The sequence below is a fragment of the Salvia hispanica genome, chromosome 3 (assembly GCF_029641045.1).
Source record: "Salvia hispanica isolate PSC_SH4W2 chromosome 3, Shi_PSC_v1, whole genome shotgun sequence".
Classification (NCBI taxonomy): Eukaryota; Viridiplantae; Streptophyta; class Magnoliopsida; order Lamiales; family Lamiaceae; genus Salvia; species Salvia hispanica.
The window spans coordinates 52,894,868-52,956,339 of record NC_142694.1 but is presented as its reverse complement, the minus strand read 5'-3'; the positions used below and the strand labels follow the sequence as shown (position 1 = coordinate 52,956,339).

The following is a 61,472-nucleotide window of genomic DNA, read 5'->3' as shown; positions in this document are numbered from 1 at the left end:
TCTTTAAAGTCTTTGAATCCTAATGTAATTTTGGGCATTCTCATTTTAAATTCTTGCATTCTTTTTGTCCATTTTGAATAAAGTTTAGTTTCTTAACTAGGCAGTAAGCAAGTAAACATAGTATCACAAAGAAAAAATATGCTTCAAAGCAAAAAAAAAAAAAGCGAATGTTAAATGTACAAGTGCAAGCTTTACTTAAGCATTTTTATCAAACAGGTGAGTTGCAAGAATTTTCAATGTAATTTCTCATAAGCTCAAATCACACCATTCTAAATTTAGAATGAAAGAATATACAATTGATTCAATTGTTCAGCAATAAATGTCCAAACTCATTATCAATATTCAACAACAATTGTCCAAATGACTCAGCAATTCGATTCATCACGCTCCATTGCATCTCCATATCTCAACCCAACTACATCACACAATACATTTTATTCAACAGATTCCCAAAGCTACGATATGAGGTTTGTGTGAGATTACAATCAGACGTATGGAGAATTTGTGCCTCCCAATTGCAGCAAAATCGAATTCAAACTCTTCTTTTTCTTCTTCTTTGCTATCACAGCCTTCGTCTTCGCATGCGATAAAAAATTGAGAATTAATACGAATCGACATAGAGATAGAGAGAATTTTTTTATTTTTACTGAGAGAGACGATAGAGCAAAGAAAATTTTGATGAATCTCAAAAGGAAGTCAACAATAGCGTTATAAAGGGAGGGGAGAGAATTTTGCATTAAAAAAAAAGTATGCTATGACTTATATATAACAAGGAGGAAATTACAACTGAGGTTAAGAGGGCTCGAACTTGGTACCTCATACATTGATGTCTAAGCTCCTTGCCGCTAGGACAAAGGCTGTGGACTGCTATGACTTGGAGAGGTGCTCATTGTCCCTCACAAATTTTCCCTTAGCATATCAATTCTCTCATAGTATATATTGATGTTGGTCTATAGACAGTGCACCATATATCGCAATATATGAAAATTTATACCGTTACCAAACTAAAATGTTTCGCTAAGGTATCATACCTATCAAAAATCACGGTATATTAAAAATTCACTATTTAAATATTTTTTCCAACTCAATAATGGTCAATTTCATACTCCACCTTTTAAAATCCGGACTCCTCCTATAAATATCCACTTCAATTCATTTCATTTTTCATACATTTCAAGTCTTTTTCATTATCTTCTTTTACTTTTGCTCAGTTTTCTCTAATAATTGTAAATCTAAACTGTGAACCTGACGATAATTAATCGGATAACAAGGATGCTAATCGCTTTATTTCATTAATTTATCGAGTCAATGAAAACCATATGCAACAACCGCTAGTTCCTGAACTCGTATGTATATGCACCATGAGCAAGAAGATGTCGTGGCAAAGGCTTGTTGAGCTTTGCAAACGAGCTATGACAGTAGAAGATGCATTTCATTTTCCCTATAAGGGGTACAACCCAGAAGAATCTTTTTGTTTTGTTGTTGTTCTACATCAACACATTTGAAGACATCATCCTTGGAAATAACCAAAATTTGGGAACATATTGCCGAGTACAATAATCGAATAGACCAAAAGATGCGCCAAAGTGTGACTGCGACATGCTACAAAAGCACTTGTACTAGGTATAAAAATACATGGCGCGGTTTGACAACAACTTTGCCAATACCCAGAAGAGTGGCCTAGCGGCTACAATCTCATCGATTTTTTTAGTGCAAAAACCGAAAGACATCTTTTTTCAAAAGGGGAAGAAAGTTTCAAAAACACCGGCGGCCGAATTTGGGCCTCCATTAAAACCACTAATTAAGCGGCGAGGCCGAAGCTGCAAGTGATACGTTGAAGTGAACCAAAGTCTCAACCACCGACAACTCCTCCACAAACAGGAAGGGGGTGCGTCCATCGATCTTAACATGCAGGAGAGGAACCCTCCACGTCTCCCAAAAGCGGCAAAAAAGAAAAAGAGTGGGGGATGCTTCGACAGATTTGAGCACTAAACCATCCCACCCTACCCCAACCCAACCCAATACGACTATATATAGAGTTGCTGAGTTTATTGGCTAAGAGCATCTCCAATGGTCGGCGAGTGACCGGCTAGCTGATTCCCGACGCTGGCCGGTCCGCTCGCCGAACCATTGTGGGCGGCGAGCGCCATTTCAGCGAGAAATTCGGCGAGCGCTGCCTGATGCGCTCGCCGATCGGCTCGCCGCCATTGTAGGCTGGCGATTGGCCAACGTATTTTTTTTAGAATTTAATTTCTGAAACACTATATATACGCGATTTGAACGTCATTTTCATTTGCACCGCTTGTGTTAACGAGCTTTCTCTCTCTCTCTGAATTTCTATACAAGAGCAATAACGCGAAATGAGTAACGCGGGTGGTAGTGGTGGTAGTGGTGGGGATGCTGAGGAGGAGTTTGAACGCCAAGTGTTGGAACAGTTAGAGGCCTATACGACCCGCGAGGCAGAGCGGCTGTTAGAAAGGGCCTTGCAGCCGCGGGTTCCTCGACCACCTCTGTGACATCCTTAACCCGAAATATGCATCAATTTGCATATTGATATATATTCATTTATTAGTGCATATTTATAATGTTATTTACATAATTATATTTTATACATATATATGAATATGTAAACGTGTGCATGGGATATATATTGTGTATTTTGACTAGTATCTTAATAATTAAGTAAGCTTCATTTTATATATTTTTATTTAGAATATTAAATGATTATTTTTGTTCATAAGGTATATGGGTGACACGTATCACTATGATTAACTATATACATGCCATTTGGGTTACTAATATTTTAATTAATAGACATAAGTCTCGGCAAATAACCAAGATATTTTCGTACTACTACTATATATATATTCTATAGGAATATTGAGGGAAAAACTTAGAAGAAAAATAGAGGGAGGAAATACAAATTGAAGAAAGGATCGGACCTTTTAAATTAGGAGTCAGAATCACGAGTTCGGTAAAAATATCTATTATAATCAGGTGTGTATAAATCACACTTTTAATTTTGCATATTTTATGTGATTGAATGTTATGTGTTAAATTGGAGTGAATATTTGAATTATATGATGCGAGATTAAAATGGTTATGTGTATTTGATATTGATGGTGGAATATGATATGGATATGTGAGTGGTGCTTTTGATATGTTTTTATATGGCATTGGAATATCTTGAATTATTGGATTAAAGAAGATATGTGACAGTCTTGCCCTGGATTCTACGGGTCAAAGAAAATATGCAAAGAGAGGCCTTCGTGGAAAGGTCAAAATGCAAAGAGGGGCATTCGTGGAAAGGTCAAATAATGAAAAGGGACCTTCGGGTCGTATACAATGAAAATCCCGGGCAGATACCAGACTTGATCTGTCACAGAATAATAAAAAGAACGGAGAAGCATATGCATATGAATATTAAATTATTTATGATATTTATTACTTCTAGTGATATATGTTAGTGAAAGAATGTGTTTTGATATTTGTGTGTGAAATTAAAGGTAAGGTTTATATACATTGGGTTGTGGCTCATATAAACCACTATAATTTTTCAGGAATAAGATATCAGTGAAATTATTTGTTGACATGGGTCGTAGGAACTCCACATGTTATCAGGGTCGGCGGCTGACGCATTTTGGCAACTTCTCTTCCTCATCATTTTTGCATGTAGATAAATGTGTAGTATATAGAGTGGTGAGAGGGTCCCACTATGGTTTAGAATGTTCTGGAATATGTACTTGATAAATGTTGGTTTTTGAAATTATAAAATGTGCGTTTCATTTACTTGGCGTGTGGATTAATTATTTTAAATTTTAAATTTATTTATGGTAAGTGCATACGTCATAAGGGTTGAGGTGTGACAACCTCGACCCGTTGTCCACCGCCGAGCAGTGATTGATCGGGATCACGTAGCTGCACATCAGCGGCTATATGACGACTACTTCGCAGAGCAGCCGCGGTTTGGTGGAAACATCTTCAGGGGGCGTTTTAGGATGAGCAGAGCGCTGTTTATGCGTATCGTTGACGCTTTGGAGCGTCGATATCTGTGTTTCCGCTTCAGGCACGATGCGGCTGACAGACCCGACCACTCAGCTATTCAAAAGTGAACTGCGACAATAGGCAGTTGGCCTACGGAGGCGCGGCAGACATGTGGGACGAGTACCTCCACATCGGTGAGACGACTGCCCTGGATTGTCTGAAGTATTTCTGTCAGGGCGTCGTTGAAATATTCAGTGATGAGTATCTTCGAAAACCTATCCCCGAAGACTGCCAGGATCTGCTGCAGATGCACGGAGAGAAGCATGGGTTCCCGGGAATGTTAGGCATCATAGATTGTTTGCATTGGGAGTGGAAGAACTGTCCCGCTGCCTGGAAGGGGTTCTATACCACCGGCTACAAGGGAAAGAATCCCACGATGATCCTCGAGGCTGTAGCTGATTACCGGTTGTGGATTTGCATGCGTATTTTGGGATAGCCGGGTCGAACAACGACCTCAACGTCCTCAACTCGTCGCCCCTTTTCAACGATCAGTGCAAGGGCGTCGGTCCGACCATCAGTTTTGTTGCCAACGACAACCGGCATGATATGGGCTACTACTTGGCGGATATAATATACCCTAGGTGGTCCGTCTTTGTGAAGACGATCAGATGCGCAAATGAGGACAGGAAGGCCTACTTTGCGGAACAAGGACGTGGAGCGCGCATTTGGTGTACTTCAGGCTCGATGGGCGGCAATTAAGGGTCCAACGCGTTTGTGGCATGTCGACTGCATTGCTGATATAATGTACGTCTGTATTATCATGCACAACATGATTGTCGAAGATTAAGGTTTACAACTGACTAGTTGGGCCAACGATGATAATGAAGCCAGTCCAAGCCACGGCGTGGCCGCCACCAACGTACGACGGGGGGTACCTCACGATGAAACCGGCCGCCTCCAGGTACATGCCGACATGCGCCAAGTGGATGCCCATATTTAACTCCAAAAGGATTTAATTGAAGAGTTGTAGGCGTGGAGGACTGCACGTCGATATTTTTTTGTTTTATTATTTTTTTTTTTTTTATTATGTAATTTTTTTTTTGGACGCACTTTTTTTAATTTAAATGAAATTATTGCATTTTTCCGTATATGTGTCGTAAATTTAATTCTCTATTTTGTGATTAATTCCGTAAATTTAGTTGTTTTTTAGTTTTGATTGTTCTGGCTAGCCTATTGGTTGTCCAGTTGTTTGTCCTGATGATGTGGTAGGGGAATTTTAGTGTTGATGATGTGGCAGGAGGAGTTTGTGGCTAGCCTAAAGCCATTGTGGATGCTCTTTGAGCATCCACTATAGGAGAGCCGCGGCTTGTGGCTCTCCCGTGGCCCAGCCGCGGCTCCCTATAGTGGGAATCATGGGCGTTTGTGGTGGGGGGGAGTGCCCACAAGAGCGTCACTCGCGTGGCCCGGCCGTGGCTCTTGGACGTTGGTCGCGGCTCTCCCTAATTTTTATTTATTTATTTATTTTCTGAATTTTATAAATGTACCCATTTATTTACCCCATTCCTACACAAATTCTATAAATATACTCATTTTTCCTCATTTTTTAATTAAAATTTACACAAAATGAAAAAAATAAATTATGTGGTGGCTTGGACATGTCCACTAAAGTGTAAAACACGGGCGTTGGTGGCCCGGCCAACTACAGTGGACACTCTAAATGATCATAACTATACAGATCAACCATTTGAGGGGACCGATGAAGTAGGATGTGTCATCGATGTCTGAAATGGAATGGGAGATGCATAACGACATGATCATCTCACTCCACGCCAACTTAAGGTCAAATAAGTAGTTTTATATTTTTAGGACGTTGAATTTTAGGGTTTTATTTGCAATTTTTACATATTTAGAATATATAATTGTTTATTTTAACAATCAATGAAAAACACGACTTCGCCCAAAGTAAATGAAGAAAGGCTCTTCCCTTCACGGCTTCACCACCCTTAGTGAAGCTTTTCATCGTAATACGTCTCTCTCTTCACACAGCAATTCTCCCTTTGCCAGCTACACAGCAAGATCTACCCTACCTCCCTCTCTCTCTGTAAATAGACGCGGTGCAATTTGTCGCAGATTAGCAGCATACATGCATTTCGGATGAAGTAGGAAGCTCCGTCATCTCATCAAAATGACCAAAGCTTCATTCATCATCTATATTACTCTCGCAGTCGCCCTCCTACTCCTAATCTCCCGCTCCTCCAACAACAACTCCCACCGCCACCGCCACCGCCACCGCCGCCTCAAGGTCCGCTCCAACTTCAATTTCACACCTCCCACCGACCCCCGCTTCTCTGCCTCCGCCGCCGCCGCATTTGACCCAGTGGTCGCCGAAATCGAGCGCAAGCGCGAGGACAAACAGTGGGAGCACCACTACATCCAAGCTCACCACCCTGAGTCGACTCCGCCCGACCACGAGTGGGACGATCTCGCGAGCGCCGAGGATTACCTCAACGACGAGGAGAAGTTCAATGTGACTAACAGGCTGCTGCTCCTCTTCCCCAACATTGACATCGACCCGCCCGATGGCTACGTCAGCGCCGCCGAGTTGACTCAGTGGAACTTGAAGCAGAGCCAGAAGGAGGTGCTGCATCGGACCCAGAGGGAAATGGAAGTCCACGACAAGAATAGAGATGGATTCGTCACGCTAGCCGAGTATCAGCCGCCGAGCTGGGTCGTTAATTCAGGTCTGCCCCAATTGTTCCAAGCATTGCGGAGTTGACTTTAATATGAATCAGTCCTCTTCTATTTTACTTGAATGTTGAGAATATGATGACTCAGATTTTAAATGCAATAACTACTCCACCAATTGAATTCGACCTAGAGTCCTTCATTCATGTAGTCTCTGCTACTATTTTCACTTCTTTGTTTCTTGGTGTTGGTAGTTTGGATCTTAGCCATACCATTAATGTGAAGTACTGTTGAGTGTTTACTCTGTGCTTTTTGGATCAGAATATGGTGATGTATTCAGGACACAACTATAGGGGCATGTTCGGTTTTTAAGGAATTAGATCTGGACCAGGATCATAGTACTGAACTTTGTTACTTTGAAAACATAGGAATTGCTTGATAATGTTGATTTCCTCCCTAATGCAGACAATAACTCATTTGGATATGAAATGGGCTGGTGGAAAGAGGAGCATTTTAATGCATCAGATGTAGATGGAGATGGTCAATTGAATATCACAGAGTTCAATGAGTAAGTCTCTGACCAGCTCGGGAGCTTAATTTTCAAAAAGATTAATCTTTCTTTTTGGGATTTGTTTCTGTTGGTGTTCTTTGTCACCTACTCGGCCTAATTCATTTCCTTTCCTTGTTGTAGCTTTCTGCATCCATCTGATTCAACCAATCACAAATTGCTTGAGTGGTTGTGTAAAGAAGAAATAAGGTACTCTGGCTGAACCGGAATTTTCCTTTTATACATCATGATTTGAGCTTGTTGACTATGGCAATCAAATTGTAGGTGAATAAACTTGCTTTAACTTTGTAAGTAACCTCGAAATTATGGGTTACTGTTGTTATTCCATCTCTGGAATGATGCAATCATAATTGAACTGTACATTGGACAACCACCTCCCACTATTAAGATTTAAGCATAAATGTATCACATTAAAAAGATGCATCATGTGAATGCCTACTTTGCACTTTTCAGCTATTGGAATGATTTATACTGAACAGAAACGCTCTTATTGGAATTTTACTTACGAGTGCTGATAAAATCACTGTAGGGAAACATTATTTGCTCATCGATAATATTTTTTTGTATGAACAGTCTAAAGATATGCTGCTATTCATTTGTTTCAAGCGATTGTTGTAGAAGATCTTTCATTAAGCTGTTGTGGCATGCTTCTATATATTGCTTCATAAGATCTTTCATTCTATGGCTGAAAAGTTGTTGTGGCATGCTTCTGTTGATTATTACAGAAGATCTCTCATTCTATCTCTGAAATGTTGTTTTGGCATGCATCATACATATTTAACATGTGACCAATGTATAGTTTCTTGCTCTCTTATATTTTCCCAAGCTTCCACAGTAGAAGGGTGAATATACTCATCTGAAGTTGTATTGGTCTTGACTATGATATATTATTATCACAACTAGATTGATGTCATCTATTAAATTGAGAAATGAAGCTCGACTAGGAAGTGTCTCACAAGCGCATGCTTAAGTTATAGTTTGATAGATACATTTTGTCTTCATTTCTGATCTTGCATAGTTAAAATAACAATAACAAGACGATGACTAAAAATAGCTGTCTAGAGAGAAACATTTGATTGAGTTCCTGGATACGTACTGATTCTTATTCATCCCAGGTTTCTATAATTAAACAGTTAGAGAAATTCTTCGAATCATGATGATTTGTTGTGGACCAACATGCTTTTCTCATTCCTGACTGCTAATTTTGTGATCTCTTTGGGGTTCCTCGTCTCCTTGCTTGCCTAATCATTGATAAGTTTTAAGCTATTATCAAATAGGCAAAAGCAGAACAGACCTTATATTGAAGCTATTATTTTTCACTTTTCCTTACTAACCTGAATGAAGAATTTATGAGAAAAGATACCTATGCAAATTATTAGATTTTAAGCATAAAATTAGGTCATTTTGATGCTAGTATATGGCAAGTTATGTTCACCTTTAGTCTTAGTATATTAACTTTAAATACTAGTATATGCAAATGAGCAGAAGGCCTTTTATCTATATAATCTGAAGTGACTAACATTTATAAAAACAATTTAATTAGAAGTATGGATGTGTGCATTAGTATTATTTAAGAACCTGTGAGGTGGGATATGGTTGGGGGCTTGATCACATGTTTAATATGCTTTAAAAACAATTACAGAGTCTCCTTAGAGAGGGTATTGGCACTATCGTCTCTGACTCATGGCTGGGTTTTTGGGCTTCAATAAAAAACCAGAGGGCTGGAAGGAACACATTGAGGGAAAGCTTGATCAATTTAGGTCGAATTTGATAGATAATGACTATTTCTAGAAGTTGCTTCGGCGGTTTCTTTGTCCAAAAAGACTGAATTCTAAATATTTGCGAGTCAACCATTTATTTTTATGGTGCAATTTGTGGATTCTCATCTAGAATTTTTTATATTAGAGCAGTACGTGTTTTGGCAAATGATCACATTAGCTGGATTTTGAATGATTTTTTTAGATAAGTGTGAGTATCTTATTGTTTTTGTTAGATCTCATTTACTTGGTTCCTAACAAATAAATGAGTACAATTTATTTAGTATAACACATATCTGGTTAAGTGTGAAGTGGAGCTGGCCATTCAAAATTGTCATGGACAAATAAAAAGACTTAGCTTTAATTCTTGATGATTTTTCAAAGAGTTCTGTGTATGACCAAGCAATGGCATGTTCGTGAGAATATTAAACTACTAACTGGAGTCCTCTCATGCCACTTTAGTGTATTTCAATTAAGTTCTTGCATGTTGATCACTGAGGATGATTTATGGTGTCTTTGGATATATGGATCTCAAGATTTTCTTTATGTTTATGAGAGAGATAGAGAACAAATCACTACTAAGCATGGTTTTGAGTTGCTACAGAGCAAGACTAATTGGAAAAAACGTGACTATTCTATTCATATTTTGCATCTGGACTTTATGCTGCTTCTTTTTATTTATGATGTTTAGTGAGTTTCTCTTGTGGAGTGGAGGTAGAAGGGAAAGATACGTCTGACTGCTTGACTTTGGATATCAGCATCATTAATATATAAGTTATAAATTTGTTTCCTTGTAATATATAATTAAGTTAAATGCAGAAGAGTTTTTCTCGTTAGATAGCCAATAATTTCTATTTCTTCTTGTGAAGCATACGTTTAAAACATTTTTCCATTTTCTGTATGATTTAGTGTAAGTGATTTATAGTATCTAATTTCCTCATTTTCATTGTCATCTACTACACATAAGGGAAAGAGATACCGACAAAGATGGGAAGGTCAACTACAAAGAATTTTACCATGGAATTTATGACTTGATTAGACCACATGGTGAAGGGGTTCAGGATTCGTCACATGAATATGCTGAGGAGGCCCCAACAAAAACATTGTTCAACCAGCTTGACAAAGATGGTGATGGGTAATCTACTGATACATCTATTCCTAAATTGATTGGTCAATTGGGACAATTATTTTTATAAATGATGAATTAACCTAAATATTTGTGTTGCAGTTATTTGTCACATATAGAATTGCTGCCGGTTATTCAAAAAATACATCCGTCGGAGCTATATTATGCTCAACAGCAGTCAGAGTACATAATGCAGCAGGTATGTTTTGCACTTATGTTCAATTTCTTTGAGGAAAAGTATTTAAGAACACATTGTTAATGAATCATGTCTTTCGTTGCTCAGCACTTTATGATTTCAGTGGAAATGGTTCATAAAGAAATGAATGTGTCACATATGTGTATAATTTTGCAATATGATTACAGCAAAAGCATTCTGCTTCCTCTCTTGAAAATTTGTTATGTGTGTGGAACTGTGGATCTTGTGTTTCACTGGCAGAAATATTCTGCAACTTGTGTTTTAACTTTAAAATGAACTAGTAGACCCTTTTCAATATTAAAAGGGGCATAACTCAAGATCAATAGTCATACTTATCGGTGGCTGATTCAATCTTTTAGTGGTTTCTTCTAGATTAGCCTTCTTGTTATGATGATATTAAATCTATAGAGAAATAGGTGAAGTAAATTCTAGGCTTCAAGCCTATTCCCAGGTTTTTCTATAGATGGTTTGACCTTACTGTATGAAGAAATAATGGAGTCATATTTCTGGTAAGTGTAATAATTGTCTTGGTTTCCATATTTTAACTTTTTAGACCTAGGGTTGTTGGAACATGAGTTCTTTTCAAAAAGTCAACTGCTTTGATATCATGTAATTCTTGTACTGAAGGGTAATTTAGTAACAGGGATTAGTTACTTACTGGTATTTTAATTTTGGTTACTTTTTTATGTTTACATAGCAAAATGGCTATCTTCAAAGATTTTACTGACAGTTAAAATAGTATCAGTAACATAAGTTGTTGTTGCTTCTGAACATCCCATTTGAATCCTTAATCCCAGACTTATCATATACTCCATGTACCTGTACACAAGCTCCATGAGTCCATGGCAGTCCTTTATCCAATAGTAGTGTTGCCTTTTCTCATTACTAGCCCGTCCCAGCTAGAACAAATTTTGCACATGTTAACATTTGTATCTTTTAGTTATAGTACTCCGTATCTATTAATGAGTATATACTTGGTGACAGAGTAGATAGATATATGTTGTTAATCCACCACATACGTTGATGCTTTAAATAAGTATTGAGTTTGTTTGATATGTAATCCTTCAAGTGCTCGTAAATGTTCTAAATCTAATCTATATGGAAAGTATATGCCCAGTAGACTATTTCTTTACAAATTAGAATCATGATTATGCCAACAACCGTATGAGGATCACTTTGAAGCCCTTTGGGGCTTGAGAGAAAGGCTTAGAGGAAAACTTACCACCCAAATCAGTCTTTATTGGTGCATGTTGTACAAGAAAAGCCTGATTTGACTGGTTATTGTATACCAGACTTTTATCTCTATTAGTCGCATCAATGAGTTATATGCTGCCTTTTATTTTAGATCATCGTTCATTTCTTGCTAGAGAAATCTTGTATTGGTTGGCAATATTCAGGTCACTCAAGCAGTTGCTTATTCATAATTTCTAATACTCTCCATTTATTTTCTTCTATGCTGATATTTGGCCCTTTCTTCTTAATACTTGTCATTACTTAACATTCACAGAACCTATAAGCTGAGCCTTCCCTAGAAGACTAGCTACTTGTTTAGTTGAAGTTTGAAGTCGTAATTTTGCAGGCTGATACAGATAAGGATGGGCGTTTGAGTTTGACAGAGATGGTCGAGAACCCATATGTCTTCTACAGTGCTGTATATGATGAAGACGAAGACGAAGATTATGATTACCATGATGAATTTCGCTAGATCCATCCATGGTTGGCTGGTGACCAAGACTGTGGCTTTACTCAGAAATACAATATGATTCTTTAATCCTTTTAACTCAACAACTGATGCAGGTCTGCTGGTAGTAGCACAATATCTCAAATTTTGTTCCTTAAACTTGTACTATAACACCCCCCTACCCAAAAAAAAGGTCTACAATATGTTTGTAACTATGATCTCATTCTCTCAGTAATTTATTCGCGGTTTCCATATTGCAGAATATAGGCATTGGTATTTCATTCACTGAAAATTCTTGGAACTGTTGGAAGAAATATCATATTGTGAAGTAGTAATAGTACTAATTTTTTATTATTCTCTTTAAACGATTTGTACTAAAAGAATTTTTTTGCATAAATAAATGTGACATTTTGTCAGTAATTGAATCAGACTTTTATGTGCAATCTATTCGAGTTTTAACAAAAATATAATACAGATAAATCATCCAACATTAAATTAAAAGCGCATTAAACACCTATAAACTAACACAGTAACAAAAAAAAAAAAAAAAATCTAAGAATTTGAATTTCGGTGAAATTGAATAGCGATGGTAAAAGGATGAAATGAATATGATGCTGAAGCGCACAAATGAGAAAACATTAGATAAAGATGATATCTTCAACAGTTAAACTGATAACAAAAACACTGTTTGCGTTCCCTCTCAAAACAAACTACCAAATGATATCACTAAACCCAGCAACCTCAAATTTGCTCAATTTCAGTCAATTTCACCAATTTCCACCACCATCCCTCAGGCATCACCTTCCAATTCAACCTCGAACCGTCAATGCGGCGGTGCAGAGCGGCGGCGGCGGTGGTTCAGGTTTTTTGACAGCAATTGGGCGTGCAATAGAGGAAGAAGAGTACAGAAAGGCCAGGGCTGAGGTCCACAAAAAAAGTATCGATTTAGACGGATATTCCATCGAAGGGCTGTCGATTGGTGGCCACGAAACTTGCGTTATTGTGCCTGAATTGAAGGCGGCCTTCGATATCGGGAGGTGCCCCGCCAAGGCTGTGCAGCAGAATTTTCTCTTCATTACACATGCTCATCTCGACCACATTGTATGTTCCTTTTTTATTTTCTGGTTTAAAGTTGGTTCTCTGCTTTGAATTGAATAGTTTTGGTTGGACTTATTGTTGCTGCTACTATCAGGGTACAAAGTAGAATTAAAGTCAGATGTGCATTTCTACAATATGTATTTCAGCAGTTCTATTTGGATTGATGGTGATTTCATGATTCTGTTTAACTAAATAACTCCATTTAGTTGTGTCAAAGGCATAAAAAGTAGGGGGAATTTTTACTTTTCATGATTGATGGAGTAGGATTTATGATTGAGTGTTTAAATCCTTATTATTAGGATAATAGGATTTCTCCAATCCCCTCTTTCACTGGGATATGAATCAAGCAAAATTAGCTCAAATGATAGAAGTTATCCTTTGTCTTGGTATGTACCAAATTTCCAGTCCATCTAAGGTAACAATGGGTTAGCCTACACTATTTTGTCTATCTAAGATAATCCCCAAAAGTAAACGCCCCTTTAGTGAAATGTTTCTTACCACATTCATCAACTTTCATTGGGAATTCTTAAAAAATGTCAATTTATCTTATTGACTTGCTTCTATGCAGCAAAATGTAAGCATTTTGGAAATGTGAGTACAAACTTAGGTTAATCTCCTGACCAATTGTAGTTTCCTTATTTTTTTTTTTTTTTTTATTGCATTACATTTCTGTATGTGGCTATTTGGTTTCTGAAAATCAGTAATTTGTATGTGTTGACATAGGGTGGGCTGCCGATGTATATTGCAACCCGTGGTCTTTACAGCTTAAAGCCCCCTACTGTATTTGTTCCTCCAAGCATAATGGGAGATGTAGAACAATTAATTAACATTCACAGAAACATGGGTCAGGTGGAACTAAATGTTGATTTGGTTCCTCTGAATGTAGGTAAATGAGTTACTATGCTTTTATTGGCCAATTTATATATATAATTCTTTGACAAAAACTGTTTATTTTACTTAGGGGAAACATATGAAATGCGGAATGATCTTGTTGTACGACCATTCAGAACGCACCATGTTATAACCAGCCAGGTGTGCTTGAAATCAAATTGAGTTTGAGTTCCTGTCATTTACATTTACCAGTGTGGAAAATTTCAAATCTTTAGCTATTCATTTTACAGCTATACTGAAAGTGCCTCGTTTTTATACTGTGCATTAGCACTTTGTTTATATCTAGATGAATTATTGCAAAAAATATTCACGGCTTATCCTAAGTTCCCTAGAGTGAATTCATTTCAGTACCTGATTTTTTATTCTGTGCCTTAAATTTCTTTAGAGTTTACCATAAATGGTAAAACACTTGTATCAGGGAGACAGGGACTACATTACCCTGAGTTCTTCCAGAAGAACTTATAGAAATATTTTCAAAGCTGAAATCAGTTATTTCCTTGTACGGTGATTTAGGTTTCATTGCATGTAAACACACTCCCAATAGAATTGGAATGCATTTTATAATATTTTGTATGTTTGCAGGGTTATGTGATTTACTCAGTCAGGAAGAAACTGAGAAAACAGTACACACATTTAAAAGGAAAACAAATTGAGAAAATTAAGAAGTCTGGAGTTGAGGTTTGTAGTCCTGAAGTACTGTAAATCTGTTTACTATGTGACTTAATTTAAGGCAGAAATTTATTCCATGGCTGCTTGTTCATTTATCAGATCACAGATACTATCTTGTGCCCTGAGGTGGCCTTTACAGGAGATACCACATCAGACTTTTACCTTGATCCACGCAGTGCTGATGCCTTGAGGGCCAAGATTCTCATAACTGAGGTGATCATCTACTTTCAGCATTTGTGATAATTGCCATTTGGATTGTACTTTGCATCCAATGTAGATGAAGTTCTTGTTCTCTGCATTCGTGCGTGCTACACTACTGTATATTTTCCTGGAAATTTGGATACTCTTGGTTACTTTATGGCTAAGAACACCAGAAACAAGAATAAAGAAAAACAGGACATTCAGGAATTTGAATCTCCACATGCCTATAACAAATGGTGTGTGCAACTTAGTGGCGCATTCCAACAGTTTATCTTTTGATCTAAACTTAATAATTCCTTCCTCCATTATGCTACTGTTGTTTTGGTTGACTTTGAAAAATTACAACGTCTCGTGTTCTGGCCAAGCTTGAATTTTGAGATTCAGGTTCTCACAGGTTTTAACTTTTCTCTGTTATCAGGCTACATTTCTGGATGAAAGTGTCAGCGTTGAGCATGCACGAGAGCACGGCCATACTCATATTGATGAGGTATTGAAATGATTTCAAGTTATAAGTACTGAGCTCCGTTACAAGCTATGTTTATCCCAGTTGCCTGGACTCTTCTCTGGGAATCAGGCTGACATTTTGTAGGTTGGCAACTTCTTAGTTGTTTGATCTCAAATTTTGATTCTTGACATACAGATCATGGAAAATGCACAATGGATTCGGAACAAAACCATAGTGCTGACTCATTTCTCATCTCGCTACCATCTAGAGGTAGATAACTTAATTAAACTGCTTCTTTGCTATACTGGCATTACTCTTTTGAGTTGATATTTTGCACTATGTTCCCGGGAACTGTTTAGAACATTATGATTTTGCCAAACACCTGAGTTTTTCCCTTTTGTCCCGTTACCATGGATAGTTTTCTATCTGTCTCAACCCTCCTTTCATCCTGAAGCACCAGAATCCTAAATAGACAAGAAAAACAGAATTGTAAAGTGGCCCGCCCCTTCTGTAGTGAATTATATAGGTTTTACGGATGCTTGGGTATGTTAATCTATGAGGATCAGATCAAATGCCACAGTAATGTACTAGTAAAACTGAGATGAATAACACAGGGAATAACACATTAGTAAAACTTAAACTCTTCAAAATGCTCATGCACTCTTGGTTTTTACAGGACATCCGGCAAGCTGTGTCGAAATTGCAGTCGAAGGTGTCAGCTAAAGTGATGAGTCTAACAGAGGGATTCAAATCACTGCACGCTTAGTTGCTGCCATTCTTGGAAGCTAATGGTATTGCACTTGTTGTAGACTAGGATATATTATACAATGAGTTTGTACGCAAATCAGACATCATTTTTGCTCATACTAGTAATTAATAGACTTGCAATGTAGTATGTGATTATTCAGATGGAATATATAATGTGTCTCTTCTTACAAAGGGAAATAGATCATCATTGGTAAAAGAGTACCTTTAATCACAAAGCAAGAATTACTATACTTGATCATCATTTTCTTTTGCCCTTTTTACCTCTGCTCGCTCCTTCATCTTCTTCATCGCTGTCATCTTCGTCTTCATCATCATCTTCAGATGGAGGAGAAGGATCGAGCCTTGCGGCATCAGTTGCCCACCTGATCAGCTTCTCAACTTCATCATCATCATCATCATCCTCTTGCTCTTCTACCACTTCGTTCCTTGTAAAATTGGTGCTGTTTGACGGAATTGAGGTCTTGAGGGCTGCGAATCTGGAATACAGGTCGTCGTCCTCCGCTACTGCGCTGGCGGCGTCTGCTTCTTTTGGGGGTTTTTTCAGAGAATCGTCGCGATTTTTTGTGAGCTTTTGGGGTTTCTTGAGGGCCTGGAAACGGCGGTCGAGATCTGGGTCGATGGCAGTGGCGGCTGTGCCGCGCGCCGTGTGGGAGTTGACGCTGAGTTTGAGTAGCACGTCGTCGTGGGCCTCTCGCAGCAGCTGCTCGACGTCATCGTCGTCGGTGGCTTTCTTCCCCAAATTGCTCATTCCGCGGCGGCGAATCTGGTGGATTTGATCGACTTTGTATGGCTGTTGAAATGTTGGTTCGGATTGATCAAAATACCAAGCTTTTAATTTTAGCTAATAGAATCTTGATTTTTAAAAATTCACGACTCTAATTTCTCAACTTTACGAAGCAGTGACCCAGTCCGAATATAATTATTATAACTAAATAAAATAAAATTAATTCTTCAATTTATATACTGGTATAATACACACGCATTTATTCAGTATAGTAGTATTTAGTTTTTGCCCGATAACTAGTTAGCTCAAAATCTGAATATTTAGAATGATATTGTTAATTTGTAATGATAGAATTTAACATATATTATCTCTGAAACCTATTAAACCACAATCCAAATAATATTGATCCAAAATTTTAAGATTAGGACTGTTAGGTACTTTCCCCTAGGTGTAGATCCCATGGTCATTCTTTCGTGAAAGGATCAGTGGTGCGATGATTAATAAGGCCCAAAGTTATGAGCTGATTGACTCAACTAACGTCCATTTGAAGCAAGTTTCTCCCGTTATGATTCTTGGATGGTTTGCAAATTGAACAAGCTAAAAAAGGGTATGTTGTATGCAGGGGCATTCTTGTCCAACCATTACAGAGGGGACCATTAGAATTTACTCTTTGTTATGCTTTCTTCTAAACATTTTTTTATTTCTACTCTGACTCTGTGACTAGCATAGCATTGTTCGTGTTCCATTTGCAACTTTTACTTCTTGAAATTTTGCACTTTCTGAATTTTGTCAGTTTTTAAAAATGTTATTGCTCTGTACCCGCTAACACTAGGATAAAAGACAGGGTTAGTTTTCGGGGGGAAAAAGAACACGACGATTAACATAATTTGTAATTTTTCTCTTGACTTTAGTGGTGTAATTGCTAAATACTCTTATTTAGTTTTTTGTGATTATAACAAAATTTTGCCCGATATTAGGAGTATCATTCAAATGACGTTTCACCAAAGAGTCAATGTGATTTCATTGATGAAAATTGAGGGATATAATTTTAAAAGCTTGTAAAAATGGTAGTATATGCTTTTGTTTCTGTATAGGGAATTGGGGATCATACTATAGAGGTTGCTAATAATATTATGGTTTTATATAATTATTTAAATATATGATACTATTTTATAGTGACAAAAAGTGCATTAGATAATTTTAGGGTGGCACCAACGGATATCGAACTCCATCAATATTTCATTTTCCAATTTTGGGCTCCGAAATTTGGCGCCATTTCTAAAACCGAAAAACCAAACAAATTATGCAGCCTTCCCTTCCTTTCTTTATAAATGCATACATCTAACTCTGCACAACCCTTTTATCTCGACGTCAAAAAATATCTGAAAATACAAATCACTCTGCCTAACCGTTTTATCCCGACGTCAAAAAATATCTGAAAATACAAATCTGTACATGGCGGGCGGCGGAGCATCATCCAACGCGTCGAGACAGAGGAAGAGAGTGGACGCGGAATCAGACTCTTCGTCTACCTCACTCAAACGCGCCAGAGACGGCAGTGCTTTTACCAAATGGTAATCGCCTTCTCCGTTAATCTTTCCTTTTGTATTGCTGAATTTAAATAATAGAATGTTTTAGACTCGCAAATCTGTAGGTTTTTTAGATTCTTCTTCTATTATTTTGTGATACGAGAGATCGTTTTGCAGTGAGAAATGTCAAAAGGATGTGGCAGTGGCTTTGATTAGCTTCCATAACTGTAGCCTTGATGCTAAAATCAAAATGAAGCTAGGTATTTCATTTTTTCAGTACTTATTTCCTATTGTAATTATTGTTTAATTTGTATGCATTAAGGTGTTGGCTATAGTGTTTTTTTTTAAAAAAAAATTGGTGGTTTGGATAGCCTCTTAGTTGATCGGTTGCTATTTATGTAGAGGCGCAGGTTGTGGAAATGGCTGGGATCAAGAAGAAGGCAGCAACAGAGAAGTAATTTTCTGAAGCTATAGGGTTTTTGTATAGGAAAATAAATTTAGAATGCTAATTGGTTGCTATAATGAAGCAGAAAGAAGGCAAGACAGATTGATCCGAATGCAAAGAAGGAGAAGAAGGCCGAAAATCCAAATAGAAAGAAGCGTCCTCCCACTGCATTCTTATTGTTCATGTAAGCACAGACCATGTGTCTTGAATCTGTTTCGTGAGAGTTATGGGGCTGTCCTCTGTTGTTGTTCATAGTATTTGAATTATTTGCAGGGATGACTTCAGGAAATCATTCAAGGAAGCTAATCCTGACTGCAAGAAGGTTTCCACGGTAATGCTGTAGTGTGTGCAAACCGTCTAAGAATTGTGATTCTACATTTTGTCGTTTAAGTTCCATAAGAATTTGTTTGTTATGTTTGTTTAGGTTGCAAAGGAGGGTGGTGAGAAGTGGAAATTGCTGAGTGATGATGTAAGTGAGAATTTTATTAGTGTCGGAGGAACTAGTGTGAGGTTTTCTATTGACCTGTGTTTTGTACTTGATAAATAGGAGAAGAAGGTATATACTGATAGAGCTGCAGAGCTTAAAGCAGAGTATCAAAAGGCATCAGAGGCTGAAAATGAGCAAGTATGTTCCTAACTTATGTTTATATGTGTTTGTCTCTATGGTTTGCCATTGTTATTGAGGGTTTTTGTGTGTGTATAGGATGATAATGATTCAACTGAAAATGAGGCCAAGGATGATTCAACTGAAAATGAAGCCAAGGATGATTCAACAGAAAATGAGGCCAAGGATGATTCAACTGAAAATGAGGTCAAGGATGAGTCAACTGTAAATGAGGCCAAGGATCAAACAAATGATTCATCTGAGAAAGAGATTAAGGTGGAAAAACATGATATAACTGAGGAAGATGTCAAAGAGGAAGAAATAGAAGATGATGAATAGTCCACCAGGGCCTTTGAATGCTGAATTTAGGAAATTAGGATAGGTTTTTAGGCCTCATCGATGCTCAGTTTTTTCAAGCTTCTTGTATATCTCCACCTTTACTAGTTTACTAGTACTAATTGTTTTGAGGAAATCATGGGAAGGAAAATGATGCATTTGGTGTTTATCCCATTTAACTGTATTTTGTGTTCCTTTTTGGTAATATTTTCAAATGTTTGGTAAAGTGTCATAATTTGAACTTCATATTTGTGAATGCTGGATTAACTTTGAGCTCGAGTCCTTGAACGAAGAATATGGTAAATCACTGCAAGAATTTAGATAGGCAAAGTGTTGCTACATGCTAAGAATCCTGAAAAATGTGTACCCTAAACTCACGAATGAATAAAAAGATAATCAAACTTCTGCTCATATGGGATTATGAGCATAGAGAGTCAGCATATCACTGGCCCATTGTTCTCTTCTTTTTTCCTTTGCAGGGTGGCAAGGGTTTGCCACACAAGCACAAGTTGTGAGCATATGCAACTGCTGGGAATATGTTCAATGGCCTTCCTTGTGGGATCTTCCCACACAATCTGTTTGCCCTGAAGCTTGCATGCCTCAGTGCCTCGATTCCCAGCAAACTGTCGGGGATTCTTCCAGTGAGCCCGTTGATTGACAAATCCAGCCAATGCAGTTTCACCAATGACCCCAGACTAGCTGGGATGGTGCCTGTTATCTGGTTTCTTGAAATGTCGATTTTTTCCAGCTTGGCAAGGTTTGAAACTGAATTGGGAATATGGCCTGATAACTTGTTGCTTGCCAGGTTCAGCACCTTCAAGTTCAACCCCTCAACCAATTCAGGGATGCTTCCAGATATCTGATTGTTGGAAACATCCAGCACCTCCATAAATCTGCTCGTTGTGTTGCTCAGTATCCTTGACAGAGAGCCAAAGAGGTGGTTTGAATGGAGATCAAGAGCTGAAATCTGGTCAGGCAACCTAATTGTGGAGACATCAGCCTTGATCAAGTTGTTGGAGATCTTCGCAGCCTGCAAACTTGCCATGTTTGCCAAGAAACTCGAGATCCCACTAGTGAAATAGTTGTCTGATAGGTCCAACGTGGCCAAGGAGTCCGGCTTGGTGAAGTTTGGCAGCGCCCCTCGCAGCTTACAGCCTGCTAGATGGACATCAGAGAGCTGCCTGTTTCTGATCCAAGTAGGAACAGCCCCTAAATCAAGATTATTATAAGAAAGATCGATAGCCAGAATCGAAGGAAGCCCCTTTGCAAATGCTGAATCAGGAAAAGGGTTAGTCAGCAGATTCCTGGACAAGTTGAGGTTCCACAAGCTGTGCAGCTCAGAAATGGATTCTGGGATCTGACCAGTGAGCTTGTTAGAGCCCAATCTCAATACAGAAACTGACTTCAGATTCCTAATCTGTGCAGGAATCCTCCCAACCAGGTGATTCTGATCAAGTGACAGCTCAGATAGTTGGGCTAAACTGCACAAAGAGATCGGTATCTGCCCAGTAAAATGGTTCCTAGTAAGCACAAGATATGTCAGATTCTGCAGCTGTCCAAGAAAATCTGGTATGGATCCAGACAACATGTTGAAGCTGAGATCAAGAGACTGCAAGCTTTTGAGAGTCCCAACAGCATGAGGAACAGGGCCAGTCAGCAGATTCTTGGCCAGATTCAGCTGCAGGAGATTCCTCAAATTCCCAAATGCAGGTGGAATCTGGCCGTTAAAACGGTTCCCACTCAAGGACACTGTCTGAAGATTCCTCAACCGGCCCAAGCTGGAAGGAATGCTTCCTTGCAGTGAATTGTCATCAAGAACCAGCTGAGTGAGGCGTGTGAGATTCGAGAAGCTCTCAGGAATCCTCCCTGCGATCCGCCTCATGCCGGTGATCATCAATATCTCCAAAAAACGCAAGCTACCGAAGGACGGAGAGAGAACTCCCTTCATCAACACACCACCATCTGCATCAGGGTTCTGCAGCATCAGCCTGTTGACTCTCCCTCCCTCGGTGCACTCCACGCCCTCCCAGCCGCCGCTGCAGCAGTCGCCCCCCGTCCACGTGGACAGGAAACCGGTGGTGTCCTTGACAATGGCAGCCTTGAATCCAAGAAGAGCAGCTCTGTCAACAGGTGAGCAAGCTGGGAATTCTGATTGTGAAGAAGCTGAGTTCAAGAATGCCAGCATCATCACCAACACAGCCCACATCACTAACTGCATTTTCTTGAAATGTACAAGTGTAATTAAAAGCTGCAAGATTCAAGAAAATGATCTAACCTATAATATCTTTTTTTTTGTAGTGTATATATTACTACAAGAAAAAAAGAAAAAAAAAGTGTACTAGGAAAAAGCTGTTGGGAAAGGAGGCATGGGAGGTTTTTTTGTATGTGTTAAGTTTGTATGTATAATGATTGTGCAAGACAGTGGGAAAAATGAAATGAATGATGTGGTCTGAAAAAACACCCCATTGTCGCCTATTTTTATAGTGGGGCAGTGAAAAAACTAGAAATTGGTAAAAATTGTGAAATTGAAGTAAATCACATGTAAAATTTCTGACCGTTTGGATTTTGTAGTAGAGCGAGCGAGCTGTTCACGAGTATCCTCAACTGATTTGGAACGTTGGAGCGCACTACCATTCAAATTTTCTAACTCTTAACTTTTTCCCCACATAATTCAACTACATCGGCTCTATTTTTCTCCTTTTTAAACTGTTTAATCTCTTATCCATAACCAAATCTTATTCACCCCTTAATTACAAATTGGATTCTGGTCCCTACTTCCATAAAAATTATTTGAACTAAAATTAAGATTAAAAAAATACTACTCCTATTGAGTGTTTATGGTGGTTATGAATAAGAAAATTAGTGAACCCAATAAAAACGAAAACTAGTGGTTGAGTTTCACGAATTTTTCCCTCATTTTAGCAAGAAGATTGGATACGGCGATTTTTTCCTTACTCCATTTAAGAGTGGGAAATACCTAATTGTTATAGTGCCCAATATTCAAATTTAATTATATTGGTGACTAATTTTTTGTTGTTAATTACTACATAATAGCAATTCAGTACTCCTTCAGAGCGACGTTACGCTGCTTTTTTGGATGGGAAAGTTGTGGCGTGGCCAAATTTTATGAAACTTTCAAACTTGGCAAATTTGATTGAATTTTGAACTTTGGTGATTAAATAGAAAAAATATAAGCATGCTAGGAATATTTTTTTCAGTTATTGCACTTTACAGAAACTGGTAAATGATTAGCGGTGAGGTACCTTAATTTAAGGAATCACGTTCATTTATTCAAACTTGCAAACACTCGTAGTACGCAAATTTGAGGTGGGATTATCAAATTTCAATTCGAAAAGCTTAATATGCATCTTAATTTGCGTTGGCTTGTTTGATTAGGTGTGTCGGTAAATAATTTGGGTTATAACTAAAAGAATAATTCGTAATACTAACTTAAATAAATATTATGGACAATCTCTTACTTGAAAAAATATCATAAAGGTATTTGAGTTTGTTTAATTCGTTATAAATTGAATATGCATGTTTTGAAGTTTAATGTTGAGTCCATTCTGAACTTATAATGATTCCATTATTTCTATCTCCAACAATTTACACTAATTCAAACTTATTTTTAAGCATGTGTAACACCAAAAATAATTTACTTCAACCATTTACATCAAAATAAAATTTTACACCATTTTTGAGTATATGCCTCACAAATTTTTTTGCAATATTTACAGTAAACAACTATATTTAGTATGGTTCCATAGAAAATAGAAAAATAGGTTTCGATTTGCAATATGATTAGAGAAGTTTTCTACACACCAAAAATGAGATTTGGTGTATGCTTGAAGATGGTTAAAACAACGTCAGTAATAGAGATTAGTTTTCATATAAATTGGTTTTAGTCATTCTTAGTCCTAATGCATTAGCAATGGCATGTCCATGATTTTCGATTTAGGGTGCAGATGCGATAAATAACCAAAACAATTTGGAGTTTCAAAATCTGGCCATTTTTTTTCACTTTATTTTGTTCTCGAAATCAAAATCTTGTTATTCTTAGTCCTAATGCATTATACAATGTTTATGTTACCATGCGACACCGATCGAACTTGAAAATCCTAGTCCTAAGGTGATGCTGGCGCAGTTCGTGCTCGTGGTCGGATCGATGATACATTTTCCCGACTATGATGCCGTTACGTTGGTAACAATTAAGGTGTGGCATATGCCAAAAGCCCCTCTGTCACGATGGAACGTTAAGAAACATATAATTCATCTTTTGAAACTAATATCCAAGCTTTACGAAAAGCTAATCAAAACACAAATCAATACTAGTAGTAGTTAATTATGGGGTCCAAAGCTAAGATATGAAGATAAAGAAGAGAATAATGCAAGATTCTTCCCAAAACTGAGATTTTGAAGGAAATTGCCTTGAGTTAAAATAGTGGCCCTACTCCAACTCATATATGCAAGTACCAAATTTTATATGAATGTTTCATAGTTGGCAATCATCAAAACTTGCTTCTTTATGACTATATTAATTATAGTCTCTAATTTAAGATTATGCCTTATGGAATTCACTACTTTTCCTTGTCAACTTTTTTTTTATCGCACTATAGAAGAATATTCCTAATAAAACAATGGCACATGTTAAAGTTTCTTACTTAGTTAAAAATAAATAAAAGATTATATTGGGAGCCCATCTGCAAGTGGTTACATGGGTCACTATTTATTCATTATACAAAGATAAAGATAATAAGTTTTTAACTAAAAATATATTATTTGATTCACAATAGTGCTACTTGCGGCCAAGGCAACACTTTTTGCATATTGGAATTAATGCAATAATAAGACATGGACCAATCCAAATAATGCTGTGTGATGCTTCAATCTCAATTTTTATGTCAGCTGTGTATTAAATGTGTACAACACTTGCAATAACGAATTTATCTGAGTGTGTTTAAATGAACAATTTTTTTTACATAAATAAATTTGAGACAAAGAAAAGAAAAGATGTGGAGGTCATGACTCATGAGCCTACTTCAACCACCAATATTTCCGAACCCTTACAAAGAGAGAATAAAAGTGGTGATTCTTCTTCTCTCAAGATTAATCAAATTTAGTTTTCCTACTCATTATTGTATGGCTTAGTTTTCTATCTTTATTTATTTATAAAATTGCAATCACAATGGATTTCATATATGTAACGCTGTCGTTTACCACTCTCAACCACTCTTTGACAAATTTCATAATAAAATATTGACCTTTCATAAGGAAAAAAATGTTAATTGATAGGAGTACAAAACTAAGGCATTTATTGATTGCGATTTCCACAAGGATTGAGTGGGACTAGAATTGTACAATACCTAGTGCTACTAAGTAGCAGTAGTACTTTATTTTGATGATCATTTAATTTGAAATTTTCAATCAAAGAATTAGATGAAGAGAGTATTAATAAATAATTTCATAAATATTGTATTCCATTCTTCTCTTAAAAATAGATCATATTTCTTCCGTCCCTTTCAAAATGTTCACCTTTCCTTTTTAGTATGTCTCATTCAAGATGTCCACTTTCTATATTTGAAAATAAATTCTTCTCTCCCCGCTCCTTATTAAAATATTCAACTTATTTTTTCTTTCTACTTACTCCATTTAACAACTCCTCATAAAATCTCGTGTTACTCAAGAATGCGGACATCTTGAATGGGTCGGAGGTAGTATTTGTTATTTTGGGATGTCCCTTAAAGATAGACCAATTCTATTTAAGGAAAGTTTTTAAGGTGTGTGTGTCTCATTCTCTAATAGTAACAATATTCAAATAAGTTTTTCTCCATCTCTCTTACTTTAACCGTGTCATTTCAAATGTTGTCTATATTCTAGGGATAATGAGAGTATTGTTTAACAAAAAAAGAAATATATTTCGGAATATCCTAAAAAACAAGTATGTATAATTAGGATGGAGAGAATATTTCACATATATATGTAGACATAGCATTTGATTTTTGAGTATGAGTGTACTATTTACGTAGAAATGAGGTTAGTAAAGCGAAATTCATGGCTTCAATCACGGCTGTGGAAATTGTAGATGACCGATGATGGAATATTGGAATTCATTAACTCATTCTTCTTAGTTCTTATATTTGTACCTCTTTTCAAATAGATTTGGAATTTTAATCATCGTCGAGTGTGCATAATATATACTCCATTTAAATAGATTAATACTATAAGTTGATGAAGAGAACTGTTCTGCTGCCCACCTTGTGTGAGCGTAGTGTGAGCGACACTATTCCACGTAGGAGAGAGGGGGAGACCTGATTTTATTTTATTTTTTTTCTCTCTCTCTTCATACTTTTATCTCTCTCCTTTTAGATTTCAGAATTTTGGATATATTTCTTCTCTTTCGATTTTTTTCTGCATCGCTACCGAGAGTTTGTCGGAAATTCGCCGCAGAACCTAGTCACGGCGGGATCAGACATCAATTCGGCAGTGCTCGGGCGCGCCCAAGGAGTCCCAGCGTGCGAGCTCCTTGGATTCGTACGCCGCGAAGACGGCGAGCTTCCGCGTGGATGGGACCGAGGGCGAATTTGAGGTTATCTGCGAAGCCGTTAGTTTTTCTGGAATAGACGATTTCGCTATTTCCCGGAGGAATATGAGGCGATGAAGGTGGGGTCTTCTTCTTACGGTAAGAAATTGGAGCCTTTGTATAGAGAAATTGAAGTTGATTGTGATGATGTTGTTCAATATTCTTATGGTGATGGTTAAATTGGGGCTATTGATGTGATTCATCGCAGAATGGAGGGTTTGTGTGTCGGAAATTTAGATAATAGTTACGGTAAGAAATTGGGGGAAACGGGGTTGTTAAAGAAGTTAGATGATGGTGTAAATTATAGTGACAAGTTAAGAGTGAGATCAAAAGCATCTCGAATGAATGGAATTAAGGGGGCGCGACGAACTATATTGGTGCCCGATTGGGATACAACAATAGGCTTTTTGCGGTAGAGTGATCCTTGTATTCCAAAGTTCCAAAGCAGATTCTTTTCGAATAATGGAGAGACTGAGGGGGTTGGCTGGGATAGGACCGAACAAGAGAAGGGTGCGAGGATAGGGGGGTTGACAATAGAAGAGAACCGTGCATTATCAAAGTCTTGCTCTTTCTCTTCAAATGAGGATGATTCCTCAAGTTCCATGACTGAGCCTTTGTGCATTTCATCTAATGACAGATATGGGCACGTTATTCATGACAGGCAGAAGGGCGAGCTTTTGGAGCGTGGAACATTTGGATATGTGTATGAAGGAATTGCGGAGTAAGTACTTTATTTTGAGTATTTGTTGCTTGCATTATTGAATTTCTAGGATTTAGAGTGTATCGTCATGTGTATGTAATTCGAGCAGGTGAAGTGTGTTGTTGCTGATGGTAGACTGGAATTAGTTGTGGTCATAGTTTTGGGAGGATCTTGATGTTACTCTGAATTTACTCAAAGAGAAACCTAAATAAGTAAAAATAAAACATAAAACTAGTGGTGAACTTTAGTCTTTTGTTAGCAAAGGAGTAGTTGCCAGTAGTGGTTACTTATAACATGTCAGTCAATTCTCTCAATAATCTTTGTCAGTTCAGTATGTAATTTCGGGAAGAAGTAATTTCGTAATTTTCTATGATGCAGTGGCGGATTCTTTTTTGCTGCAAAGGAAGTGTCTTTGCTTGATCAAGGAGAGGATAGAAAGCAATGTATAGTCTAAAATTTGTTGCATGAGTGTAGCAAAAAACAAGAAATATGCACTTATCAAATTACTGTAACTCTTGAATATTGAGATACTCCTTCGGTTTTGTTATACGCTTATATGTCACTGGCTCATGTTTTAGTGTTTGATGTTTTGATTTTATGCTTTCTTCCAAATCTGCAAAACTATTAATTGATATTGAAGATTGGGCATAAAATGAATGTTCAGCTTCCAAAAGCAGACTACTTATATTGGTTTCTTCATCACTCATGATATAAGTGACTCTTAATAACTGAATTATTGTTGATCACCATTACAGAAATCTCATTCTTGTAATAAGTTTCTGATAAAATAAAGTAGCATCTAAATTTAGCACTACTCCATTCATTAGCTTTGAAGTTCCTCTGCTAATTATTTCAATTGTCTATTCTTTATGTTTGTTTTGTACAAAATTACCTACGAGTATTTCAGTTCAATTATTGTGGAGACATATTTTGTCCATAAAAATTCACAAAATAAATGACCAATCTCATGAAACCAAATTTAATGCATAGAGGGGATGAAAACAAATGATTAATCTCATAAAAAAACTAGACGTGTTCTCATAGTATTCTCTTAGCAGCAACACAGAGACAACATAAAAAATAATTTCAATAAAACTATGGAGATTAGTCTTTTTCGTTTGCAAAACCATTGCCGCCGTAACCACTGTGTACGACTAATCTGAAATTTGAAGACAAGAGTGAAAATAGTAAAGTTAAATTGATTGATTACCAAAACAACCATAAAATATAAATGATAAAATTCAACAACGATATATTCACGTACCAGTCATGCAATTTTGGACAATTACGTTTGTCATGTGATACTCCACTTAGTCCGCATCCATGACAAGCTCTAGCCTTTGAAGTTGACTTCTCTTTTGACGATAACATTCTTTTACCGCATCCCTTTGTTCTTATATTAGAAGGATCGCCAATATTTCTGTGTTTATCTGAGTTCTTCCTTGTTTGACTACTGGGCACAGTGGTTGAACTAGCACCCATCTCTTTGATTTTGCCATGTAAGGAATCAAGTTGTTCATTCAAAAACTTTGTCCCCTCATCACTCAAAGATGCATAATCAATCAATATTGAAGCCTTATAGGATAATTTGGAGCGTCGTGTCATCAAAAGTCTTGTTGGATCATCATTGGTATTTTCATCATCTAGTGCATAAACAACACCAATCTTTGCTTCTTGCGTCCATCTTTTGAGTATATACTTCTCAGGTAGTTCAAATATTTGGCTAATGCGGAAGAAAGCTAGCATGTGTCTGCACGGAATGCCATCAAACTCGAATTTTCCACAACTACAAGATATATGATCTCTTTGTCTATCATGCATGAGTTGCCTTGGTTTTGAGGAGGAACTTTGAAAACTTACCACATTGTAAATCATGATATCATCTCTTGTAGTGGTATGCTCCACAAAGTAACCATGACTTTGACTCATTTCATCTTGAAACTCCGTCCATTTTTTCTTCGTGTACACTTTAACCATTTGCGTTTCCATCGGCCAATTTGTTTTGATTTTGGGATGCTCATTCATGTCAATATGATCAGCAACTAACTCATTATGTCTTTGGTGTCTTAGTGCTCGGTTGAATCGAGTGATAAAATCCATCAATGAGTTCTTGTGAGAGACATACTTTTTGAAAAATGAATGTGAACTCTCAGATCTCTGACTACTTGACATCCCAGCAAAAAATACATGACTAAAGTATGCCGGAACCCACTTATGCCGCAATTCATACATCAACAAGATCCAACTATTTTGCTCTAAGTTAGCAGATCTAATAACATCTTTCCAACCATGCTCGAATTCCTCAGGAGAAGTAGAATTTTTTATAACATTTTTTATGCTCTGATAATGCTCTCGGAAAGTCACTGCTGAAATCTTGTCCGGAAATTTATTCAATATGTGCCACAAACAATAACGGTGTACTGTTTGCGGCAAAACTTGTGCAAGTGCTTTCGTCATAGAAGGATCTTGATCAGTGATGATTGCTTTCGGTGCACCTGTTGGCATAGCTTCCATGAACTTATTAAGCAGCCACAAATATGATTCGGTCTTCTCGTCACTTAGAAATCCGCAGCCAAAAACAATTGTTTGATGATGATGATTTACTCCTACGAACGGTGTAAAAATCATTCCGTACTTATTAGTATTATAGGTAGAATCAAAAACAACATCACCGAATATACTATAAGCACTTCTTGATTTATGATCTGCCCAAAAACATCTTTTGAACCTATTATCTGAATCTATCTCATAGTCAAAGAAAAATGATGAATTTTTCTCCTTTTCAGATGTGAAGAATTCTACCAAAGTTTCGGCATCGATCCCCTTCTGTTCATCCCTCATATCTCTCTCGAGATTCCTGATATCTCTTTCAGTGCAACCTACACTTTCAGGCCCCCCATGCTCTATCTCCATTAGTTGCATTTGCTGACAAGTCGGTATATTAGCTTGTGAAAATTGTTGTGTCAACACTCTCTTCGCAGCAGAGACACTACGGTGTGAACGGAGTAAATGCACCTTTGAAGGAGTAGAAAGGTCATGATTATGACCTTCAGTGAATAAGCTAATACTCCAATAGGGTCCAGTTTGTTGTTTGACAATGGAGATCTTTGCCTTACAATCAGTTCTAACTTCACCACGAGCTCTTTTCTTGATCGGGCCACCACTCGACGATGCTCGATTTTTTGAGCGGGCTTCATCAATTTGGCCAGCTTTAAAGCATACAAATTGTTTCCAAACAACTTCATTTGTCATCTTATTCTTTTTGCTATTGCTTATTCTTGCACTAAAACCAGCTTCACGTGCATATTGGTTGTAGAATTCAAACGCATCATCTATTGATGCAAATTTCATTCCAGTTTCTGGCTTTCGATCATTCGCAGTTTGAGGAATATGCAGTTCATCATTCATATTTTCACTCCTTAGACTAAAAAATAAATTTACAAAAACATTAATATATATAAAAAAAATAAGTAGCAGACAATACTAGAACCTAAATAAAACTAAAGATTAATGGTTGATTTAGTATTTGCAACATCACGTATGTCGTTTAATTAGTTTCTGAACTAAAAACTTATGCAACACAATAGTTGTTTTACTAAATTTCTCCAGAGACCAAACTTTTTAACTACAAAATCTATAATTTCCCTACATTGAATAAACATAAGGCAAATAGACTAAAATATTACCTGACCAAATTTGATGCAACTCGGTAGAGAGTCCAGAGAGGAAGAGAGGATACTTCAAAAATTCTGATAGAGGAAACATGTGAAGGGTATAATTTTTCATAAAATAGGTCGAATAGATTTGTATAAGTACAAAAAGAAATAAAAAAGGAAAACAAATCTAAGCCTAAAATATTGAATCAATTTAGATATATTATAATGCGCAGGGAGAGAATAGAATCCAAACCAGAAAGAACTAAATTTTTGGACTCTCTCCTACGTAGAATAGTGTCGCTCACACTACGCTCACAAAAGGTGGGCAGCAGAACGGATCTCCGTTGATGAATTAAATAATTTATAAACATTATCTAAAATATTAATGTGATATATTAGACATTAGTTAGGAAGCGTTTACTGACCTAGATATATAAAAGCATCATAGTTAAAATACATTATTTACTAAGATGAATTGGAACTTTGGGATATCCTTAGGTATTTGATTAATTAATACACTTTGAGCTAATTTTACTTAATTCACATTTTATTGAAATGATAGAAATAGAACAATTGTAACAATGATGATAAAATAGGAAATCATATAGGTTATGAATCACTGAATATACACACCTATTAAGAAAAAATTATTTAAATTAATTTTTTTGTATGGCTCATGTTCCAATCCTCTACAAAATCTCTCGATTTTTGGTTGAAAGAACACTCTATTTAGTGGTGTCTATGTTTTTGCCCACTTGAAATAAAAACATATGGATATGGTTAGGTTATGAAGAAATACACAAAAATTTAAAAGTCACAATAACGTTATGATTTTAAATGAACCACTTTTGTTAATGATAAGGACATTATGTAATGGATGTTTATAATACGAATCCATGGATTTATTCAATAGTAATATGAAAAGCTTTTTTAGGTGCAGTACCCAATATAAAGTAGATAGCCATTGACATGTATGTATATTATTTATTTATTTGAGATTCATTTAATGTTTGTCCTTCTGATTTGCATAAATATCAACTTGGCCTCCCTATTCTTTACTACACATTAATATCATTTTATAAATTACTGCTATGCATTAATAATAATTTAAATGTTGTAAAGGTTTGAATGGAAATCTAGCATACAAAGAAAAGCTTTCGAAAAATAACTACTGGTGGAAACTTACTTCTAATTTGAACTATAACGACCTTTTATGTATGAAAATTTAATAAATTTTACTAATTTTAATAAAATGTGTAAATGAGGTATATAAAATTTAAATTGAAGGTTTAGTCGGAGCATTGACGAAATATTCTTATATAAATAGTAAACCAGCAATTAAAAAAAATGATCTTTCAATACAGAGACAAAGTATAAAAGTAAGCATCTTAAAAAACTAAAATATACTACTACAAAATAAAAGATAGGTACAGTGAAGCACCGTATATACCGTTGGAGCCCACATATCATTAAAAAGCTTGGCCCATGGAAATATGAATATGGGCCTCAAGAAATTTAATTTGCTTAAATTGCTCTGACCATGTTTAGTTTACCCAAAATGCCCTGCAGCGAAGCACATTGAAATATATAGTACTACTATCATCTATGGATGTCAATCTGGTTTACCCACTTAATCTCGAGTTAATTCATTCGGATTCAGGCTACTTATAGATTAAACTTCTTTCATACTATAACTTTCCTACTCTAACCTTATGCATTCGACTAATAACAAGGATTATAACTTTTTTTACTCCAACATTATACCTTCGATTTTAAAACTACATTCATGTAAGAAAATATAGGTTGTGTTTTCTCAATCAAGACAATTCACATTTGTATATATAAATGAGTGTCATTTCATCATAAACAAACATAATAACCGCAACTCTACATGGTGAACTCATATAATTAAGTGTATTGGCTTGATTAACTGAAATTTTTTCTATTACTTTGAGGTAAAATTTCATTAATTTGTTTTTCTATTTGATGGTAAGGTTTTGGTCCGTGTGAAATACCTAATCTGTAAAAAAAATTTAACATAACAATTTAAGAAAGATAATGATTTTGACATAACAATTAAAGAAAGAATATCATTGCGAAATGTATATTAAATCCTTGAAACAACAAATTTGCGGAAGTGGGAAAAAAGTTATTGGGTTTAGGCTAAATATGGCTGTTGTTATAGCCCAATAAAAACTAGTGTTAGGGAAGGAAAACATCAATAGATGATGACTATGACCATAAATATAAAACAGATTTAGGATAAATTAATAAATCAGACATTAATTTTCTCATCTTCTTCATTCGAACAGGGTTTGATGGGCTAAGCCCGCTTACAAATGTCTTTTGTACTAAGCACTCATCATTGAAACCAATAAGCTACCAGGCCCACTCAAGGCTGCTTTAATTTTTAAAACAGAAAAAAATATCACTATTTCATGTAAATTTATATTAGTATCAACTCTAGTATATATTGCCCTCCGACTTTGAATAGGCTGGATTCTTCCTGGGTCGATGCCCGAGCGGTTAATGGGGACGGACTGTAAATTCGTTGGCAATATGTCTACGCTGTTTCAAATCCAGCTCGGCCCAATAAACCGCACCAATCTACCATGAGATAGTCTAAAACCCCAAGTGGCCCGACAATGTTTAAGGTGGTTCTGATTTTGAACCAAAACTTGTGGTTCGAGTTCAAAGTCGATGACCCGACAATCTTTCACCAGTTTTTTATCGATTTCATTTCAAAATCAGTGATTTCCGATTTTTTAATTTTAATTAATTTGGCGTGATATATTTTAAATAAAATAGAAAAGCTAAATGTCGAACAATAAATAATGAATGAAATAAAGAATATTTGCATTGACATTAATTTTAAAATGTAGTAGTAATATTTGCATGGTATTACAAAATTTAAGTAATAAATTACTCCTATACAAATAAAAGTATAAATTTACAATTATAAAGAGTACCAATAACTCTAAACTAACTAACAAAGACTAAAACTCTTTTGTTATGTGGAGAGTATGGTATAGTACTTCTCATGTGTTGATCGTCTATGAGTACATGAACTAAATCTGGAGGATCTGCATGTCGAAATACACGACATTTTAAATATATATCTAATTACTATGAGTCATTGAAGGTCCCTTACATATGCAATCTTGATAAAATAATTTAATGGCTCAGATTCATGTGTCTAATGCATAGCTAGTAGAGCTTGCAGTTTGTCTATGTCGGTTAAATGCATAGATAGTAGTCGAATTCAATCATCGGAAACCCCAAAAGGAGAAAGCTTTTTATATAGAGTATTGCTAGTATTGAGTACAACTTTGTACACTTATAGAGTGCACACATAAGATGATTCAATCGTATTAAACTAAGTCACCCGGAAATTCAAAAATTATGCGCCATCTACAAGACTACAACAACTACGAGAAAGAATGGAGGAACGACTTACACAATGTGGATATTCTCCGAGGGGCAATGTCCATCCATCGAGACAATAATTTCAAGCCTTTTAAGCATGTCAAGACTTGGAAGAAGATTCACGATTCAAAGATTGGACAGGCAGTGAAATTCGGCCAAAACCGAAACACAAAGCTTACATCCGACTTACAAGAGGTGTGGAAATGGGCTCTAGGTCACATTTTGACTTTCCAAGTAATGACGGAGTTGGGAGCGGGGGCGTGGCCTTGGAGTTGAGAAAGCATCATCTGTGTGAAGAGTGAAGACAGTGGATGGTGGCGTCGAGCAACGCAACAAAAGCAGATACTGGCGATGTTCAGACATTACTTGATACAACGAACATGGAAGCATTTTATAATCTATTTTTCAATGTGTACAACAAATACACATCGCATATGAACGATGAACAATTGGACATTCACTACAAATTTATCAAAAATATCTAGGAAAAGTTGGATGTAATGTTTTAAAATTTAAATTATGTAATTTTCTACTATTTCAGTCATATTCTTTAATTTTAATAAAATAATATTTTTATTAAATTAAATAATTTTATAATTGCAATAAATAAATAAGAAACAAGATTAATGGATAGCAATAGAATCAATAGATGAATGACAGTATAATTTTGGATGCTAAGAGCATCTGAGCTTTTATAAAATGTAGAGCCATGAATACGGTCGCAATTTTTAGATATGGTGACGTAAACTTTTACTTAATCTTGACGATGAATCTCAATTTGAGAACTATTAACAACCAAAGAGGGAAAAAAACCCATAAATTCCATAGACTATTTGTGAATTTTGTGCAAAAATATTCATTTCTATAAAAAATGTGACATAGATACATAGATACCTAAATTTTGAATAACTAGCACCGGATAGAATTTAACTGATGAAACGGGAAATAAAATTCTTCTACTATTATTGTATCGATAAATGATGTCACAAAAAATGGTTGGATTTTTTTAAAAGTAAACTAACTACTCCTTGCTTATCTGAGTCCCACTTGAATAGTTCACAATAATAAACGAGAATACTCGAACATATGATCTTGACAAATTAACAACTGATAATAACTAAAATTCAAATGTGATTCAGATTTTTAAATAAATTGAGACAGTAATTGAATTCCAAATTATTTTTGAATTTACAATTAAATGGTGTGTTGAAGTACATACATAAATATATTATTAACGGAATAAAAAGAAAAGAGAGATTAAAAAGGAAGCAGATCTGATACTACAAACACTCATACATACACCGCATGTCGTCTCTCTCTATTTTAATTTCATCTCAGCGTCATCATCTCTCTCCCTCTTTCTTGCTCACTTTCTCCATCCTCGCAATCGTGCTCGGAGCCTGTGTTTGATGCCGCCAAAGGGGGGGAATCACTGTTAGGAGGAACCCTACCTCAGACCAGCCGCCTCAAGGATTTAAACCCTAGATCCATCAGATTAACACATAAATTCATTTGATTTTATTCATCTTCGAGCTGCCCAAGGATCGAAAAATGGCGACTTCTGCGCCCCAATCCCAATCCCAGTCTCAGCCTCCCTCCGCTGAGGAAGAACTGCTCAAGCGGAACACCGATTGTGTTTACTTTCTTGCTTCGCCTTTAACTTGCAAAAAGGTCCTTTTTTGCGTCTCTTTTTCTTTCCATATATATATTTTTTAATTTTCTCTTTTAATTTTCTACGCTCCGAGTATTATATATTTGAATAAGGACAACACGAATTTCGGGGAATTAGATCTTCATTGGGGAGGGTTTTAATCGTTTCTCCGTAGATTGTTGGAATTAAGTGGAACCTAGGGTCTTAATTTATGATTCACTTCCAAATGTTGGTTAATTTCGGTTTAGGATATTGCATGTGGACATTTAGTTTGGCCCTGACAAAATTGACGAATTTTACATACATTGTTTTGATCTATTTGTTCTAGCATTTTATGATCTTGATCTGGTGTGCATTAGAATTCGATGTTGTCATTAAATTTACTCATCTCACCACATGCTTGGGTTAAGGAAGGGATGAGGGTCTATTATTGGATGTACTATGACTTATTACCTGTAAAATATGTGACAGTGTATCCATTTTTTTGGTTAGGTCCTTTATTGATTTTTGTGATCATGGCAGAAAAATGTTTATATCGACGTGTGACAGATAAATTCGTTGATTTCTTAGGGCCTACATTTGCCAGTCATTTGATAAGATTCTGCTAAGCTAGTAGATAAAACCCATTTTATGAAAACTCCCCCACGACAACAATGGATCCCTTTGCTGAAAATGAGTGTAGATTGTGGTCTGTGTATGCTTCATAACTAGTAAGTTTATCCTTGCGGGAGTTGGGTAAAGTTTTGTCTGGACCTATTCCTGTATTAAAAACCAACTTGTCGCCCAGCTTATTCATGGCTGTCAATTTTTGATGCTGTAGTTCAGGGATTTCTGTTCCTCAGAGTGTTCCCCTTAGAAAATTTGTTCATACAGTAATCAACTGGCATTTTTTACCAGTATACGCACTTATTTCTAATTGGATCAGAAGTTACTTTAAATTCAGTTTTACACATTCAAAGATCGAGTGTAGTGATGATGTCACGTACCATGGAATAATATTTACTTCAATAATTATTTACATATCTGAGTTCTTCCGACAGGGAAGCGAATGTGAGTATCGCCATAGTGATGTTGCACGGGTAAATCCAAGGGACTGTTGGTACTGGTTGAATGGTAACTGCTTGAATCCGAAATGTGCATTCCGTCATCCGGTTAGTTTGATACATTTCCTTATATAGATAACTTCCTTTCTGTTATGACTTGTCCTGGATGAGCCTGAACATGATGTATCTGGTATTTTGTTACATTGTGTCGCTTGATAACCCTTCTATCTGTTTACTTTTTTGCTCTCCAGCCTCTTGAAGGATATCTGGGAACCCAAGGCCCAACATCTACTGGACCCTCTGCACCTGTGCTTCAGGCTGTTCCAGGTCCATCACATGTCCCAACTGCCTTCGCCAAGCCAGCTGCGCCATGCGTATTTTTTCAAAAAGGGCACTGTTTAAAAGGTGATTGGTGTCCTTTTCTTCATGCGCCAAGTGCCTCAAATACCAAATCCATGCCTGTTCCAGCAACTGGATCTGCTGTTGAACCTGCGAATATAAGTAACCCTTCCAGTGGAGTTGACAAGACTTTGCAACAGAAGGTTACACCTATAAATGTAGCTAAATCACTCAATGATACTACACGGACAAAACCACTGGCTGCAGTGGAATCTACTGCTCCTAGATATGAATATGCTGTAAGCAGGAAGGCTCCACAAACATCAGTCAGTAATGTATTCTCCGGGTACAGGACCTCTACTCCTGTATCTAACGGGCACCCCATCAGCTGGTCCAATCGTACTCAGCAATCTCACCTGTTGGATGAACCTGAAAGCATGAACAATAATGATGCAGAGGAAGTTTCAAGGGAGCCGTCTCCTGGATTTGATGTTCTTGTAGATGATGATGGAAGAGATTCTGAGTACTATCCAGGTGAAGATCGATACGGGATGTCGAGAGAACATGAACCTGGAAGTGAATATGAAATTGGCCGCTCTGCTGATTACAGCTTGATTGCTGCTGTTGATGATGAAAATTCTCGGGGTCGTCATGGTTACGACTCACTGGAACACCGTAAGGGACAGTATGCTTGGGAGCAGCACAGAACTTCTGAGAGGATGTCTGGAGGGTCTTATCATGAAAGGAGGCCATATGGTCGGCAAGAGAGTCATGGTCAAGTTGATGAACATGATCTCAGGCACCGTTTAGCAAAGCATAAGAGGCCTAATGGTTTAAGATCTGTCATTAGTCATGAACATGACCGTGATGTGCATGTAAGAGATAGAACATACAGGAGTTCACATAGGGATGAGCAACATAATACCTTGCGGGAGAATTCTCTTGGCGGTCGCCTTCGAGGGAGAATACGACTTCCTGAAAGATCGCCTTCTCCAAACAATAGGGATATGATTAGGACTACTGATCGTATTGCATCACAATCAGGAAGGATCCGTGACAGAATAAAAGGAAGGCCTGAAGAAGCTTCTAATGATGGTGCAAAGAATTATCGAGGTCCAGACTCAAGAAGAGACTTTGTAGGTGAGAATAATGGGGATTTTGCTAAACCAAAAAGCCTAGCAGAATTGAAGAACCAGAAAAATGCTGATTCTAGTAGGCAGCATGTGACTGATCAACAAGCACTTGGCAAGAGAAAAAGTGAGATGAATGATTGGCATCAAGAGAGTGAAAATGATCTTTCATTTGAAGGACCTAAGCCACTACAAGAGATTCTAAAACGGAAGAGACGTGAAACTAGTGGAACTGTCGTGGGTAGGAATTCATCGGGCATTGAAAGTGTCATAGGAGATAAAAATCAGGAAGAAAAAGAGGGTGCAACTGATGGGCACATTACTCCGATTGGAAATCACAAGGAGGTTGATAAGCCTATTTCAGTTCACACGATGGAAGCAGGAGAGGGTAAGCTAGCCAGCTCTAGTTCTGACCAGCAATCTGTTCCTAGCAAGCCAGAAGCTGAAGATGGAGAACTTGGTGATGATGGAGTGGGTCTGGAATCTGAACCCTATGAGCAGAGAGACAAGGAGTTCGATTATGAGCAAATGGGTGAGGAGGAATATGTAATGTATGATGATGGCGAAAATGGAGATGCTGTAGAGGAATACGTTGATGAGGAGGAAGAAGATGATGATGAATTTGCCAAGAAGATGGGTGTTATGTACTCATAAAATTCGAAGCCGTCGCTTGATGCACGATTATTGTCTTGAGAAATGGCAAGTTTATACTAGACTCTCCTAATTTTGATTTCAGAAGTAGAGATGATAAGTAGTGCCTGCCGAATGTACCATTAGAAGCTTCCCTTTTTCTTGTTGAGTAGTATTAAAACTCTTGGACTGGCTAGATCATTGTTTCTTCTTTTCCTTTTTTGTAGTTCCTCTATTTGCAGTTATACTGCTCAGAGTTGGATTAAGATTGTAACTTCAGAAGATGAACAATAATTGTTGGCATGATGCCTTTTGTGTCAATGTGTTATTAACTTCTATTTTTGTTACAATTTTATACTCCATGATTTCTCAATCCAGTATGTGATTGAACTGAAAGTAAAAGTTACTATTTGGTTTAGATAATTCAACCTTCAAGGATTGAATTTTCGTCTGAGTTTTAGAAAGTTCATATCTCTATTGCGGGCATTGGAGTGTTTGAGATGACTTTTATTAATATGAGAGGACAATAAAGAATGTACCTCTGATGTACCAATTATCATACTCATGGTAATTGTTGGAGGGTCAGATCAGGGACTAGAGCTGGCCAAAAAACAGACCGGGCCCGAGGCTGGGTTTGGTTGATTCTAATGTTTGTGGCTAGGGCCGTGTCAACCCAGCTCGATTTTGAGGAATTGTCTTCACAACTAGTTTTAATATAGTACTCTCTCCGTCCCACCAGAGATGATTCATTTGCCTTTATAGTTTGTCCCAACCACAATGAAAATTAATAAAACTTTTTTCTGAGGCCATGCTTGATCTCGCGGAGAATGAAATAAGAATGCACAATGTCCAAATAAATTGAAAAATGACTAAACTAAATATAACAGATGCACTATCTCAATTCTCAACTTTGATTAACTTTCACATAAACAATTTAACCTCAGCTCTCTTCTTGTCCAGGAAACTGCCTCACTGACAAACCCAGGGTTTCTTCTTGTCCCTCAATTTTTGGCTAAATCAGGGTTGTTTTTTATTCCACGTAATTACAATTAAATCTTTTGTCACTTGTACGACTCAATCAAACTGCAGTGTGCGGACTAGATTCTAACAGAGGTGGAAAAGAGAAGCTGAGGGATGAGCTTCAGTGTGGTCGTAGCATTATTTATAAATATTTAGTCATAATTAAATTAATGTGATGAACGCTATTTTAAACACACATAATAAAAGTATATTTGCTATGAATCTCAAAGAGTGATCACTTTCTTATAAAATTATAATTCACACACATTCTCAATACTCACACTCATCTCATATAAACTCAATCTACTAATTAAAAGAGAAGTATCTTTATCAAATATATAAAGCATTTCTTCTGTGTTTTTATCTTAAAAATTGTCCATGTCTTAAACCTTGATGTATTTTTTGAGATTGTAAGGTTACTTATGTGAACAATTATACTATTATTGTTGGGAAAATAATAGTGGTGCTGGATATATTTATAAAGTTGTGTCACTTCTATGATATTTTGGATGAGTAGACATTAGAAATAACATCCGATTGGACAGCACCCACTAAAATCTCAAATCTTCAAAATTGAAATGAGTTGAGCCACTCTCATGAGAATGAACACTGTTCGAAACATAAATTTTTAACTTTTTTGCCTCAAATTTCATAATCCTCACAATTATTAATCGATATGTATTGTGTTTACATGCCCCTATTTCCATTTGAATCGGCTCGAAACTATTAGTTCATCATTTTAAAATTCGGTGAAACAAAATTAGTCGATATACAAAGATAGAAACCAATTTAGACGTACAGTTAAAATGTGCGTAATTAAATGAATAAAGTATAAAAGAACTGAAATAGTATATAAAATGTCGAGGAATTAAAATATATCATCATTATAAATCTTGCGAGATGTTATGAAAAAAACAAGTAATTGACGAATCAAAATGCTTGATGAAGATGAAAAGAATAGATGATCTTGATTGCTATGTTATATTAAAATAAAGTAGGAATTGACTAACCAAAATGATTCATGGAGATGAAAAAAATAGATTATCTTGATTGCTAAAAATGATGATTAAATCTAGACTCTCAATTTTTAAATTATATTTTGAATTTGTAACTATTAAAACACATAGATCTAAGTATAAGATTTAAAACGTTTCTATTTCGGGCAGGAAATCATTGACCATCTTTATCTTACAGAAGAAGGAAAAATGAGAAGAAATCGCAGTTGTAATTTATTGAGGTTTGCACATAAAAAAATAAATGTTGGGTTTGTTTTGCCCATTTCTTATGCAATAATGAGCATCGAATGCTTATTGGGATTCGCAATGGCTCCACCAATGTTTCAATATGTTCCCTTCATTCATAATATTACGTAACAAATAAATTACTCTTTTACAAATAGAATAGGAAGAAGTGCATATATTTTTAATTATGCATACAAGTTAATGAAAATTTATTCGAATAAATGATGAATTTGTAATTAATGAAGAGTGAAGAAAGTGAGATTTAAAGTAAGCTAAGTGGAAATAATAGAATTATAACATTAGTATCTTCAAAAATATATCCAAAACAAAATTTATTTTGAAGTACATTTTGGTTATTTTGCTCGATAGGGAACAGAAACGGCCATTAGAAAAATAAATGATTTGGAAAAGTGTAATGTCTGGACCAATATACTATAGACTATAGTTTTGTGTAGGCCGACTTTCTATTTTTGAGTATTAGCCTAGATGAAAAATAACTTGGTAACTATACTACATAAAACAGGTAGTACTTAATTTAATCATTGCTACATTCACCTCAACAATTTTCCAATTTTCAAATATATGATAAATAATAATAATAATACTTAGTTTATTATTTATCCTATTTTAACTCAACATAAATCTAACCAACTATGTGTAAAAAAATATTTTACCAACTAAATTATGTTTCATCATTTTTTTAAAGGATCAATAGACACAACTAAATAGTATGCCTTGTAAACATCTAAAACACAAGATCTTTTGTAGTATATTATATAGATGTACATAATTTAATACCCCAATGTCCCCTATCTACATAACTTATTAATAAATAAATAGAATTAAAAACAAATATAAATACAACTACTTAAGTTTATCATTATTTATTGCCACTTCAGAAAGAAAATGGTTATTCAATAACTAAAATTGGTCGATATTATCTTGTAATATTCAATGTAGAGTATAACTCCAAAATTAATTGATCATTAGCAAACAACCTATACCATGGTCCATGAGCTCCAATAGATAGACCTTTATTGATATGGATGTAAAATTTTATATTCTTGTGACTTGTGAAGATAACATTAGTACATGTTAGAAAATAGAAATAAAAAAATAGAATCCATTTACTTCAGCAAAGATAATATTACCCATATAAAATCTCTAGAGCTCTTATTATAAAAAAACAAAAATGGAAAAGAATAAAAGAAAATAGAAAAAAACAAAATAAAAAGAGCAGCACCAAAAAACTTCTCCCACTTTACAAAGCAAAAACAAATAGCAGCAGAAGCAGCATCTGCTTATAATTTTGTGCAACAGTTGTCAATTATTTCCCTCTTTCTCTCTCCAATTTGGAAAATTCCTCTTGTATTCTTCACTCCAAAAATCCGGAGGTAATGTGACCAATTTGCAGGGACCAAAATCCTCTCCGCTGCACCAGATGTTTTCACACAATTTGAGGTCTGCGCTCAATTTTTTTACTGCTGTAGCTGAAACAATTCGCACTAACAAATGACAAGCGAGTCGAGCGCTGGCTTCCACCATCCCCAGCACGGCGGATTGTTCGCACCCGGTGGAGCGACGAGCAGCAGCAGCAGCGGCGGTTCAGGCGGCGTCGCTGCAAACTACAATTACGGCGGAGGAAGCATGAATTTGGGCGCAAATGAGTGCCCTAGCGGTAGAATGCTCTTTGGTGCGCAGAATTCTCTTGATTCTTCGCTGACGCATGTGCTGGATTCGTTTCCCGGGTTGAAGCACGACGGGGGTTTCGCAGTGGAGTGGTCGGTTGATGAGCAATTCAAGTTAGAGGAGGGACTTGCCAAGTAGGTACTTTACTTGCTATTGGGGTAAAAAACCAGCTAATATTAGGAAATTTTCTGTAATGTGTAGCACTGCTGTAATTGCTTCCTGAGGTGCAAGATTGTAGAGAGTATGGTCCATGGTTTAGTTAGTCTTCTGCCTGTCTTTATGGAAAAATACATGATTAGTACATAAACCTAGACAGAGATGATGGATGAAGCTAATATAAGCATAGAGGATTGCAGATGATTGATACTGCCATAGGGTTGGAACTTGGAAGACAATAACATAAACTAGGGTTTGTGTGGAATTCAGCATCACATTTGAACAAGGATTCAGATCCTGCAAGGGGGATTTATCATACTTTGAACTAGTCAGTGACTCGGTGCCCAAGGCCCAAAATGTTGGTAGATGAATGATAAGCTATGTGGTTATACCGTTATAAGCAAGTTCTACAGTCTACATTCATATTTTTTTGGTTGGAATTCTTGTTGAATGAGATGTCCTTAATATATTGGTAATAGGAAGGTGCCAACTAGGGGCTAGGTCAGCTTGGTTTATTTTTCTCCTTCCCTTCTCTGCATGAGGTGATTGTCCCTGTAGGTTGTCATCTACAAACTGTCATAACATAAACACCTCAACTTTTCTCCAAAAGATTGTTTATTATGGCCAATCACATTGTTTATTGTGAATCTAAAAGTTTAACAGGGTCTGGGATCTTTTGAGTTTATTAATTTGCAATGCAGAAAGTAAAGCTCGTACCCCAAATGTCCCCCGCCCACTCCAGACATCATCTTGCCACAAATGCTTATTTACTGGATACAGAGTTAATTTGAAATAATTTCGGTGTAAAATAGAGTATGGAGTACTTTTTTTCTTACATGGCCACTTCATTTGGGTGATTCCACAATATGCAGATATGCTAGTGAACCCAATATCACAAAGTATGTTAAGATTGCTGCCTCACTTCGTGACAAGACGGTCAGAGATGTTGCTCTGCGATGCAGATGGATGATGGTAACTTTTATACGTATTCTCTTACTTCGAGTAATATCTTTATTGATGTGTTACTTGATATGTTCTTTTACCTTCTAGCTGCACCACTAAGAATAATGTCACTTCTTTTCATGGTGATGTGTTGTTTGTCAGAGAAAGCGGAGGAAACAGGAGCATCCATGCTTGGGGAAGAAAATTAGGGATCGGAAGGTAAAAAAATGTCGTTTTTTCGATATGGTATGCATAACTGATATTAGTTTCTCGACCCAGGCATTGTTATGCTGTAATTTCAAAATTTGAAATCCAACTTGCTGTCAGTCAAAAGCAACGTGGGTGACTATATTTGTGCTCTTCAACTGCAAACAAGAAATTTTGCTCATAAGGTGCAGTGGAGTCCAAAGCTGAGCAATGGTTTTATTGGGTTTCTTATGTGTTGCTCAGATTTTGGCCTTGTCATTCCTGATTCCTCTAAACGGATGGACGTTTCCTTACTTGGATGTTGCTATCTGCTGAATAATCAACTCACATAGTAGAGGTTAATAGACGAAAAAACTGCCAAAATGTGGCTGTTCTTTTTCCGATGATGATCATAAGATAAGTAAGCCTAGTCTAAACAATTGAGTACTCATACAGTTCTACTTCTACTACTTTGTCCCATCCCATGGATTAGAGCCATACACAAACTATCTAATATAACTAAATTCATTATTAATAGTAACTAACACTTTATAAAATAAAATATTTAATAACTAGCAATTTATAAAATTAAGTAACAACTTATTGCACTGCTAACAAAAGCCTCACCGTTGAGGACCCAAGCAGAAGTCTGTCCGACCTCGGATAGCTTGGATATGTGGGTGGGCTAAGAGTTGCAGTAGCTGTCCCTCTGTTGTTGTTTGCATGGATGCCAATGTGGTCCTTAGTTAATAGGCTAAATGAGTATAGAATATTAGTTAATAAACTGTAAATCAGATGCCTTGTGCCACGCTCACCCAAATATGTTCCTAGGAAGCCTCATGCTTTGTTTTCTCTGATAAACCTTGGTATTGCTCTCAGACTGAGTAGAAATATTTTGTGGTCAGTGTTGTCATCAACTTATTGATTTGATTTTGGATATGCTTTTTTCCCTGGTAATGTTTCTTCATATGATTTGTAGAAAGTGCTAAACAAAGTCGATGATGTTGCATTAATAAGTGTATGAGCTGTATTTTTCTTGTAATGCCTAGTACATGAACCAGAACTTAAAGATGGTGTTCTGATAGTCATCCCTTTCTCAGGAAAAAATGTTGGAACCAGCTTTGAAGACTAACATGTCCTCAGCTTCTTCAGTGAATGTTGCTCCATATACATCAACCACAAACCAGCAGTGTGGTTACATGCTCTCAGGAGGTTTAATTATTTAGCTGTTTACATTTAAAAATCTGTTTTTCCCCAAAGTAATTATGTCGACTAGATATTATGTTTTCAGGCTGAAGATGCTCTTCTCAGTCTTTCCCTACATTTATACTTTGGCAAATGATTGTTGAACTTTTCTCTTTTATCTTATTAACTGATGCTAACATGTGCACTAAGATGTTGGTGATGATGCCTTGTTTATTTATTGTTAACTTTTTTACTTGATAGTGCTTACACCTATGTTATGTCTCTGTTGAGTGAATTTAGAAACTTTGGCTGAATAATCCGACTTTAATTAACTTTTTTGCTTGGTTCTGCGTACATTCAGTTTAAACTGAATGCTGGACTGTGGGGGTTGGTTAGTCTTAAATGGAGTTGTCTTCGAAGTTAGTCTGCATAGCATCAGTATCAGGTTGCTCAATGTGACTTGCAGCATTTAATAGAGGCAATCATTGTACATATCCCCGAAATTTCATTGTTCCAATGTTTACAATATCTTGAGTCTGTTAACCTGTTTCCACTTTCAGTGACATGTAACTTGGCTAATACTAGAAGGCTGAAATTTGGAACTCCCCTATAAAACACATCGAGTCAGTTAGATCCCATCAAGATATGAGCTTATCAATGCCATTTGTTACATATCTGCTTAGCTAGATTATTGTCTGAGAGTCCTGAAAAATTGTTTCATGCATTTCATGTTACTTTGGTCAAACATAGGCATTGTTTCCCAAATTCCTTCTGGACTCACTCATGACTATGGGCGTCAACTTTCAAATGGTCTTTTATCAATTTTTAAGTAAATACACTAATCAGAAACAATTTTTATTTGTGTTTTAGTACTGAGTGGCACGGCCAGACATCTTCTAGAAGAAAACAGTCGGTCTTTTGAACAAATTTCCGTAAATCTTTCTGCTCAAAAGGTGATGCCTGAACCCTTTTGTTCACCCAAGGCATGGGACTTGGTTCTATTAGTTTCTGGTTGGAAATCTTTCATTGGACTGTAATGGGATTATTTTTACACAATGTATTGTACTCACGAGTAGAATATATTATGTAAACTGAACATATTTAATATTTGTTGTGGGGAAGTACTGATGATGCCAAAACTTTTGTTGCAGCTGCAGCAAAACATTGATCTCTTTTTCCATGTGAGGAATAACATAATTACAGTTTTGGACAGGTAATTACTTGTATCAGGAGTATATGATTTGGTGTTCCGTTGTCTTATTTAGCTAATACTTTTTGTATCTGCAGCATGGCAAAAATGCCTGGAATTATGAGTCAAATGCCACCTCTTCCAGTGCTCTTAAATGAGGAACTCACAAGTAGCATTTTTCTGCCCTCGTCTCAGGTATGTACCGTTCCATTCTTCATACAGCCATTGTAAAAATTCAGTCATTTTTCATGAAATGCCAAGTTGCGTAAAATATGTTAGCTATATTTTACGATACTTATCCTGTTGATTCCCAATCAACAGCTCTGATGAAACCAATTCTGTTACCACTTTTCTCATAGTGTTAGATTTACAACATCCATTTAAAGGTTTTAAACAATGACTTTTTCGTGAAAGATTTTATAAGCACAAAATTTAGGAGAAGAGGACTTTTCTGTCAAAATTTGGTTAACAAATTTATTAAGTACTTCTATTGACAAGTGTAGGAGAAGAGGATTTTTATAGCACAATGAAGAACATAAAAAACCCACTTCTTTGAAAAATGTTTGGCTAATACTGTGAGTCTGTGACCATTGACCCAACTAACCTTGTTGCTTATTGATAAGTACGCAGTCTATGTTAGACATGTCCCCACTCAATTCTGTTCCATTTTCAGCCGATGATTATGTTCAGCTCATCAAGTATGGCACCCGTGAAGCAGGAGCCTGGATGCTGATCTTCTCCTAGCTTTGCCATTAATGCATCGATTCTCCCGTAAGTGCAAAAAGTATTCCCCTGCAGGTTGAAGAAAAGATGCTTGCAGGTTTTGTAGCTTGAAATTAAAAAAAATTCTTGGGGCTTATGATTTGAGGAAGATGGAATGCTACAGAATAAATTGACAGTGAAGTCCAGATCTTGCAAAAGTAGTGATCAACCACTGACATCTCTAATGTTAGCTCCCACTTTTTTTGTTATTTAAGTTTTTCTGGAATATAGTTCCGTCATTGATTTACCATTTTCGAAACTCAACTGCATATTTTGAAATGATTTGAAAAGCCTTATCAATATGGGTGATTTAGTTGTCAAATGTAAAATGTATTCAAAGTCCAGCTATATTTGAGTTTTCGTGTGTGAACTGCTGCTTTTCTTTTTCATTTTTTAATGGTAACGGACGAAGTATTTCTTAGTAGTTTTTTTTATTTCTAGTGAGTAGTTAAAATATCAGGTCTTATAATAAAATTTTTATTTAGTTTATTTTTTTTTCAGGGGTATTTATATTATTCAAAACCATGACGTGTATGGTTACTGACAAAATTCAAAGATTAACATAGCTCTCCACTATATTATGTATTGCTACATTCACCATCAAATATTCAAATTGTTGAACTTGAATTGGGAGAGCACTAATATTCAAAATGGAGGCAGCATTATACCAAAGTGAAGTCACTAACGTCTCAATAAGAATATACTAGCCTATTTTAATTTTTTATGATTATGGTCCTCTGAAAATAATATTACTGTATTAGTTTTTTCCAATGTCAATCACTTCTAGTAGAGCTTAACGATTGGTCAAGGTGTTGTTTTAAATACCTCTTCCATTTGGGACGCCACTCGCATAATCTTATTTTCATGTGATTAGTCAATTATTAATGATGTTAAAAAAAGAATGAATTTCCAGAGTTTTCTATTGTGATATTTTATTAATATCTTTTGTCAATCTTGTCCTTTAGTTCCATTGATTAAATTTCCAATTTAATTTGTTATTATCTGATTATGTGAATAGCTCAGTTAAGTAGTCTTGTATGAGGGTGTAATTATCTAATCTAATGATTCACAGAACTATTATGGCAGTCAACATTACTATATTCAAACCAGCTTGCTTAAGAATACTAATAATAAAACCTCCCCTTAGCCTATAAAGGATGATAGATGAACCATTATTACACATTTCAAATGATTTTGGAGACCAGTGGCCATAGTCAAAACTAGCCGGCCCGATCGGGCCTGACTCAAAAAGAATATTCCGAGCATAGATGAGTTTCAAATATTTCTGATTTTGGGCTGGCCTGGTTGTCTGCGGGAACTTTGCAAACAACGACAAAGGAGAATATCAACTTTGTTTTTTCATTATAGCATCAATACAAATTTGGACTCGCTAATACATATATGACTATAAGATAGAAATATCTAGTGTTTCGTTGAGTTTTTGAGACTCCATATTTGACAAAAAGAATGAATATTAGATCGTTATGTCAAATTTTAAGATGTTCTCTTTATGATTTTGATCTTTTAAAAAAGATGTCATCAAAGTTTGAGATGTTCTTTTTGGTGTATTTTTCTAAGAAAATTTTGATACACTATTACCTTCATGTGTACATTTAATAAGGTTGTTGAATTTTTAAGGATATTAATATTTGTTTATATTTAATGAAATTGGTTGAATTTTTAATGATAGCCTCTCTTCCATAAAAATCGAATGTACTTTTTTGTTTGTGTTTTAAATTTCAATTGTATAGTGAGGAGGAAGACCGAAATTAATTTAGAAAAAAACAAAAAGATAAGCCATGTTAACATTAATAGCTTTATTAGTTACGTGAATAGGTTAATTAATGTTTTAAAGTCAACTGATTATCTAATATAAGTGGTTATTAATATGGAAAATTGTACTACTCCAGTTCTCAATTTTTGGAGACCCCTAATTGCAAATTAGGAGGCAAAGGGTGAGGTTAAGTATAATTATTTTAGGCAGTTGTTTGCGGCTATTTATTGCCTCCTCTTTTATTACCCACTTTCCCAACGGCCTTCTCTTCTCTCTCCCTCCAAATTTCTTATCTGAAAGAGAGAGAAAAAGCGCCGCCTCTATTGGACCATCAACCCAGCTCCCTTTTTCAAGTCAAAACCCAATTTTAATTCCACCTTTTTTATATTCTCTCACGCACCCAAATACCACCTTCATCAAACCCATCATCTTCTACTCTGCAATTCTCTGCATTCTCTTCAACAATCAATACCAAAAGAAGAGCAAACAAAAAAAAAAAAATCAAATTTCTGCAGAGTACTTACTTACTAATGAGAAGCGAAAAGACTCCAGCCTTTTAAGAGTGGTGCATCTATCATCTTGTGTAGATGACTGTGTTTATTCTGTTTATGATCCTCACCTTCCTCGGATTCTCATCTCGAGCTCAGAACTTCACATGCAACTCCAATGATCTGGAAGCTCTCAGGGCCTTTATGCATAGCCTCGATTCACCTATTGAAGGATGGGATTTCAATTCCTCTTCGTCCAACTGCTGCGATTGGCCCGGCATCACTTGCTCTTCTCCGCAATCTAGGGTGATTAAGCTGGAGCTCGGCGCCAAAAGGTTCTTCGGCAATCTCTCCGAATCTCTAGCCAATTTGGAGCAGCTCAAAACCCTAAATCTCTCCCGCAATTACCTCAAAGGCTCCATCCCTCTCTCGCTTCTGCATTTGCCGCAGCTCGAAATCCTTGACCTGAGCTACAATTTGATCTCCGGAACGTTCCCGGGCAGCATCAATCTGCCCTCGATCAGAGTCATCAACGTCTCTGAAAACTCCATCGGCGGCGCTTTACCGGCGGAGATATGCAGCAATTCGACCAGGATTAGGGTTTTCAATGCGGTCGACAATTTTCTAACCGGAGTTGTTCCGTTAGGGTTGGGGAATTGCACCTCATTGGAGGAGCTCGGGCTCGCCACGAATCTCATCCATGGCGCTCTTCCTGAAGATCTGTATCGCCTGCAGAAATTGAGCAAACTCTTCTTGCAGGAGAATAATCTCTCTGGACAGCTGAGTCGCCTCATCGGTAACCTATCTAATCTCGTTCGTCTCGATTTATCGTTGAATAAGTTCTCAGGAAATCTTCCAGACGTGTTTGATAGAACTGTGAGTTTGAGCTATTTCTCAGCTCAATCGAATAGTTTCAATGGTAGCATACCTGCTTCGTTGGCTAATTCACCGTCAATTGCTTATCTTAGTTTGAGAAACAATTCATTAGGTGATACCATTGATCTTAACTGTTCAGCAATGGTGAATCTCGTTTCGCTTGATTTGGCTACTAATGCGTTTAAAGGGGAGATTCCTGCAAATCTTCCTTCTTGTAAGAAATTAAGGATGATGAATTTGGCTAGGAATCACTTTACAGGGGAGATTCCTCAGAGTTTCAAGAATTTCCAGAGCCTTACGTCCCTTTCGCTTTCAAACACTACCATTACCAACCTTACAACCGCACTAGACGTTCTGCAGCATTGTAGGAACTTGACAACACTGGTTCTCACTTTGAATTTTCGTGGTGAAATGATGCCTGCTAATCCAAGTTTCGAGTTTTTAAGACTCAAGACCCTTGTGATTGCCAATTGCAGACTCACCGGTGGTATTCCCCAGTGGTTGAGTCGGAGCAGGGACTTGCAGCTGTTGGATTTGTCGTGGAATCGAATGGGAGGTTCAATTCCGCCTTGGTTTGGCAACTTGTCATCTCTGTTTTACTTGGACTTATCCAACAACTCTTTCACTGGGAATCTCCCAAAAGAGCTTACTGAAATGCAGAGCTTGATCAGTGGTAATGTGTCCATGGTAGAACCTTCCCCGGATTTCCCCCTCTTTGTACGAAAGAACCAATACGGGTTAAAGTACAAAAGGGCCATGAGCTTTCCTCCTACACTGGAACTTGGCAACAACTTTCTTACTGGACCGATCTGGCTGGAGTTTGGTAATTTGAAAAGGTTGCAAGTTTTGGACTTGAAATGCAATAATTTATCTGGATCCATTCCGAGCACTTTGTCTCTCTTGACGGGCCTAGAGACTTTGGATTTGTCTTTCAATGAGCTGAGTGGAACTATACCAGGTTCTTTGAGTAACCTCACATTTCTGTCATTCTTCAGTGTGGCTCACAATGCTCTCTCTGGCACCATTCCTTCAGGCAATCAGTTTGCAACCTTCCCCAACTCGAGCTTTGAAGGTAACCCAGATCTCTGTGGGGACCACGGTTTACCTCCTTGCCGATCTAACAACAATGTCCCTCGCCTGTCAACTCACAAGTCGAAGAAAGCAAGGAGTGTCGCTATAGCAGTGGGTGTTGGAATCGGTGCAGGAACTATTATTCTTGCTGCTCTTGTCTACCTTATTGTTTTGTGCTCATGCAAGCGAAAAGTTGTGGATCCAGAAAACGAAGATGCTGATGCCACGGAAAAGAATTTGGCAGAGATATCGAGTCTAGTTATCCTATGTCAAAACAAGGAGAGCAAAGAGATTATACTTGATGATCTTTTGACGTCTACAGATGATTTTGATCAAGCAAATATCATTGGTTGTGGGGGATTTGGACTGGTGTACAAGGCCGTCCTCCCCGATGGAAGGAAGGTGGCGATAAAAAGGCTCTCTGGTGAATATTTCCAGATTGAGAGGGAATTCCAAGCCGAAATAGAGACCCTCTCAAGAGCACAGCACCCGAATCTTGTTCAACTTCAAGGATATTGTAAGTACAAGAACGACAGGCTACTTATATACAAATATATGGAGAATGGTAGCCTTGATTACTGGTTACATGAGAAAACTGACGGCCCTTCCTCGTTAGATTGGGAGAAGAGGCTGCAGATCGCGAGGGGGGCAGCGCGAGGTCTTGCTTACTTGCACCAGTCTTGTGACCCTCGAATCCTCCATAGGGATATAAAATCAAGCAACATTCTTTTAGATGAGGAATTTGAAGCTCATTTAGCTGATTTTGGACTTGCGAGGCTCATTCTTCCTTATGACACTCATGTCACAACCGACCTTGTTGGAACGCTCGGCTACATTCCTCCAGAGTACGGCCAGGCCTCCGTTGCGACCTACAAAGGGGATATATACAGTTTTGGAGTTGTTCTTTTGGAGCTTCTTACTGGCAAGAGGCCAATGGATATGTGCAGACCAAAAGCTTACCGGGATATGATTTCATGGGTGATTCGAATGAAGAGGTTAGGCAGGGAAGTCGAAGTTTTGGATCCATTTGTTTATGACAAGCAAAACACGCAGGTGATGCTAACTGTACTCGAGATTGCTTGCCTCTGTTTGAGGGAGAATCCAAAGGCGAGGCCATGCACCCTGCAGTTAGTTACTTGGCTTGACAACATCAATTCAGTCTCTATTTTACATCCGAGCTAGAGAGAGGCGAGCTGTCCCTTATGGCTTCTTCCTTCACACGGTAAGTTCTTGATTATTGATTTTTCAATCTGGAATGCATGCCATGATGCATTTTGTTGTATACATTGTTTCACTTGTATCAATATGAAAGTAATCATATAAATCTTCTAAATATCCTTTGCATTTCCATGAAATATAAGTAAATAATCTTACTTCACTTCTGCTGCTTCTCTCACTGTTAGAAATTAGGAAAATAGCAAGTAGCTCTTTTGAGACATGAAGTAGTTTTCAATTATTTCAGTTGTATGTGACATGAATATAGAAGTTTAGTAAATATCCCTATCATTTCCAAGAATCAGAAATTATGTTTGTTTTGCAACTTGCCCCACAATATCCTGAAAAAAGAAAAGAAAAGGTGCTCTTTTGATGCATGAGTTTTGTGGGATATTGCTATTTTGGAATGGTGGTTGCTTGTAAATTTCACCAAGAGGTGGGGGTTGGCAAACTTTGAGTGATTCTAGAGTTGACTATAATTTGCCAAAATTGTCAAGAACAATGTCAATAAGTTGATTTTTGAGGTGTATAAAAAGTCTGGATTTAGAAAGTAAGATTTTTAAGACTTTGAAATGTTTAGTTCCCTACTCGTTTGTTGGGTTGTGTGGCATTTATTTCAACCTTAAATGTGTATGGAATAGTTGGTTTGAATATAAATGTAAAGGTGGATATTAGATGGGTTAGATTTTTCAGTATTTTGTCAATCCTATTGCCCAAAATATTAAATGAAAATGATAGGAAGTTTGAAAAGAGAGAGTATTAATGTGTATCACAGAAATGTGGTGTGGTTGTAAATGTGTAGGCGCAGTCAAGAATTGTGAGTTTGGCAGTTGGCATATTTACACCTTTGCCTTTGCCTTTGCCTTTGCCTATGTTCCTACATTATTTCAATTCCAACTTGCTTATCTTTAACTTTATCTTTACTAAAAGAGAAAAGGGAGAGGGAGATTTCAAATGTTCCCATCCGTTGATTACAAAAAAGCCACCTTTTTTTAATTCAGTTTAGAGAATAAAATAAAGGGGTTTGACCTATATTAAGCGTCAATTTTCGACTTATTCAAAGGCCTTTGATTATTCTTTTGAAAGGAAACCCAAAATTTACAAAAATTGTCTCAGCCTTTTACATTCGATGAAATTCTATGGAAGAAAAGAGAGAACATATATATATATATATATATATATATATATTCATATGCGGTCTTGTGGTTGTTGCGTTTTAAAAAATTGGGTTTTATTTAATTGCATATTAAAGTAGAAGTTATATTTTTTTGAGAAAAAGTTGTGTTATTTCCTTATTTGTACACAACTAACTTTTTTGGACAAAAGTACCCTGTATGAAAATGAATTGGCATAATTGCCCTAACATCAAAAGAAAAGGGTTTGCTCAAACTCAAATTGAAGAACATTTGGCTGTTTTAGTAGATATGGTTGAACAAACATTACTTTTAATTATTGTTTTGAATTTTTTCTAATTAACATCTAAAATTAGGTGATATAGTAGTTATTTAATGAATGACGAGAATCACGTTACCGTTGGCACAAAAATCAAGGTGTGGAGTGTGGACCACAACATCAATTTCGTCATTTCAACTATTTTACAAAGCTATTTTCTGGTGTCCGGTGATATAAGAGATCAATATTAGGCCAAACAAAAACCTAAGGGCATCCACCTAGGTGCTCTTCTCCAAGAGCATGGATGTGGCTCAAATTCACTTTTATTCATTTTTAATTTCCTGCTATTCTGCAAGAGCATAACACTCACATCCGTGCTCTTCCGCAAGACATATTCTTACACTATTCATGGGTATTGTGATCAAATTTCGCCCAAATGTATTTGACTAGGTCTTCTTATAGATGATTTGGGGATGAAAGAAAAAAAAAACAACTATATTTTTGGGAATCCGAAACTTTTTTTCCGAATTTTTCTGATGTTTTATGAATTTTAAAAATTAAAATAAATTTAACGGTATAAGATGAGGCCCAATCGTGTAGGAGGTGATTGGGCGGTACCGCCCAACTAGAACGTGCCACACGTCCGTCCGCTGCCAAGGATGGAGCTCTTGGTGAAGAGCTCGTCTGTGCCGACGGCACGTTCCCGCTGTTTGGAAGAGCATCCCGCTGTGGGTGCTCAAATCACAAGTTTATGTATATGTCAAACACTATAATGCCAGAGAAGAGAATTGTATTCAAAATGGAGTATTATAGTATCAATCATGTCTAAGCTTGTAAATTTTTTTGAGAATGTTTCCCGTCTAATGGCTTGATAAAGATATCAACAATTCGTAGCAATCGTTAAATACACACTCACAAATGAAATGACAATTGTTGTTTACTTAATTACTATTCCCTTCGTCCCACAAAAGATGTCGCACTTGTGGGACAACACGAAATTTTAGAAGGATTGGTTTTATGTGTTAAATGGAGAGAGAAAATATAATTTTTATATTCATGTGAGAGAGAACTTTTTCTAAAAGAAAAACGTGACTTCTTTTGCGGGACAAACTAAAAAGGAAAGTGTGACATCTTTTGTGGGACGAAGGGAGTACTTATTTACTTGTTCAGTTCTATCATTAACACTAGGTTATTGTTATCACAGTGCATATGTCAAAGTTTCGTGCATATGTAAAAGTTGTGTACTTTCTTACTTTACCAGGGTTGTCACATCCCAACCCTTATGACTTATGCACTTACCGTAAATAAATTTCAAAATTTAAACTAAATAATCCACACGTCAAGTAAATAAACACACATATTATATCATTTCAAAAATCAACATTTATGAAGTACATATTTCAAACATTCTAAACTGCAGTGGGACCCTCTCACCACTCTATATAATACACATTTATCTACATGCAAAAATGATGAGGAGGAGAAGGTTTCCAAAACGCGTCAGCCGCCGACCCTCATAATAACTGTAACTCACATCAATCCACGCATCATTGATATCTTATTCCTGAAAAATATTAGTGGTTTATATGAGCCACAACTCAGTGTATATAAACCTTACCTTTAATTCCTCATCCCATATATCAATATATTCTTTAACCAATATATATAACAACAACCAACAAATATTAGAAACAATTTCATGTACATATGCATATGTCACTCTGTTCAGTTTATTATTCTGTGGTAGATCAAGCCTGGTATCTGCCCGGGATTTCCATTGTATACGACCCGAAGGTCCCTTTTAATTATCTGACATTTCCACGAAGGCCCTTCTTTGCATATTTTGTTTGACCCGTAGGTCCATTATCATTGAATATGACCCGTAGAATCCAGAGCAAGATTGTCACATATCCTTTTTAATCCAATGATGCAAATAATTCCAAAACCATATGCAAACATATCAATTGCATCAATTATATATTTCTATCATATAATACATTTACAATATATAAACCATATCCATTGCATATTCCACCATCTATATCAAATAACACATAATTATATCAGAGCCACATCATATAATCAATTATTCACTTTACTTAACACCTAGCAAAGAAGCACATAAAACATGTAAAATTAAAAGTGTGATTTATACGCACCTGATTACGCGGACAATTTTTACCGAACTCGTGATTCTGAAGCTCCGATCCTTTCTTCTATTTATATTTCCTCTCTCTATTTTTCTTCTAACTTTTTTCCCCTTTTATTCCTATAGAATATATATATATATAATAGTAGTATGAAATGGCTCGGTTATTTGCCGACTTATGCCTATTAATTAAAATATTATAATCCAAATGGCATGTATATAGTTAATCAATAGTGATACGTGATACTAATAAAAAATGCACAATATGCTTCCATGATTCTATGTACACGTTCAACTAGCACACACTCAAATTAACTATTTAATAATTAAGGAAATATATACTATTATATACTATTTATTATGCAAATGATGACATAAAAATACAAAAAAAAAAATATATATAACATATAAAATAATGCATGTTTTGGGCTAGGGATGTTACAGAGTACCAAGTTTCCTTCCAAATATTTGCTGCATAAGTAGATTTCTTTTAATTTTTCAGACTATATAATCAATATCCGAATATCCTTTAAAAGCATCCATAATGGTCGGCGAGCGACCGGCTAGCCGATTCCCGGCGCTGGCCGGTCCACTCGCCGAACCATTGTAAGCGGCGAGCGCTTGCCGATTCCCGGACGCTGGCCGAAGCACTCGCCGATCCGCTTGCCGCCATTGTAGGCTGGCGATCGACGAGCGCATTTTTTTTGTATTTATTTAATTTCCGAAACACTATATATACGCGATTTGAACGCCATTTTCATTTGCATCGCTTGTTTTAACGAGTTTTCTCTCTCTGAATTTCTGTACAAGAGCAATATCGCGAAATGGGAAACAACAACGACTCTCCTCCAGCCGAGCTCTCCCGCCTTGCGTGTCTACAAACGCAGATGAACATGTGGAAAATCATAGGCGAATGGAAGGCGGCAACTGACCCTGTGAAGAAGGGGCTTCTTTTTGATCTCCTCCAGAGTATACGGGCCGCAATGGCGGCTAGCGCACGTAGCGGCGACGGCGGCGACGAGAAGTGAGGCGGAGCTCGTGTGTGGAAGCTGGAGGGTTTTTTTAAAATTATGTAATTTTTTTAATGTACTTTTTAAAATTTAAATAAAATTATTGCACTTTCCCATATCTGTGTCGTAAATTTAATTCCGTATTTTGCGTTAGGGCTGGGTATTCGGTTTGTCGGTTCTCGGTTAACCGAGAACCGAACCGAAAATGTCGGTTTTCAGTTAACCGAGAACCGAAAATAACAGTTACGGTTCGGGTCCGGTCAGGAGCCCCGCATTGATGTCGGTTATCGGTTCAAACCGAGATTAACCGAACTGAAAACCGATTAATTTAAGTCCACCTAAATTGTAGACTCATATTTACACGGGCTATGAGCCACATATGTATATACCAAAGCCCAAAGGCCCAGATGATAAATTTCACAAAGGAAGAGGCTTATTTTTTATAACAATGTTTTGTATTCTTAATATATTGTCAAAGTCGACGTGGGATATTTTAAGATACATAAGTGATTTTGTGAGTTTATGCAATTTTCTTAAATGCATGTTTTTAATGAAGGTGAACAGAAGGCGAGACATAATTTAAATTTAAATTTAAATAATACAAATAGATTAACATGATTGTTTTATAGTTTATAAATTGATTTTTATTTTATTTTATGAGATGTTGGCAAATAGTTTCAGCCTTGCTTGTTAATTTCTTTTTCATTTTTGAATTTCCTTTTCTATTTTCTTAGAATAATATTTCCACAAAATCCTTAATCCTAGATTCTATAAATATTAGCCGAGATTAATAGATTATAATTATTAAATATTTTTAGAAGTTTCTATATGGAGTAGGTATTAAATAACTAGTATATATAAAAAATAATTTAGCCAACATATTTACAACTATGAGTAAAGTTTCGTGGACTACGTTGTACATAAGAAATAATTAGATTATATGCAATAAATTTGTAAATAAGTATAGAGAATGATAAGGATAAAAGATAAAAAAAATTATGTTGAAAACATTGTCCCACATCGTTCTATCAACAGAGAAAGGAGAGAATAGACTATTATAAAAAGAAGAAAATAGAACAAGGATTTACCAATAATCCGTCAATGCATTTATTGGCTGTATATATCCTACTTCAAAACTCATGGAACAGCATAATTAAGTAAAAATTTTCAGTAATTTTCGGTTCCATCGGTTAATGGTTAACCGTTCGGTTCTAACCGAACTAACCGACTACTTCACGGTGCCGGTTTCGGTTTTTGGTTGGGAACCGAAATATTGTCGGTTAACCGACTTGTCGGTTCGGTTACTAACCGAACCGACCGAATCCCAGCGCTATTTTGCGTTATTGTAATTTATTTGTTTTTCATAATTTTGCTGGCCTATGGCTAGCCTATTGCTTGTCCAGTTGCTTGTCTTGATGATGTGACCGAAGGAATTTTAGTGCTGATGATGTGGTAGGAGGAGTTTGTGGCTAGCCTATGGCTGATTTATGGCTAACCTAACCCATTGTGGAAGTTCTAATACTTTTCCTACACCATCCCATCACAAATATAAAATATGATGATAAGCCCATTAATTATGTTTGTGAGAGATAGAATAGGGGATGATATAGAAAAAGTATTAGGTGATCCCTTACTTTTGCACGTCAAAATTGTAGCAATAATAATCAATCACATTTATGATTTATTACTGTTTTACGTTTGACTTTGTTTTATTACAGCAAATTTCGACTCCTCAAATAATCACAATCTATGGGTTGTATATTTAATTCGAAATTGATACGTATTGGTAATATCATAATTTTATAAATTTGTAAAACAATATTATCTTATTACGGATTGAGAATTCTAAAATGTTAAGGCATTGATGGCATTGAATACTAAAAATTTGACAAATTCACGTGCTTATATAATTCTTGAGCATTCAGAAAATTGGGCACTTGAAGTAGGGCGTGCGGTGCTTAAAACGCACAAGTTTACAAACTAAACGCAACATTTCTGCCAACTCTTTTCATGTTTGTTTTAAATAATTTTTTATTCTTATAAATAGCAAAACACTTACAAAGGCGTTTGCATGTAAGGGCATGATGGGTAGCAATATGAGGCTTTTATCAATTTCTCGGATAACTGATTTACAACAATTTTAGATAGTTAATCTTATTTTTAATGGCGTTTGGTAGCAACTGTTTTTGGCTTAATCCATTGTTTGGCAGCCCTAAGTCATTATACTGGATACTAATATTAAACATTGTGATGCCATATATGGCCTTCATTTTTCAAGAGAAATGACTCCCTTGCCCACCGTCGTCCTTTCTCCTCTGTAGAATGGCTATGAAGCTTCAGCTATACACAATCTAATCGTGTGGCTATGAATCTCTCTATCAAGAGAAAGAGCTGATAATTCACCACAAGATGAGAGCACACTAGCAACTGTCAAAGAGTGAGGCCGAACTATAGCACTCTGCATATGTCGAAAGAGCTCCAAAGCCGCCTCCTCTCGCCCCTCACTAGAAGCAAATCCGCCTATCACTGCAGTCCAACTCACTACACTAGGCTTCACCATGTTTGAGCTCTCCAGCCTTAGAAACACAGAGAAGGTGTCGTCACATAAGCCCATCCGAGCATAAGCTGAAATCAAGGCGCTCCAGCTCACTAAACTCTTCGAATCATGAGATGAGAAGAGAATCAGGGGGTACCAGTTGATAACACAAAAATTCAGGTTATGGAAATTTGGGGGATAATTTTGCCGTTAAGACTACCGACCTCACCCAACCCTCAAATTTTAGCTTCTGCAACAATGGCCATTTCATATTACACCTATGTACAACATTGAAATACCTGCAGGGGCTGGAATTTGTGATTATAGAGCAACGAATTTGGGCCTTCCTGGCTTCTTCTTTCTGGGTACCAACGTCTGCGTCGCCGAGTCGTTGGAGGGCAAAATCAGTAAGAAGAGACAATTGACTTTATCGGAGATTCAGCAAAAAATAATACCACAGATTTTCGAAGAAAAGGATTTGCCGAAATCGCCGAAATCAGTACGAATTTGTGGAAGATCTGAAGTTTTTCTTCCGGGTTTGCCGACAATTTTTAGATCTACCAAACAGGAGACAAGTTAGTAAAAGGGATGCAATTTTGGGCCTTTTTGGATTTTTATGGCTTAATAAGAACTACCAATAATGCCCTAAGAGTATTTTATTATGCATGTTGCCTTTAATTACTAATGAATTTAAATGCTAGAATTATAGTTAACTTTTTTTTTTAATATTCACATTTTTTTAATACTCTCTCCATCCCAACTCAAGTGATTGATTGTTTTTTTTACATGTTTAACGAAAATCGTACTAATAAATAGTTAAAATAAAAAAAAGTAAAGTAAAAGAAATAATAATGTGGAGGAGATTTATTATTATTTTCTCAAAACAACGGCAAAAAATGAATCAATCACATGAGGAGTATACCCAACTAAGTTGAGTCAAAACTTTTGTATGGAGATTAAGAAATTATGTTGAAAAGTAGAAGAGATGGATAAAGTAGGAAAGATAAAAAAAAGAGAGTATAATATGTGATGAAATAAACCAATGATTAGATGTTTTGATTTTTATGAAAAAAGAAATAATTCAACTTAATTGGGACATTAAAAAGAAGAGTATACGACTTAACTTAGTTAGGACGGAGATAGTATTATTTTAAATCCCAACATACTTTGCGCTTGAGATATTTGTATAAGGTTTTTTTTAATAATTATGTTCTTTTAATTTTTTAAGATTAATAATTTCAGACGAGCTACACTTAGGGTTATAATTTAGTTTAACTTATTTTATACCTAATCCTTTTATTTGAGGAATGATGGTTCTAATTGAGTAGTTATTATTAGTAGTTTTTCACTTATAAATAAAATTTCTATACTTTTAATTGAATTTTATCCTAAGTATCATGAGTGTTTAAAAGAATAAAAAAATGTGCCAAAATATTCAACAATCCTATATGATTCAATTAACAAAAATATTGGAACTCTAAATTTGTCACACCTCAACCCTTATAACGTATGCACTTGCTATAAATAGATTCAAAATTTAAAATAAGTAATCCACGTGTGAACTACAAAAAATCGACATATTATGGTACATATTTTAAAATATTCTAAACTATAATGAGATCCTCTCACCACTCTATATAACACACATTTATTTATATGCAAAAATGATGAGGAGAAGAAGGTTGCCAAAATGCGCCAACCGCCGACCCTTATAATAACTGTAACTCAC

At 36.3% G+C, this 61,472-nt stretch overlaps 9 protein-coding genes and 1 long non-coding RNA gene across 12 annotated transcripts; 7 read left to right on the top strand and 3 right to left on the bottom strand.

Moving 5' to 3' along the window:
* The first annotated feature begins 5,942 nt into the window (after positions 1–5,942).
* On the top strand, positions 5,943–12,261 carry LOC125210871 (uncharacterized). The gene is made up of 6 exons (XM_048110483.2): positions 5,943–6,725; positions 7,135–7,237; positions 7,361–7,426; positions 9,962–10,129; positions 10,223–10,319; positions 11,896–12,261. Exons 1-6 carry the CDS (start codon positions 6,170–6,172, stop codon positions 12,019–12,021), a joined length of 1,116 nt encoding a protein of 371 aa, XP_047966440.1. The 5' UTR covers positions 5,943–6,169; the 3' UTR covers positions 12,022–12,261.
* Positions 12,262–12,630: 369 nt separating this feature from the next.
* CPZ (Metallo-hydrolase/oxidoreductase superfamily protein) lies at positions 12,631–16,240 on the top strand. The gene is made up of 8 exons (XM_048110482.2): positions 12,631–13,098; positions 13,819–13,981; positions 14,057–14,127; positions 14,569–14,664; positions 14,755–14,868; positions 15,275–15,343; positions 15,497–15,571; positions 15,978–16,240. Exons 1-8 carry the CDS (start codon positions 12,646–12,648, stop codon positions 16,065–16,067), a joined length of 1,131 nt encoding a protein of 376 aa, XP_047966439.2. The 5' UTR covers positions 12,631–12,645; the 3' UTR covers positions 16,068–16,240.
* On the bottom strand, positions 14,835–16,935 carry LOC125210872 (uncharacterized). Of its 2 annotated transcripts, none has more exons than XM_048110484.2 (2): positions 16,272–16,935; positions 14,835–14,983 (listed from the first exon to the last, which is right to left on the bottom strand). In XM_048110484.2, exon 1 carries the CDS (start codon positions 16,815–16,817, stop codon positions 16,308–16,310), a length of 510 nt encoding a protein of 169 aa, XP_047966441.1. In that variant the 5' UTR covers positions 16,818–16,935; the 3' UTR covers positions 14,835–14,983; positions 16,272–16,307. The 2 variants fall into 2 exon arrangements, with proteins under 2 accessions (XP_047966441.1, XP_047966442.1); XM_048110485.2 differs by lacking the exon at positions 14,835–14,983 and adding an exon at positions 15,519–15,765.
* A 1,217-nt stretch (positions 16,936–18,152) lies between these two features.
* Positions 18,153–19,933, top strand: LOC125208973 (high mobility group B protein 7-like). The gene is made up of 8 exons (XM_048108523.2): positions 18,153–18,367; positions 18,500–18,582; positions 18,725–18,776; positions 18,853–18,951; positions 19,041–19,098; positions 19,192–19,236; positions 19,315–19,392; positions 19,471–19,933. The coding sequence occupies exons 1-8, from the start codon at positions 18,249–18,251 to the stop codon at positions 19,708–19,710; spliced, it is 774 nt and encodes a 257-aa protein (XP_047964480.1). The 5' UTR covers positions 18,153–18,248; the 3' UTR covers positions 19,711–19,933.
* A 57-nt stretch (positions 19,934–19,990) lies between these two features.
* LOC125211978 (uncharacterized) lies at positions 19,991–22,373 on the bottom strand. Of its 2 annotated transcripts, XM_048111956.2 has the most exons (2): positions 22,263–22,373; positions 19,991–21,919 (listed from the first exon to the last, which is right to left on the bottom strand). In XM_048111956.2, exon 2 carries the CDS (start codon positions 21,911–21,913, stop codon positions 20,150–20,152), a length of 1,764 nt encoding a protein of 587 aa, XP_047967913.2. In that variant the 5' UTR covers positions 21,914–21,919; positions 22,263–22,373; the 3' UTR covers positions 19,991–20,149. The 2 variants fall into 2 exon arrangements, with proteins under 2 accessions (XP_047967913.2, XP_088923168.1); XM_089067042.1 differs by lacking the exon at positions 22,263–22,373 and having other exon boundaries at positions 19,991–22,162.
* Positions 22,374–25,944: 3,571 nt separating this feature from the next.
* On the top strand, positions 25,945–27,570 carry LOC148931073 (uncharacterized). The gene is made up of 3 exons (XR_016137100.1): positions 25,945–26,386; positions 26,949–27,008; positions 27,366–27,570. It is a non-coding gene; the product is annotated as an uncharacterized LOC148931073 (long non-coding RNA).
* Positions 27,571–28,193: 623 nt separating this feature from the next.
* Positions 28,194–30,395, bottom strand: LOC148931072 (protein FAR1-RELATED SEQUENCE 5-like). Its single transcript, XM_089066702.1, has one exon. It carries the CDS (start codon positions 30,393–30,395, stop codon positions 28,194–28,196), a length of 2,202 nt encoding a protein of 733 aa, XP_088922828.1.
* A 4,945-nt stretch (positions 30,396–35,340) lies between these two features.
* LOC125214255 (zinc finger CCCH domain-containing protein 17-like) lies at positions 35,341–39,183 on the top strand. The gene is made up of 3 exons (XM_048115190.2): positions 35,341–35,740; positions 36,761–36,871; positions 37,015–39,183. Exons 1-3 carry the CDS (start codon positions 35,621–35,623, stop codon positions 38,884–38,886), a joined length of 2,103 nt encoding a protein of 700 aa, XP_047971147.2. The 5' UTR covers positions 35,341–35,620; the 3' UTR covers positions 38,887–39,183.
* Positions 39,184–42,383: 3,200 nt separating this feature from the next.
* On the top strand, positions 42,384–47,621 carry LOC125216096 (uncharacterized). Its single transcript, XM_048117721.2, has 8 exons — positions 42,384–42,946; positions 43,841–43,940; positions 44,073–44,129; positions 45,197–45,308; positions 46,152–46,234; positions 46,433–46,494; positions 46,569–46,665; positions 47,144–47,621. The coding sequence occupies exons 1-8, from the start codon at positions 42,636–42,638 to the stop codon at positions 47,201–47,203; spliced, it is 882 nt and encodes a 293-aa protein (XP_047973678.1). The 5' UTR covers positions 42,384–42,635; the 3' UTR covers positions 47,204–47,621.
* A 1,666-nt stretch (positions 47,622–49,287) lies between these two features.
* On the top strand, positions 49,288–52,947 carry PSKR1 (phytosulfokin receptor 1). The gene has a single exon (XM_048115066.2). It carries the CDS (start codon positions 49,594–49,596, stop codon positions 52,621–52,623), a length of 3,030 nt encoding a protein of 1,009 aa, XP_047971023.1. The 5' UTR covers positions 49,288–49,593; the 3' UTR covers positions 52,624–52,947.
* The last annotated feature ends 8,525 nt before the right edge of the window (positions 52,948–61,472 follow it).

What these genes read in the sequence shown, in the direction of transcription:
- LOC125216096 (XM_048117721.2), top strand. Translation starts at nt 42,636, where the DNA reads ATGACAAGCGAGTCGAGCGCTGGCTTCCACCATCCCCAGCACGGCGGA. An exon ending in TGGTTACATGCTCTCAGGAG is followed by an intron (nt 45,309 to 46,151) that starts GTTTAATTATTT and finishes TTTGTGTTTTAG; the next exon opens with TACTGAGTGGCACGGCCAGA. An exon ending in ATAATTACAGTTTTGGACAG is followed by an intron (nt 46,495 to 46,568) that starts GTAATTACTTGT and finishes TTGTATCTGCAG; the next exon opens with CATGGCAAAAATGCCTGGAA.
- PSKR1 (XM_048115066.2), top strand. Translation starts at nt 49,594, where the DNA reads ATGACTGTGTTTATTCTGTTTATGATCCTCACCTTCCTCGGATTCTCA.
- LOC148931072 (XM_089066702.1), bottom strand. Translation starts at nt 30,395, where the DNA reads ATGAATGATGAACTGCATATTCCTCAAACTGCGAATGATCGAAAGCCA.
- LOC125214255 (XM_048115190.2), top strand. Translation starts at nt 35,621, where the DNA reads ATGGCGACTTCTGCGCCCCAATCCCAATCCCAGTCTCAGCCTCCCTCC. An exon ending in CGCCTTTAACTTGCAAAAAG is followed by an intron (nt 35,741 to 36,760) that starts GTCCTTTTTTGC and finishes TTCTTCCGACAG; the next exon opens with GGAAGCGAATGTGAGTATCG. An exon ending in AATGTGCATTCCGTCATCCG is followed by an intron (nt 36,872 to 37,014) that starts GTTAGTTTGATA and finishes TTTGCTCTCCAG; the next exon opens with CCTCTTGAAGGATATCTGGG.
- LOC125210872 (XM_048110484.2), bottom strand. Translation starts at nt 16,817, where the DNA reads ATGAGCAATTTGGGGAAGAAAGCCACCGACGACGATGACGTCGAGCAG.
- LOC125208973 (XM_048108523.2), top strand. Translation starts at nt 18,249, where the DNA reads ATGGCGGGCGGCGGAGCATCATCCAACGCGTCGAGACAGAGGAAGAGA. An exon ending in GGCAGTGCTTTTACCAAATG is followed by an intron (nt 18,368 to 18,499) that starts GTAATCGCCTTC and finishes ATCGTTTTGCAG; the next exon opens with TGAGAAATGTCAAAAGGATG. An exon ending in ACTGCAAGAAGGTTTCCACG is followed by an intron (nt 19,099 to 19,191) that starts GTAATGCTGTAG and finishes ATGTTTGTTTAG; the next exon opens with GTTGCAAAGGAGGGTGGTGA.
- CPZ (XM_048110482.2), top strand. Translation starts at nt 12,646, where the DNA reads ATGATATCTTCAACAGTTAAACTGATAACAAAAACACTGTTTGCGTTC. An exon ending in ACCATGTTATAACCAGCCAG is followed by an intron (nt 14,128 to 14,568) that starts GTGTGCTTGAAA and finishes GTATGTTTGCAG; the next exon opens with GGTTATGTGATTTACTCAGT. An exon ending in TTAAGAAGTCTGGAGTTGAG is followed by an intron (nt 14,665 to 14,754) that starts GTTTGTAGTCCT and finishes TTCATTTATCAG; the next exon opens with ATCACAGATACTATCTTGTG.
- LOC125211978 (XM_089067042.1), bottom strand. Translation starts at nt 21,925, where the DNA reads ATGCAGTTAGTGATGTGGGCTGTGTTGGTGATGATGCTGGCATTCTTG.
- LOC125210871 (XM_048110483.2), top strand. Translation starts at nt 6,170, where the DNA reads ATGACCAAAGCTTCATTCATCATCTATATTACTCTCGCAGTCGCCCTC. An exon ending in TTGTGTAAAGAAGAAATAAG is followed by an intron (nt 7,427 to 9,961) that starts GTACTCTGGCTG and finishes ACTACACATAAG; the next exon opens with GGAAAGAGATACCGACAAAG. An exon ending in CTTGACAAAGATGGTGATGG is followed by an intron (nt 10,130 to 10,222) that starts GTAATCTACTGA and finishes TTTGTGTTGCAG; the next exon opens with TTATTTGTCACATATAGAAT.